Genomic DNA, 70614 nt, shown 5'->3' with positions numbered 1-70614 from the left:
CCCCTATGAGGAAAGGCTGAAGAGGTTAGGGCTGTTCAGCTTGGAGAAGAGACGGCTGAGGGGGGATATGATACAAGTCTACAAAATCATGAAAGGACTTGAACAAGTTAATATAAATTGGTTATTTACTCTCTCAGATAATAGAAGGACCGGGGACACCCCATGAAGTTAGCAAGTAGCTCATTTAAAACAAATCGGAGACAATTCTATTTCACTCAGTGCATAGTTAACCTCTGGAATTCATTGCCAGAGGATGTGGTTAGAGAAGTTAGTGTAACTGGGTTTAAAAAAGGTTTGGCAATTCCTAGAGGAAAAATCCATAAACTGCTATTAATTAATAAGCAATAGTAGCTTGAGATTTATTTAATGTTTGGGTAATTGCCAGGTTCTTATGGCCTGGATTGGCCACTGTTGGAAACAGGATGCTGGGCTTGATGGACCCTTGGTCTGACCCAGTATGGCCTGTTCTTAGGTTTATGTTCAGAACTGCACACTAATACTCATTTTACAGTTTTACAGAAAGGACAGTGTTTTCAGCAGGGAGGACGATTGCTTCACGAGCAGTCTGCTCTTTTCAGGGTCCCACACTGCAGCTTCTAACTTAGTTTCGGGCTGACCACAACAAGCCCGAAAGCCGGATGACGAGGTTGTTTTTCTGTCTGGCTACAGATAAGCTGCAGAGAGCATGCAGCTTCTCTCCCCCCTCCCAAACCCCAGAGCGGTTTTCCTGTCAATGTAGGAGGGTGAAAAACAAAGTGACTGACTCAGACCCCGATGAAAGGGAGCCTGTTTACAGAACTTCCTGCCCACACACAGCAAGAAAAAAAATGTACAGAGATCTAAAGTGCTCATTAATGTGTTATAAAGACCTGATCTACAAATATTCTTCACTGTACACAGACTGAGGGGGGTCACAGCTCTGGAGACAAGACAGAAATGCCTCACTATAGTACTGAGACCTGCTCCTTTCCCCCCTACACAGCTCTGCCAAAGCACCTCACTATACCCACACCTGAGTGACAGTAGATCACTTTATATGCAGGACATAATGCCTGCTCCCCTCACTGTTGCCCACAAACAAGTTGCACCATATCATTTACCATTCAGGATAAAACAGTCCCCACTCTATCCCCCAGCCTATCACAAGAAGATAAGATATGCCATACTGTGTCAGACCAAGGGCCCATAAAGCCCAGCAACGGCTAATCAAAGTCACAAGAAGCCGGCAAGTACCCAAATAATTAAATAGATCCCATGCTACTAATGCCGGCAACAAGCAATGGCTATTCCCTATTGAGCAACAGCAGTTTATGGACTCCTCCTCCAGAAACTTATCCAAACCTTTTTTAAACCCAGCTACACTATCTTAACCACATCCTCTGGCGATGAATTCCAGAGCTTTGAGTGAAAAGCTTCTTTCCATTTGATCCCTACATTTTTGAAATTGAGTTTCTAAATGATTTGTTATAGGCCCATCTCTTAGGGGATGCATGAGGTTATGAAAGGATGAATGAGGTTATGAAAGGATGAATGAGGTATGCCTGTGATATGTTTGGGGATAAGCATAAAAGGGGATAGAAGAATATGGAGGACAGAAGTGAGTTCTCCCAGGTAAATGGGGTGGGCGTTCTGGAAGATGAAGTTAAATGAATATTTGAGTGCAAGAGGAAAAGGTGCCTATGAAGTAAGGGGAGAAATAATAAAATATGCAACCTACAATAGATTTACCGCTATTGTTCTTTATTTCAGATTGAGAACATTATATTCAAGGTAACAAATATTACAACATTTTGTATAGTCATTTGCTACGATAACCATTTTGAAACAGGATATTAGCTATTTGCTTGTTAAAACTGACAAACAGAATTACATTGATCTGTTGTTTGCTTAATAAAAATTATTTTGAAAAAGAAAACTCTGATTTGTTTTAAATGTGCTACTTGGTAATTCATGAAGTTTTCCCTAGTCCTTCTATTATCTGAAAGAGTAACCATTTCACATTAACCCCTTCAAGCCCTTTTATGATTTTGTAGACCTCTATCATATCCCCCCCCCCAGCCGTCTCTTCTCCAAGCTGAACAGCCCTAACCTCTTCAACCTTTCCTCATAGGGGAGCTGTTCCATCCCCTTTATCATTTTGGTCGCCCTTCTCTGTACTTTCTCTAATGCAACTATATCTTTGAGATGCGGTGACCAGAATTGTACACAGTATTCAAGGTGCGGTCTAACCACTGAGTGATACAGAGGCATTATGACATCCACCATTTTATTTACCACTCTCTTCCTAATAATTCCTAATTTTATGTTTGATTTTTTTGACCACCATAGCACACTGAGCTGATGATTTCAATATAATGTTAACTAAGATGTCAAGGTCTTTTTCCTGGGTGGCAAATCCTAATATGGAGCCTAACTTTGTGTTAAATACAGCAAGGGTTATGTTTCTCTAAATGCATCACCTTGCACTTGCCAACATTAAATTTGATCTGCCATATGGACGCACAAACTTCAAAGCTCAGAAGATCATCCTGTATTTTATCACAATCTGCATATGATTTAACTACTCTGAATAATTGTGTGTCATCTGCAAATTTGATCACCTCACACATTGTTCCCCTTTCCAGATCATTTACAGTTGTTCTCATAAATTTACATACCCCTAGCAGAATTTCTAAAACGTGTAGCATTTTAAGAAAACACGAGTGAGCAGACAAAACATGTCTGTTATTTTTAATGTTTTTCAAATTAAATGATTATGCATCACAGAATAGCACAATCATTAAACAAACCATAGCAATAAGGGAAATAATTAAATGGTCCTGTTCAAAATTTTGCATACTCTTGAATCTTTAGGCTGATAATATACACTCAAGTTGACACACACAGGTTGAAATGGCAAGGAGTATCCACTTCTGGGCCTCGTCTGATTGTAATTAGTGTCTGTGTATAAATGGTCAAATGAGTATCTTAGCTTTTGAGAAACCCTTGTGCATTTCATCCAGGGCTGCACTAATTTTGGTGGTTACGGAAGCATGGGGCAAGCAAAAGAACTGTCAAAGGATCTGCGAGCAAAAGAAGTTTAACTTTATAAATCAGGAAAAGGATATAAAAAGATATCCAAAGATTAGAAAATGCCAATCAATACTGTTCAAACTCTGATCAAGAAGTGGAAAATTATGGCTTCTTTTGATACCAAGCCATGGTCAGGTAGACCAAGAAAGAAACTCTCAGGAAATTTTGTCGGGATGCAAAGAAAAATACACAAGCAACTTCTATTGAAATACAGGCTTCTCTGAAACAAAGTGGTGTGGGTGTTTCAGCATGCACAATAAGGAGATACTTGAACAAAAATGGGCTGCATGGTAGAGTTGCCGGAAAAAAAGCTAAAGCTGAACCAAAGCCATAAAACAGCCCACTTACAATACGCCAAGCAGCAGCTAGAGAAGCTTCAAAACTTCTGGAACAAGGTAACTTGGTGTGATGAGACCAAAACTGAACTTTGTCACAACCATAAACGCTATGAAGACAAGAACACCGTCCCTAACACGAAGCATGGAGGTTGGATCTCTGCTGTTTGGAGGGGGGGGGGGGGGGGGTGAGCTACAGTGGCACAGGGAATTTAGTCAAACTTGATGGCAAGATGAATGCAGCATCTCATCAGAAAATATTGGAGGGGAATTTGCATTCATCAGCCAGGAAGCTGCGCATGGGGAGATCGTACACTTTCCAACATGACAATGATCGGGAATATAAGGCCAAATCGACCCTTCAGTGACTGCAGCTCAAGAAAGTGAAGGCTCTGGAGTGGCCATCACAGTCTCCTGACCTCATCATCACCGAGCCACTTTGGGTAGAACTCAAACATGCAGTTCATGTGAGACAACCAAAAAATGTACAGGATCTGGGGCTTTTTTGCCAAGAGCAATGGGCAGAAAATAAAGGGTCTCATTCACAATTATCAAAAAAGACTGCAAACCGTCATTTATGCAAAAGGGGGCAACACATGTTCTCATGTTCTTGTTAAGAATTAAGGGTATGCAACATTTTTAACAGGACCATTTTATTATTTCCCTTATTGCTATGGTTTGTTTAATGATTAAATTATTATGCATCGCAGAATAGCACAATTTGAAACACATTAAACATAACATGTGTTTTGTCTGATCACAAATTATTTTTTAAATGCTACACATCTTCCAGATTTTGCCAGGGGTCTGTAAACTTAAGAGCACAACTTTATAAATATATTAAAAAGCACCGGTCCAAGTACAGATCCCTGAGGCACTCCACTGTTTACCCTTTTCCACTGAGAAAATTGACCATTTAATCCTACTCTCTGTTTCCTGTCTTTTAGCCAGTTTGTAATCCATGAAAGGACATCGCCTCCTATCCCATGACTTTTTACTTTTCCTAGAAGCCTCTCATGAGGAACTTTGTGAAACGCCTTCTGAAAATCCAAGTACACTACATCTACCGGTTCACCTTTAGCCACATGTTTATTAACTCCTTCAAAAAAGTGAAGCAGATTTATGAGGCAAGACTTGCCCTGGGTAAAGCCATGCTGACTTTGTTCCATTAAACCATGTCTTTCTATATGTTCTGTGATTTTGATGCTTAGAACACTTTCCACTATTTTCCCTGGCACTGAAGTCAGGCTCAATGGTCTATAGTTTCCTGGATCACTTTATATTAAGGATAAAAGACACCTGCTCTGCTTTCTCTCCCGCATACACGAGTCACGTGTCTACCTTTCTATTAAGGATAAAAGTTCCACCCCACTCAGTGTCCCCCATGTACAAGTTAAGGAGAAAATGCCCACTCCCCCCCCCCCTCACTGTACCACATACACAAGTTATGCCACAGTGCTTTACATTAAATACCTCTCCCCTCACCCCTGCCCAGTGTACCACATACACAAGTTATAATTAGTTTAACGTGATTCAGTGTAAGATACCTGTCCCCCCCCAAGTCCTTTTGTGATAAAGGGCAACATATAAATTAATACAAAATGTAAAACTATCTATTCTTCGCTGTGCGCACACAGTTCGGGGAGTAGCAGGCATCTGACTTGACGTCTGTCACTCAGCGCGGTCCGGTGCACTGGATTTGTTGCTTTAATGTTTTTGGGGGAGTTGCCAACGTTTTTCCAGGAGCACGGCCTGTACACAATTTGTGTAACTCAGTACTTTTAAATTTACCCTCTGTTGATACATTTTTCTGTTTTCAGTCTTGGACCCCCATCGCGGATGTGGTTTGCTCTGCGTTTTGCGCACGCAGCCTGCAGATGATGGGGTCGTGTTACACAAAGTGAAGCAATACTCGGGTCCTATTTCCCCTCTGTGTGCGAGTGCCGTCTCCCAGCCTGCAGCACGAGGCGTGCTGGCGCTGCTTGCGGTCGTGCCGAGGAGGCTGCTACAGCAAGAAACGTGCAGAGAGAGAGAGAGAGAGAGATGCTCAGATAATTTACGTTTTCAGACTGCTTGGAAGTGGGAGAGTGGGATGGAGGCTTGTGTGAAGCCCCTTGTCTGGGACCCCCCGTAATAACTTTCCCAAGAGGGTGTGCTATCATAAGAACCTGCCATGCTGGGTCAGACCAAGGGTCCATCAAGCCCAGCATCCTGTTTCCAACAGTGGCCAATCCAGGCCATAAGGACCTGGCAAGTACCCAAAAACTAAGTCTATTCCATGTTATCGACAATACCATGACAGCAGGGTCGGGGGAAGAGGTGGGTGCCAAGAGAAACGAGGCAGTTATTTTTTATAGATCCTTGTATTCCATAAAGATACGTGGGCAAGTTTACAGAGAACCTTTTTTTGCTTTACATCCAATCCACCCAAACATTTACCACACGGCAGGGAGGTCTACGAGCATGACAGAGATATTTTTAATGATCCATGTATTCCATAAACTCACACATGCAGCTACACTTAATAACGTGACCTCTTACTTCCCCGCTCTGTCACAGACTCTGTGAATGACCCATGCCATGGGAGGGTGCAGTCAGTGACTCTCTGTGTTTGATGCTGGATGAGTCACTTTCTCTCTGAGCCTCAGCTCTAATCCCCAGCTCTGTCACCAGCTCTCTTTGGGTGACTCTGCAGGGAGTCACTTTCTCTGAGCCTCTGGTTCTAATCCCCGGCTCTGTCACCAGCTCTCTTTGGGTGACTCTGCAGGGAGTCACTTTCTCTGAGCCTCTGGTTCTAATCCCCGGCTCTGTCACCAGCTCTCTTTGGGTGACTCTGCAGGGAGTCACTTTCTCTGAGCCTCTGGTTCTAATCCCCGGCTCTGTCACCAGCTCTCTTTGGGTGACTCTGCAGGGAGTCACTTTCTCTGAGCCTCTGGTTCTAATCCCCGGCTCTGTCACCAGCTCTCTTTGGGTGACTCTGCAGGGAGTCACTTTCTCTGAGCCTCTGGTTCTAATCCCCGGCTCTGTCACCAGCTCTCTTTGGGTGACTCTGGGGGAGTCACTTTCTCTCTCTGACCCTGGGTTCTAACCCCAGGATCTGTCATTAGCTCTCCTCATGTGACTCTGTGGGGAGCCACTTTCTCTCTCTGAGCTTCAGTTCTAATCCCCGGCTCTGTCACCAGCTCTCTTTGGGTGACTCTGGGGGAGTCACTTCCTCTCTCTGACCCTGGGTTCTAACCCCAGGATCTGTCACCAGCTCTCCTTATGTGACTCTGTGGGGAGCCACTTTCTCTCTCTGAGCTTCAGTTCTAATCCCCGGCTCTGTCACCAGCTCTTTGTGTATAATGGTGGAGGGAATCTCCATCGCCCTCAGACTCCAGGAATTGTTTAAAAACAACTGCTTGTCTTAATCTGGGCCTTCCTGTTGCAACAATTTGTTTGCCAGCATGATTTATAAATTGCTCTGGCCTGCAAGGATAGGCCATGCAATCAAATTGAACAAAATGAATAAAAACACAAAAATATATGTAAATAACTTTGGGAGTGTATCGTTTAAGGATGGCTGCTGGCATAATCACCAACTAATTTCTGGGTTCCAGCCTTAACAAAAGAGAGGGACTCATTTTATTATTTCCCTGCTGAAGGTGCCAGAAGCTTTAGGCAAGACGAGGACGTCACTAGGATCGTGGAACATACCAACCTGTGGCCCTGCTCCCCAAGCTCCATAGATGACGCTGCATGGGGATTAAAAGTGGGTCATCCGTGTCATCTCCAGGTACAGGACAAGATCGCGTCTCACGGACGCACGGCGACAAGGGGTAAGGAATGACAGGTGAGGGAGAGGCTGCCGAGGACATGGAATGAGCAGCGCCTGGTGTGGGGATACAATGGAGAGAAGAGGCTTCCTTTGGAACAATGTTCACTGACCCAGAGGCTCAGCAGCAGTGCTGGGGGCTGCCCTGTGTCCTAAAATTCATGGAGTGGGGTACTTACTACCTCTGACATTCACTCATCCTCTACAATGGGTTTTTTTTTTTTATCTGCACCTCCCATTCCAAATAACCCCCTTTTTTTTTTTTTTTTTTTATAAAAAATGAGGTGCAGTCCATGCAGCGGTTTAAGATCCAGAATTGACCACAATAACTCACTTATTTGGAATGCAAGAGATTTTTCAGTTTCCCAACCACTAAAGCTGCACAAAGCACCTGAAAATGGCACCGTCGTCTTTTCTTGGTCACTCGCTGACTTGATCCAATAACGGACAGTACAAAGTTCAAGTACTGATAACAGAATTAATAGGGCTTGCTAAGAAGACATCAAGATGCAGTTCCATGGACCATCCCAACACGCGTGCGTGCAGAGCTAATTGTCTCTCCCCTATATAAATAACCAGCTCAGCCCACACGCGTGTTACGATGGTCCATAGTGCTGCATCTTGATGTCTTCTTAACAAACCCTATTAATTCTGTCGTGAATGCAGAACTTCGTATTGGGTTTGTACAATGACATGAGGTGTAAACTGATAAGAAGCTCTCACGCATATCGGCATACAAAAAGTGAATAAATAAATAAATACTCTGTGCCCTCCGAGGTGAGAGTCCACGCTGTTGGGTTTGGTGATTTCCAATATTTGGTCAAGCGGCGCCCCCTTGTGGCTATGCTTAATCACACACATCAGCTCTGCTCCAGGGATACTCGCAACAGTGGGAGTCTGCACTCCATTTAATGAGCCGAGGAAGGCGCCAACTCAGAATGTTCATTACCATAACTCGCTTAGACATTTCAGTGGGCAGAGAACGGACTCCATCTCTAACGCTTGCTGCACTGGAAACATTCTTATCGGAGCAGTTTCCTATCAATGGACTACAACATGGGACAAAAGTGACTGCCAGAGGTGTGAGCAAGGGAGGGCTCAGTCCTGGTACAGGAGAGATGGCCGCATAGGATTGAAGATCTGCTGGGTTCTCATGACCTGAACTGGGCATTGTCCAAGACAGGATGGTGCCTCCATGGAGCACGGCATTTCTTATGTTCTTAATTGCGCTAGTAAATCCGTGGACCTGCAGGGCAGTATACAAAGTTCTCCTTAAAGATAGCAGGGCTCCACCTAACCAAGGCCGTGGGCTGGATGTTAACCTCTTTTAAAGTGGAAGCAGCTGCAGCGTTCATCCTTCCAGATTAATTACCTAATGCTATTTAGAAGGCAAACAGGCTGCCAGGAAGGGTCAGGATTGACGAGGAGTTGCTGCAGCTGGATTTTCAAACGCTATAGGAGACAGATACCTACTGCGGGGATCTCCAGGCCTCATTTGCAACATCGCAGGCACCTGAGGATGATACTTTGCACATGACAATGCTTGTGACATCTCTTAGGAGATTATCAGTGAGCCAGACAGGGAGTAAGGAGACTCCTAAGAGTAAGACAACAACATATTTTATTAGGAAACAGAAAGATGTGTCAGTAGCGATCAGTGAACGTATATGACATTAGCTCCAACAAATGGACAGTGGTGGCAGTTCCAAAGACTCACACAAAGTCTGACAGTTTCCATCTTGATGTCCAACTTCCCATCTCAGAAGTGATAGAACTGGAAACAGACTAGAAAGAAGAAATAGAAACCACATGGGTGTCAAATCTGCCAGGATCTCAGACTTTATACTATCGGCACAGCTCCTGGCTTCCAGCAAAAGCTTGAGGGTAGAATGGATGACACAATGGCATACGTTCACACATCTGGATTAAATAATGTGCACTGTGCTTTATATAAAAATTGTTGTCTAACTTTCTGTGTCTGGGTAACTTTTTTGGTGAGGGGGGTTGGGTAGAGAAAGACACCTTAATGACAGGTGAAGCAAAAGGAGGAAGGAATCTCAGAGCCAGGGGAAGGAAGAAAAGTGATGTAAGAAAGACCAAACAGAGAAAGGGAGGAGGATGCGCAGGACCAAATTGGAGATGGAGGTTGAGAGAGAGAAATGCTTGGAGAAAGGGTGAAGGAGACAGCAGGATCTGAGACTGGGAGTAGATATGGCAGCAGTGAAGAAAGGGAGGGGAATCCCTGTCACTCCCCCTCCCCATCCGGTGCAGATCCTTTCACAGACACAGACCCGGACACCAATTCCCTCTCCAACGAAACATCCAGCGCAGAGACAGCTGTTCCCACAGGATGCTGGACAGAGAGATTAGGCTGCTAACTGATATGGATGTGTTCACCATTTAGGTAACACCAATCCTTCGGCCCCATGTCTGTCCTAGCCACTGTACTTAAAGATGTATTTTACCCACAGATACCTTTGAAAACTACCCTCTAAAGTCAAGAAGCCCAGGCTAATCTCAAATCTCTTTATTCACTAGAAACTGAAAGTGTGCGCTTTTGGTTCAGCTCATTGAGCTTCCATCCAGATATAATTATCTTGATTGCTGTCAGTTCAGTTTCCAAACAGGACAGAGCAAGGAAAGCACAGTAATAACCTTAGTGGGTGACGAGGCTGAGTGTGGATAAGGGAAAGCTGTCTTCATGCTCCTGGAGCTGATGGATGCCTTCCACCACTAATGCGTTCAGCTTGCAAACAGCTGTGAAGGAGTGCAGTGGTTTTGATCTTTTTAAGGGAACAGGGGAAGGAAAGGGGGAAATCATCTACACCCATCCCAGGCTATTTAACATACACTTACACCCCTCCTTGCGTACAGACAGGTTGTTTGGCTTTGATTTTCAAAGCTATGTCCACAACATGCACTGCAACTCTACCGCTCCTCAGGTGGTAACATTAGGGATTTGGTTAAGAAGATTGTCCCTTTAACGCATCGCTACTGCCAATTCTCACCTTCTTCACTCCCAGCCCAGGTTGATTCTCACCCACCATCCTCCTCCTCTCCATGCATCCCCCCCCCCCCCCCATCTCAAACTTGTCTATCCTGCTTGACTTGCAGGAGTTTGAGGAGAGCAACAAAGTCTTAAGCTGCATCTTCCTCCGCTCTCCTTCCAGGAACCAACTCAGGACGTCACCCTCATGAGCCATCCTAGCATCATTCAGCATTAACCTGGGTCACATCTCGAGTGGAGGAGGAAGATGTGGTCCAAGGTACCACTGTCCTCCTATTGAGGAATCAGCAAGGGGAGTGGGTATATTTTTATGCACATTTGGCTGGGCTACCTGACATCCCTTGCACTCTGACCTCCCATGGAGGACCCCCACCATTTCACAAACAGGGCCAAAGCAGTTGCACGAGAGAGCGGGGCCTCGATTATAGGTCAAGGTACCAGGTTTCATAAAAAATAATTATGAGCGTGTCAGGCTTGCATAGAAATTATGTAGCTAGGTGCTTCCTTTAAAAAAAGGTAAAGTAATTCTGAGCAGTGGCTTTGAGTAGCCCCCAGTCACCAAGCTCTCAGGGAGAATACCTCCAGCATCATCGAATGGATGAAATTTGATTTTCAGCAGTATGTTGAGGGGGGTGAGGCCTGGCCATTTCCTCCTGCTCCACTGTGCTTCCAGGATCATGAGCCTCCCCCCTTGCAGCTATCCTGGGATATTCTCCCCATTTTAGGGAACTTTGGGTTCATTCATTTTATTTTACCAGTGTTTATCACAACGAACAAAAAAAATAGAAAAATCAGTGGAAAAAGAAAGGTCGGCATTTTCCTTAATTTCCTCCTGTTTCTTTTGTTATGAAAAACACCAGGCGGAAAATACAAAACAATGAAAACAAAAGGTCCCTACCCATTTTATATCCCATCCCTGTTCTCTTATCCTACTCATTGCAATGGCAGTCCTTGGCCAGGGGACATGTACCAAGGCCCCTCCCTGGAAATTGGTCATGATGGAACCTAAGCCTGAACACAGTCCTCACTGTGAGACACCTGGTGCTCCCTCCCACTCAGGGGCTGTGAATTGCCTCCATAGAACCCGATCCTGCATTATATTTTCAAAGCTACAGCAGTAAGATATCTAACACAGAAACAAAAATGCAGAGATGCATTAGATATCAGATATTTCCCATAAGTCACCCAAACATGATTAGGTGCCTAAATCTCCCACATCCACAGGGATCACCTTCCAGGTCTGCTTTTGGAAGCAAAGGAGAACTCTCCAATGAGGATTCATGATATGAAACTGGAAAGGAATGGATTAATGGGTAACCTAAAGAAATAGTTTTTCACGGAAATGGAACGTGCCTCTGAGCAGAAGTGTTAGGTGAGGGTTCAAAAACAACTTAACAATTAATAAAAGAAGAGCCACAACAACAGAAAAGCAAGGGGAGACAGTTGATGTCACTAAGGCTCTGATGCATTACACAGTCATGAAGCAAAACCAGCAGAGAGCAGGCAGACCTGGAGGTCTTTACCTGATCTCACATTCTGCATTTCTATGTACAGCCTGTAAAAATCATTTCCTCCCTTATGCTGTGCCCACCCTCTCATCTTCCCATGTCCCCCTACCTCGCTTGTGTTGCTTCTCGTTGCTTTCTCTTCTCTCTGGAGCTCAACCAACGAAGTTGACGACAACGAGATGGAGGATGATGCTGGCAAAAAGGAAGTCAGCAAAGGCCCGCTCGGGCGAGATGCCCTGGAAATCACTTTTGTTTTGGGGGTTGATCTGGATCCTCAGGCAGACTGTGCACAGGAAAGAGAAAGACAGCATTACATAACCCCTTCAGTGTACATAGTGTCATAATTTCATATAGCAACAGGCAATATTCACACTAACTGGGATTGAACCCACACAGGAGATTAATTCAGAAATAAAAGACTACAATAACCTTACTGTGATGTATGCTGAGGGAAGAATATGTACGAGTGTAAAGGGGACATACTTTCAATGGTGAAGCTGGTATAATCGAGATAAGCAGTAGGAAAGGTAGGGGGGGGGGGGGGGGGGAATGAGCAAGTTCCTGTAAAGTGAGCACTGAAACTCTCCAGCTAGAATGGAGGCACGGAGCTCAGTCACAAAAGGCACTGCCATCAAGGGACACAAGCAATCGCTCAGCATCAAATATTCACCAACCAGCATGAAAGAGCTCATGCAGGGGAGAAGGCTGCACTGGCATAGATCATATCGCGATATACAGAGGGAGGAGGTGGGGAACAGCCCTCGCGACACCTGGGGGCGTGCGGGCAGGGGGGACTCACCGGCCAGGACGAAGGAGCCCACGCAGGAGGTGAAGCCGGACAGGAAGGAGTTGAAGGGGAAGGTGCCCACCAGCAGGCAGTACACGAACTGCATGAGGCCCGTCAGCAGGATGTAGAGCAGGTAGGCGTCCAGCACCTTCAGCCGCTGCGGCGTGGAGCTCAGGTACTCGTCCAGGAAGCGCGACACCACGGACACCACCGACGTGGACATGGCGCAAGCGGGCCCAGGCCAGCCCCGACAGCTCAGCTCGGCTCGGGAAGCGGCGCTCCGAGCGGAAGTGACGCAGTCACGGCGCAGGCGCCCCAGCACCACAAGGCGGGTACAAATAGAGCGCAGACGTGGCTTACTGGAGAAGGGGGGAAACGGAAATGACGTAAAAACGCAGGCGCCGGAAGAAGTGTGGCGGAGACAAGCCGGCTGAGAGGGCGGAAGTGGAAGGAAATGCCCCGGCGAATAGGGATAAAGCAATTCTAAGACCTAAATGACGTCATGGTTGCTATGCAGTTTTAAACAAAAAAAAAACCCTTCAATCGCTTAGCTCGTTGCTTCGCTTTCTTATGTTGCAATAAAGGTTTTTGTTCTCCAGGACACGTTTTGGATGCGGTGTTCGGGTTATTTAAACAACGTAAGCGAGTTAGAACGTTTCGGCCATTCAGGGAAAGGAAACTACTACTCCCCTAAAGCTTTGCGGTGGGAACAGAGGCGGGGGGTAGATTTAAAAAAAAAAAAAAAAAAAAAAGAAGCAGCACCGATGTCACGTGATTTCTTTTCTTTTATGGGTCACATGGGAAAGGAAGTTTCTGTAGGGCATGAATGCTGGGGGTCAGGTGTCACCTATCTCCATGGCAACGGTGGGACTACCCAGCCTATTTATAAGGTGTCACGCAAGGACAGGGAGAAAATAAGTAAATGCAAGAAATGTATGCACGAATGGAGGCAAAGTCTTGTGCATCTGTTGCAAAACGGCAGAAGGCATCTTTACTGCTGAAAAGTTAATAAGACACAGGGGCGCAAGCAAGAGGAACGTCGAGCAGAGCCGTCAACGTTTCTGTCCCAAGTGCCATGTGCTGAATCGGTGCCGAGGACGGTGCTTAACGCTTCGGAGCGAGAGGCAGAAACGGGGCCAATGACGTCACCGCCAGAGGTCCCGCGTTTCATAACCAAGCCCGCCCCGCCTATTTGCTAGGCCACGCCTCTCCCGAGAGGGAACCGTTCTGAGCCCGCCCCCCGCCATTGTAGTCGGGGCTCTGAGCCCGCCCCCCCCGCGGCGGCCTGGTCAGCAGGTGCCGGGGCGCGCCAGTGTAATGCCCGGGATCAGCGGGGCCGGAGCCGGAGGGACAGCGCCTGCCATGGCCGAGGAGCTGCTGGAGCAGTAAGTCCGCGCCTCCTGCGGACGCCCGGGTCGGCGGGGTCTGCTCGTCTCCTGCTCCTTTCCGCTTTGCCTGGGCTAGGCTCTCCCCCCCCCCCCCCCCGGGATTTGCACGGTTCTACCTCTCACCCCTCGGAATTCTTCAGTTTGCCCCCCCCCCCCCGTACCGGGAGTCAGGAGAGGGCGCTGATCGAGGCTTGGGATTCTTGCTTGTTTCTTGTCGTTGTGTTTCGTTTCGTTTCGTAGAAGTGGGGGGGGGGGGGGGTGATGGTGTTGGGACTTTTGTACTTTCCTGCTCCGGGTCTCCTCTTCTGCCGGATCTCCCTGCTCCGATCCAGCAGGGCGAGTGGGCACGATCTGCGATTTTACTGTGATTAATGTAAATATTTTCTGTCGCTGAAGAGCCTCCCTTCGTGCTTGGGCGACGTTTGACAGCTCCCGGGGGGGGGGACTGTCGGTGATTCATGAGCCTCGGTTGCCCTTCAGGGCACTTCAGTGTCTGAATGACATTCCTCGCCTCTCTGCTTGTAACGATGACTTTGCATTTTCTTATTTTATCCACAAGGGAGTGACCTGACCTGCACCTAATCTGTTTATTATAATTATTAGTGCTGGGTGGAAGGTGGAGGTAGACCTGGAGCATAGGGGGATCAAGTGACTCCTCCAGGGTTTGCTGGTATTACAAAGTCCCTAAACACAGCTGCTGCCCAGCGGTGATGAACTATGAAGCTGTGAATGCATTTTCCCCCCTAATACTCAGGGCCAGGATAAGGACTTTCAGTAACCAATATCGGGGAGGTTACCAGATCCAGGGGCGCTAGGAGATGTGCATACAACTATCGCACCTATGAAGATTTGTCTTGCCCTGATAGTACTGACCTTGCGCTTGTAAGCCCTTCTTATTTCGATAAGAGATCCTCATATATAAATTACCATTGCTGCCCAAGGGCCTTGTGGATGAGAGCTGGCAGCTTTTATCTCGATCCATAAGGCTGTTCGCCATCCCTCGGCCCCTAATACCAGTGATCTGGTAATCCTGCACCGAGAGACTCTTATTGCTGTAAGAGGGGCCTCGGTGCTCCCACTCTTATCTCATCTTCAGTACCTTCTTGAACAGTTCCATGGCTGAGGGGTGTGGGTCTGGACTTCTCGGCCCCATTTAATTCATTGGATTTTCCTTTCTTTTTTTTTTTTTGCTTGTTCAGACCGCAGAACTGGTTGACCGGCTGGCTCCCCTCGTGGTGTCCCACCTCCATGTCTCAGCTCAAAGCTGTGGAATCCAGAATCCTTCAGTGTGAGTGTCCTGCAGCAAGGGGAGGTGGGGGAGTGTGGCGGGGCAGGAGGGTGTCTGGGGGGGGGGGGGGGGAGGGGGGGTCTCGGACGCTGCAGGCTAGGACTGAGGTGCGACAGCAGAGCCAGTAAAAAACGACTGCCTCCTTCTCTCTTCAGGCATTAAGAACAAGTTTTCCACCCGCTACGTGTCCCTCCCGAACCACAACAAGATCTGGACGCTGACGGTGAGTCCCGAGTGCAGGGACCGCACCCCGCTGGTGATGCTGCACGGTTTTGGCGGGGGACTGGGCCTCTGGATCCAGAACATCGACCACCTGAGCTCGTGGCGCACCCTGTACGCGTTGGACCTCCTGGGCTTCGGCCGCAGCTCCCGGCCGACCTTCCCCCGGGAACCAGACGGAGCCGAGGAGGAGTTTGTGAGCTCCATCGAGAGCTGGAGGGAAGAGATGGGGATTCAGAATATGATCCTCCTCGGGCACAGCATGGGCGGCTTCCTGGCCACTTCCTATTGCATTAAACACCCCGAGAGGTAAGAGAGCAGCCAGGAGAGGCGGGTTTACTGTACAGATAAAATGAATGCGCTGCACAGACAGATGTGCCTTGGGACAGAGGGCAGGAGGGACATGTGGGCTAGTGCAGTCTTTTTTTTTTTTTTTGTCCGGCAGGATTCGGTGGAAGACAGTTTCCCACCACCACCTCCTTCCCAGTACCTGTTGCTAATTCCTACCCTCCCTTCACCAGCTCCTGTAACTCTCGCTCTTCATCTCTGCCTGCTCACGGCTCACCGCTGGCGATCTTCATGGGAGCAGTGCGTTGAGTGTGGCTGTCGCCCAGCTCCGTCTCCCAGGGACCTGGGCAGAGGTGGAACGAGTGCAGGGAGGGGAACGGAGCCATGCACCAGAACTGGGTTGGGATCCCATGCAGATCTAGTGGTCAAAGCGGTGACGTTCGAGTCAAGGAGAGCTCACGAGTTGAAATCTCATCCCGCACATGAGCTCTGAACCTGGTTCTGCCAGTGACTGTTTGATTTTCGGTTGAACTGAAGAAGGGAAAGATGATGGGGAGATGAGCAGATGATGGTTGAGGGACAGGTGATGGATGGATGGTGTGCAGGAGGGAGGGGGTAGACAGGTGGTGGTGGTGGACAGATGGATACATGATGATGGAGGAGGAGCTGGATAGATGGTAGATGATGGAGAGGTGGTGGTAGATGCATGATGGTGATGGATGGATGTGTCATAATGGAGGTAGAGATGAACAGGTTGTAGTCAGAAGAATGACGTGCGGGGCTGGAGCATTGGTGGCCGATGGACAGATGGAGGGATACGTCATGGTGGAGGAGCTGGACAGATGGTGCTTAGATGATGGAGAGGTGGTGGAAGATGCATGATGGTGATGGATGGATGTGTCATAATGGAGGTAGAGATGAACAGGTTGTAGTCAGAAGAATGACGTGCGGGGCTGGAGCATTGGTGGCCGATGGACAGATGGAGGGATACGTCATGGTGGAGGAGCTGGACAGATGGTGCTTAGATGATAGAGAGGTGGTGGTAGATGCATGATGGTGATGGATGGATGTGTCAGGATGGAGGTAGAGATGAACAGGTTGTAGTCAGAAGAATGACGTGCGGGGCTGGAGCATTGGTGGCTGATGGACAGATGGAGGGATACGTCATGGTGGAGGAGCTGGACAGATGGTGCTTAGATGATGGAGAGGTGGTGGAAGATGCATGATGGTGATGGATGTGTCATAATGGAGGTAGAGATGAACAGGTTGTAGTCAGAAGAATGACGTGCGGGGCTGGAGCATTGGTGGCCGATGGACAGATGGAGGGATACGTCACGGTGGAGGAGCTGGACAGATGGTGCTTAGATGATGGAGAGGTGGTGGAAGATGCATGATGGTGATGGATGGATGTGTCATAATGGAGGTAGAGATGAACAGGTTGTAGTCAGAAGAATGACGTGCGGGGCTGGAGCATTGGTGGCCGATGGACAGATGGAGGGATACGTCATGGTGGAGGAGCTGGACAGATGGTGCTTAGATGATAGAGAGGTGGTGGTAGATGCATGATGGTGATGGATGGATGTGTCAGGATGGAGGTAGAGATGAACAGGTTGTAGTCAGAAGAATGACGTGCGGGGCTGGAGCATTGGTGGCTGATGGACAGATGGAGGGATACGTCATGGTGGAGGAGCTGGACAGATGGTGCTTAGATGATGGAGAGGTGGTGGAAGATGCATGATGGTGATGGATGTGTCATAATGGAGGTAGAGATGAACAGGTTGTAGTCAGAAGAATGACGTGCGGGGCTGGAGCATTGGTGGTCGATGGACAGATGGAGGGATACGTCATGGTGGAGGAGCTGGACAGATGGTGCTTAGATGATGGAGAGGTAGTGGAAGATGCATGATGGTGATGGATGGATGTGTCAGGATGGAGGTAGAGATGAACAAGTTGTAGTCAGAAGAATGACGTGCGGGGCTGGAGCATTGGTGGCTGATGGACAGATGGAGGGATATGTCATGGTGGAGGAGCTGGATAGATGGTGCTTAGATGATGGAGAGGTGGAAGGTCAGATGAGCGGTGTGCGGGGATGGAGAGGTGGTAACAGATGGATGATGGTGTTTGATGGACAGACGGATGGATACGTCATGGGGGGTGGGGGTAGAGATGGACAGCTCATGATAATGTGGATGGAGGCACGGTAGATTTTCGGAAGGATGGGTGGGCTCTGTCCAGAGACGACCGTGCGCACAACCCTGCTGCATTGGATGAATGGATAGGAGAATAAAGAGATCAAAATGAAGGCGTGAGTGGCCTTTCTCTTCCACGTGATAGAAACTGAATATCAGGCCAGATCTCATCTTCTCAATTTTCTTTTTTCTTATTGAAAGTTTATTGTGGCAAACCCACGAGACAAAACCAGCTGAAGGTTTCAGAAACCAGCGTGGCACTGAACTTTCCCCCTAAAATTCTTGTCCCCGTTTACAAATCCCCCACAGCTTCTCTAAATAAAGCATCCGGCACCCCTCATTGCTCACGATAGGCAAAGGGTATGACAGTAGGTGACGCAAAGCAGAATAAGGTCATGACCCATACCCACCCCGCTACCCTCCCCCGAAGACCCCAGCTCGCCTCCCACTTTCTCCCCCTGCACCCCAGCAGCTTCACAGTTTATAAAGCTGCCACCATTTTTCAAATCCACCCAGGTATCTCCACTTAACCGCGGTCCAACCTAGTCAGCTCGTGAACCTCAGCCAACCTTTCGGTCGCTCTTTGTGAGGGCGGTGTGGGGGCCTTCCCCCCCCTGCCCCGGGGCTTAATATTATTTCTTGGGATGAAAATCCAGCGGCATTGACAGGAAAAAACCAAGGGATCCTTGGGTATCCGTTCTCCCCACAATATGAGGACACAGCTGGAGCGCAGAATCCCCAAACTAGAACCATCTTAGGGCAGTCCCAGCGCCTACGGACGCCCCCGCCAGCAGGAATCTCCCCCGCCGGGACAAAGCTAGCGGGAGGAAGTGTGCTTAGGCCATCTTAAATGCCACCTCTTCTGCCCCCAGTGCACTGCAGATCCTTCTCCCAGCCCCACAGTCTGCACCGGGGGCAGTTTTAAGATCCCCCTTTTAACATACTACACTGCGCCTGATCACAAAACCCCTAAAAAAGGGATTTCCCCCCCGACGAAGGGCCTGCCTTGCTTCCCTGTGGGCACCTGAAGGTGAAAGGGAACCGGGGTAAACTCCTGCATCGCCTCCTCCGCTCGCCTGCCGTTCCAGCTCCCTTCCCCTTCCCGCCGTTCGCCTAACGCTAGGGGAGCAGCCTGGAACGAGCTCCTTCTTCAGAAAGACAGGAGATCTGTGAAAGGACATTTCCCATCTCTTCCACCTGCCCCAAACCCTTATTGTGGGAGGGAACCCGGCAGCGAACGTGCCGGGGCCGCTGAGCCACGAGGATATTTCCAGGGCTGCCCGCTCTTGGGCCGGTCGAGCACTGCTCTGACCTGCGAAGCCCCCTAATACCGTGACCTTTACCCTCCGCCCCGAGCGTGGCCTCTCTCTGTGCCTTCCAGGATCCTCCCCCTGCTGCGAGCAGCAGCCGAGCAGTCAATCGCCTCCCCTCCTCTCAGCTCTCCCGCTGCCCAGTGCCCTCACTCTTCCCCCCTCCTTCTCTCTCCCCCCCCTCCACAGGGTGAAGCACCTCATTCTGGTGGATCCGTGGGGCTTTCCCCAGATGCCTGCGGACCCCAGCGAGATCCGGAGGCCTCCCACCTGGGTGAAGGCTGCGGTGGCCGTCTTCGGAAACTCCAACCCGCTGGCGGTGCTGAGAGCGGCGGGGCCATGGGGTAAGCGGGGGTGCAGGGGGTCCTCGGGGGCTGCATTTCCTTAATTGGTCCTTTCTGGGTTGTGTTTTTTTGGTTTTTGAACTGCAATCCCCGCCGCCCCCGTCTCGTGAGTCGCCTGACGCACCCTTTCTCCTGTCCCCCCCCCCCACAGGTCCCGGCCTTGTGCAGCGGTTCCGACCCGACTTTAAGAGGAAGTTCGCCGACTACTTTGAGGACGACACGATCTCCGAGTACATTTACCACTGCAACGCGCAGACCCCCAGGTAAGAGCCCAGGGCGGCGAGTTTACGTTTTAATAGGCAACGGCATTCGGCGCCGGGAGCGGACCGGGAGCTTGCACGGAGGTCTTCGGGCATCTGAGAGGGCCCAGAGCTTCAAGTTTGAGGGTAGGGGGAGGATAAGCGAACCTCCTGCGGGGGAACTGGCGCGTGCAGGGCCGCAGCTCTGCACCTCCTCCGCCCTGACCTCTCCTCCTCCTCTCGTTTCCAGCGGGGAGAGCGCGTTTAAGACCATGATGGAGCGCTTTGGTTGGGCCAGGAGACCCATGATGTCCCGGATCCACCTGATCCCCAAAGGTCTGCCCATCACCTTTGTGTACGGAGCGGAGAGCTGGATCGACCCCAGCACGGGGGAGAAGACGAAGAGGGAGCGGCCGGGATCCTACGTCAAAACTGTGGTGAGGCTTCCAGGCAGGAGGGAGGGAGGGAGGGAGGCAGAGCAGCTGCGACGGAGAGGGGGGGGGTGAACGGGAGACGAGTCAGGCTCCCAGTGCACGGAGCCCAGCTTCCTGCCTCCGGCGCTGGCCAGTCCGGGTCACCTGCGAGAAGCCGCCCGGAAGTCCTACCAGGAAGGGCCGTTCCCTGAGGCTTGAAGCACGGGACGCCCAAGCCTTCCTGCCTGATGATTGTGGATCTGTCCTCCGGGGAGGGGGGGGCAGCAGTGGGCAGGGCTGGGGCATTTCACAGAGCCATGGGCAGCTGGGGCCAGATTCTGGGGGGGGGGGGATGTGACTTTTTTTCCTCTCCTGACCCGTCCTGTCGTTCCCGCAGGCCATCACGGGAGCCTCCCACCACGTCTACGCCGATCAGCCGCACTCCTTCAACGCCGTCGTGAGGGACGTCTGCGACGCCGTGGACTAGAGCGGAGAGAACCGAAACGCGCCGTGGCAGGAAGGCGAGCGTAAAAGGGAGGGCGGGGGAGGGGGAGTGGAGGAGAGGACTGCTCGTGCCTTAAGGCTGCTTTGGAGTTAACAGCGGGGACGCGCCCGCCACCCGGCTCAAAACGCCCCGCAGCCATCCCGCGATCACCTTCCCCTCTCCCTCCAGGGAAACGGCGGCAGCAACCCAGCGGCCGGATTTAACCTGCAGGGTGAGCGCCGGCTCTCGCAGCCTGGGGTCTTGTAGCCCTCCGGGGCGGGGGAAGTGCCGGCTGCCGCCCGCCTTCGCCACTGGGGTTTGCGGGCCACAGGCGAGCCTCCGCCTCTCCCTAATGGGACGGGAGCTTGCTTATCTGCCCCCGCTGCCTGATTTTGATCACCAAAGCCTCTCCCCTCCCCCACTGCACATCCAGCTATCCTGAAGGCGCTCGGCGGTGGACCTGAGCTGGTTTTGAGCCATCAGAAAGAGCACAGGGCAAAAGGAATGGAGGTCGTCCCCGACCCTAGGGGCAATCTTGTATTGCTGTTGCGCTTCTGCCCCCTCTATTGGTCCCCGTCCCCGGCCCATTTGCTGCGGTGCATCAGATCGTGTGCTGCATCATCCCTAGGCTCACCGAAGAGGGGAGGAAGTGCCTTAAATGACAAATGCAGTTGCCACCCTCTCCTCCCTTAAGCCTCAACAGAGCCGCCACTGCCCCGGCTATGGTTATTCTCAGATACTAATTAATACAGGAGCAGAATACTTTCCCCGTGTATAATTATATCTTAATTCTCCAGGCTCGATTAGTTGTACACTGGTGCCACCCTGTGGCGATGTCAGTGAATTGCACCTGTTTCTGTCTGGCCGGTGGAGGACTTCGATTTAATCGGGGAGGGGCCAGTGCAGAGTTTCTTTTATTTTCTCTCTAAGTATTCTTATGAAAATGAGCTGTCTCTTTGGTTTTTTGGTTTTTTTTTTCTTCAAGGAAAAGGCCAGGCCCAATAACCTTCCCACCACGATGTCTGGTAGCTTTTTTTCCTCTATCATTCCACCAATGAGAGATTTCATTAAAAAAAACAAATAAATAAAACTCACTCAGCGTAACCACTAATGCCAAACAAGAACTGCTCCCCTGCAGGCGAAACCTCTGCCCCAGTTTTGCTGGCTAGGTACAGAGTCAGCATTGTCCTGTTAAAATGTGCTTTGCCCCTCTGCTCCTGCCTCTCTCCCTCTCTTAAGTGCCTGCGTTGTCTCCCGAACAGCGCCACTAACTCGCCAAGCTCCTGGGAGAGGGGCCAGCTGCTTTCAGCCTTCCAGCGGAGCCCCCCACACCAGGACCCCCCAAGTCCAGTTACTGAAATGTTACAAGCCACTGAGTGCCATGAAGATTGGGCCTGGAAAGATTAGCACAGTAGAGGGGTTGTCTCACAAGCGCAGTGTGCCACGTCCACTCTGTCAGCACGTGCGGGAGAGTGTGGGACTGCCACGGGGCCTGCGAGCCTTCCTGCTCAGCTCAGTCCTTGCAGGGGACAAGGTGACGTTTCTTCCGGAAGGATTGTGGATTAGCCCAGAGCAGGAGACCAATGTCTCTCTCTCTCGCAGTATGGCTATGATCCTCTCCTGGGTGCTAGCCACTGGTGAAAGAGCCATGGGCTGACAGGTTAAAGTGACCCATTGCTTCCTCCATTTCTAACAGTAGTACTGCCAAGAGCGTCGGGGGTCACCAGGGACGTCCAGCCCCCACGGACAGTGGAGGATTCTGCCAGTGCCTCTCCCTTCCCACTTCTCGGCCTGAAAGCCACTTTCATTCTTTGTAATTAAAATTGCAGTTCGTACTGTGCTTTTTTTATTTTTTGTTGCTTAAATAATTGTAAAATACTTGCTGCTGTTAACTTACTTTAGGAAATTATTCGGTGCATGCTTTTGGGGTTACTCCAGTGTGGCTAAGGCTCCATAAAGTTAAAACAAAAACCCAAAAAGAGGGCCCCCTTTCAAAGCTGTGGCTCTCTGACCAGTTCCTTCCTTCAGTTTCTGAAACAGGCCCTGGCCGCAGGATTTCCAACGGCAAAGCAGCCGCCTGTTTTACAGAAACCACCTGTAAAGATTGCCCCCCACCTTGACAAAATAAAAAGTAACTAAATACAAATATTTCATCTGCTAACCCAAGAGAAAGCCCTCGTCCCTGAAGGCTTTGGCAAGTCCCGGATTTTCCTCAGTTCGCCATTAATCCTTCCCTTCCTGGGGGGCCAGAAAGCGCCACGTCGCCCCCAGATGCTTCTTTGAACGCTGGAAGGGGTCCTCTCCCGGGTTGAGCCACGTTTTTCTTTCTGGACAGTTTCGCTGATCTTCTCTGGTCGGGGGTTGGGCGAGGCTCCCAGCGCCGCCCTTTCCAGAAGCTCTGGCTGCAGCCTACATGGGCCACCTCCTGGCACCTCCTGGCCCTGCTGGCTTCAGCCCCAAGGTATTAGCGGTGAGGGAGATGCAGGAACAGCAACAGTTTAGAAACCTTTTCATCAGGGCCCTTTCTTGCCATCTCTGAGCTTTGCCGGTGATAATGTAATCAGTGATGCAGTATTTCATTGCCCAGACTAGAAGGTATTTTTCTGATAACTGTAACCTAGTTGTGCTACTAAACAGCAGGGATGTGCACGCCAAAGATCTTCACTTCCGTGGGGAGGTTTTTTTTCCCATTTTCTTCTGTGGCCGGAAGTTCATGCTCACGGTTGCGTGCACAAAAAGCACTTTGTTTCCCCACGGAAGGTGGGCGCACAAACTGCCAGTTTGAAAATGAATGCAGGCAAAAAAAAAAAAAAGTCATTCTTTCTGGGGGCCCAGCTGATTTGGTTCGTTCCGAAAAAAAAAAAAAAGCATTCGTTTCAAATGAGTGCACATCCCTGCTGAAGAGTCTGACCAGGTAAAACTCTGACCAGGCTTTCTTCTAACGAATACACTGCTAAGGGTTTCCTCTCTCTCTTTATTTTTACAGACATAACTTTTACGTTACTGGTCAGTCTTGGTGCTTTTGTATATTTTGAATGCACTCTTTGTACACGTTTTTTTTTTCTAATTTTAATAAAGGACAAAAGAAAATGTGTGTATTTTGAAGTAAAACAGCAGCACTCCCTTGTCAGAAGGGGTCACGTTGTGTTCTGGGAGCCGTCTGGTGCCTGAAGGCAACTGAGTTCAGTGCAAACGGGGGGGAGGGGGGGTGCGTTTTATTGGACCAAGCTACGCCTTAGGCAGAGACCATAATATAGGCGGGCCCTGATAGCTGGAGAGCTGAATTGGGGGGGGGGGGGGGGGGGGTTGGGGGTTGGTGCGCTGAAAGCTTTGTCATAGCTCGTGAAAGCCTCCCTCCCCCGCTGAAGCCACCTCACTGTTCCTTCCTCCCTGACCCGCAAGCCCACTGTGAGGAAACGGCTGGAACCAGAGTCACTCCTGCTTGGCCATTGCTTCTCGCCATGGGAACAGAATCCTGGAGCCTCTCCGGGTTCCGCTGCAGGTTCCTGGCGTGAGAGCCACCGCACACCTGCCCTTGCTCGCCCGCCTTCCAGGGTGGAGACTCAGCCAGCAGATTTCGGGAGTCCTGTGAGAGGAGGGGCGATCCAGGAGGAGGTGCAGAACCACACGAACAGGTATAGGAAACGGGGCGAGACCTGGCGCCGACCTGGCTCTGGGGGTCAGTGCTGCAGCTACTTCCGATCCACTGGAACCAAATGGGGAAAGAGCAAATCTCTCCTTAAATCCTATGAAGCTTCAGCTGGTTCTGTTTCCCAGAACAAAATCTTTCCTGAACCCTTCCCGAGGAGTTGGCTCTGGTTATTCCCAGTAAGGTGATCAAAGTGAACCTGACTGACACCAATAACTGCTAGATATGCGCTTCCGCGAGAGCCCATAAGTGGGGCTGTACTGTTTTGTCCTCGGGATTTGCCCATGGTCAGGAAAGAAAGGGCTGCAGTCTAACATTTGGCCACATGAGGGCTCCATTCCTCTATTTATACTCAATTTTGTTTCTTTTTTACTGAAGGTGGATCAGAAACTCAAATGGTTCTTGGACAATTCTATCCAGATCCAAGACTTCATCCCAAATATGAAAATTGTCTGTAGCACCTTTTACACCTTCTTTTCTTCTCAGTAGGGTTTTTTCCCCCCTTCGCCAACTCTGGCCAGGCTTGGCAGGGCAGTCAGCCTGTGTCCTAGAGGAGTCGTCCTGTGTATCTCTGCCTCCTCTTAATGTGTCTTGGTGCCATCTGTGTTTGCCCTTCCAGATTTTCTCCCAAAGTGCTTATGATGGGATGAAAGTTAATTTTGAGCCTTAGGGAATACCCCCTGCTGTGAACTTTTCAATTTGGACAAAATCCACCACAGGTCAAGCTATCAAAGCAAGAAAGCATGTGCAGGAGCTGAAAACCTCTGAGGGGCTTGAGGGTAATGACAGGAGGGAACCTCATTTTCAATTTTTATTTTATTTTTCCCAGAAAATTTTCACTGTTTATTAGAAGAGGAAAAAAAATCTGTGGAAAGCATAACTCATCTTTTTTCCAGGTAAATATCATTTTTGTTAATGTAATAAACACAGATAAATTCATGGGAAAAATAAAAAAGCTGGAAAGGAAGGTCTCTAAAGACAGGCAAAGGTAATTAGGCATTGCCCATTTCTTTAAAAACCAAATCCAAAAACCACTCATAAGCACGAGCAAAGGACTGCAATCTGAGATCTGACCACCAGATGGCAACCTTACTCTATCCACAAAGGCTGGTGGATACTGCTTCATAGTTTTACTGTCACCTAAGCCCACAGGGAAGAGGGAATCCTCTTACCTGTTAGCAAGGTTGTTCTTTCATTATTTTTTTTTTTCCCAGGGGATGAATGGGGTGACTGCCCTGGCCCCACACTACCATGGGAACCCTAACCCCAACACTAGAATTCTAGGACCGCACTGTGATTGATTCGCCTTCGGCTCCGCGCCCTCTCATGGTCAGTCTTGCGTGCTAGGGCCAGCCCAGATGATTCTAGGTCGCAGGTGGCAGGCTGAGCTCGTGCTGCCTTCACCCACTCTGCACAGGAAGTTGCAGCTGAGTGTCCTTGTCCTGGAATCATCTGGGTGGAAGCCTTAAACCTCAGCTCCTGTTTGTGGTATCCCAGTCTGCCCTTGTACAATGCCAACTAACCTAAAGTATTTTTACCTCCTGGCAGAGTCTGGAGTCCACAGTCTTCACTCGGCAGAAAGAAAGAGGAGGAGATGTCGCACAAGAAGTGGGACAGAATGGGGCAGTCTACCGTTGTCATCGACAACGGAAGCGGCTTCTGCCGCTCTGGCTTTGCCACGGGTGACAAGCCTCAGTCGGTCATCAAAAGCGTGGCGATCTTCCCCGAGACGGCAGGGGAAAAGCCCTGCGAGATGAGGGCCAGCCGCCCGCCGGAAGCCCTGGCAGCCAAGAGGTCCCCCGTGAAGCGCGGCATCGTGGTGGACTGGGAGGCCATGGAAGTCCTGTGGAACCACGTCTTCCTGTGCGAGCTGAGGGCCTTCCCGGAAGATCACGCGGTGCTGGTGACCGACTCCCCCACGTCCCCGACCACCAACCGAGAGATGATGGCCGAGGTGTTCTTCGAGGCCTTCGACGTCCCTGCCCTGCGGGTGGCCCACACCGCCCTTCTCTCCCTGTTCTCCTACGGGCTTGTCAGCGGGCCTGGTGGTCGAGGCTGGCGCTGGGGTCTGCCACACGGCGCCCATTTACGAGGGAGAGGTCAAGAAGGAGGCCACCTTTCGCCTGGACATTGCCGGGAAGATTCTCACCAAGTACTTGAAGCAGCTGCTGGTGGAGCGCCCCAACCCACTGCCCAACCTGAAGAGGAAAACGGTGGCGAAAATGAAGGAGGAGCTGTGTTACATCTCCCTGGACTTCAACAAAGAGCTGCAGGGGAAAGATCAGCTGCAGACGAGGGACTTCCAGCTGCCCGACGGGAAGCTAATCACCCTGGAGAAGGAGAGGTTCCTCTGCCCGGAGCCCATGTTTGAGCCCAAGATGCTTCTGGTTGAGTCTCCTGGCCTGCACTGCTTTGCCCTCAGCAGCATCCTGAAAGCTCCCGAGGCCTTCAGGTGCAAAACCCTGTACCGGGTGGCCCTCTCGGGGGGCTCCACCATGTTCCCCTGCTTCCCGGAGCGAGTCCGCAACGAACTGGTGAGCCTGGGCCCCGAGGACTACCGCTTCCAGGTCATGGCGAGTCCCATGAGGAGCCACAGCACGTGGCTGGGAGGCTCCATCCTGGCCTCGCTCAGCAGCCTGCAGGGGGCCATGATGACCCAGGAGGATTACAATGAACATGGAGCCACCTTTGTGCACGAGAAATTCAATTAAGCAGAAAATAAAGACTAAGGTTAAAGTCATGCAAGGCCCACGCCACCTTTTATTTTTCTTGGGCGGGGGTGGGGCGGCAGCAAAAGACTTTAAGCCTAGATTCGCTTTCCATGTAGGGTTCCAGATTATTGAGCTCTTACAATACCCCGGGGGGCTTCGCATTGTTTCCACTGTTGCTTGGTTAAACAAAGAGGGGAGAGGGAGTATAAATCAGGCATAGGCAGGAATTTTCAGTCTGACCCCTATCACCAATGACCCCCGCTTGCTCTGACCCCCTACGGCAGTTCTTACGTTTTCCTTAAGTACGAGGCAGTCCTGCAGGCTGTGACCTTCTGTTAATTCTCTCTCTCCAGGGGAAGGAGAAACCGCCTGCTGTTCATCTGCAGCCAGTGCTGGTGATGCAGCTTTCACCTGCTCGGCATGGGGAGGAGACAGCTTGCACCCCCACTGGTTCCTTACATTACAGAGGACGCAGGTTATGTGGCCCACGCATCATGACGGCTCCTGCCCCGGACAGAGAGGCTGTTTTTGCAAACAATGCTCTCTCTCAATCTCTGGTTTGAATGAAAAGTGACATTGGAAGGAAGGGTCGGGCAGTGTTCACTGCAGAGTGGAATTCCAGGAACTATCTGTAGGGCGTCCCAGTCCCACTAATCCCACCTCCTGTGCTTTTATTAAAGCTACGCTACGATCTCCTGTGGGATATGGGCTAGAATTTTGATCATCTCAATACAGAAATGATTAGGATGGGACCCTAGAAATTTAGGAGCTGAAAGGGACATCAAGAGCAGGCCCGTCGTGACCGCCTGTGCATACTGTGCATTTGTGTTTGATGTGTCTGCTGTTCTGAAATATTTTATTGGTGTTTTGGACATTTTGGATATTCTATTTGTTGACAGGTTTGAAATATTTATTCTTTTAATGAGTTTGGTTTTACTGTTATGATATTAATTTTTCTTGACTTTATTATTTAATGTTTTAGGAAGAATGGTAATGTTTCTGTTTTTTGTTGTTGCTTTGCTTGTTGTGGGTTCCAGTTCAGTTCTTCTCGGCACATTGCTATTTATACTTTCTGGTCTCTCTATTCTGTATTTGCTCAGGGTGTATCTGTGTTCTGCATGTGTGACTGGGTTAGGTATTTTTTGCTAGTATGTAGTTTCTGTATAAGAATCTATAGCAGTCTGATTTGTTCTGTTTTCCTAATAGGAGGTGTATTGGTGTTCTAGGTCTTGGTGTAATTATGTGCAGTGTTGCCTTTTCATAAATAACATTGTTACTGTTTGAGCGCTGGCAGTTAGGGTTGTTTTGGTATGGGAGGTTCATTGTATTGTAATGGTAATTCCATTTATTCATGGCTCTCTGAGGGCCAAGCTCACCCCCAACACACATTACAAAATATCTAATTCCATAAGAGTTCCAAGGGTCTTTTTTGCAGAGTTTTCTGGATGGCACCACAGCAGTGCATGTAAATATAATATACAGGTTGTAAGTGAGATTTTTGCCTGAGAAGACTCTACCTTTGAATGTTCTTTCTCATGTAAAATCTGTTATTATAATTGCATAATTAAATGTTGTATGGCTGTAGAGGCTGTGGGAGTGGGGATGCCTGTGGGCAAGGTTTGCCTAGGATACCTAATACCCTTCCCTTGACCATGGGTCCTGTGGATGGGGGAGGCGGGTGTCGGTTTGGTAAAAATATAGGTTGCAGGAGGGAGCTGCCCTCTATTTGATGGCCTGGGAGAGGGAAAGAGTCTGAATGAATGGGGGGGGGAGGAGGAGGAAGCAGCAAAAAAGCCAGCACCGACCCTGATCAAAAAGTAATCTAAACAAATCAGAGAAAGATAGGAGGTCACCCAGTCCATCCCTCTGCCCCTGCATGGGAGAAAAGGAGTTCAGAGCAGGTCCCTCAATCTCCTCTTCTGCACCCAAGGAGGCTTTAAAAACTCGTAGGCCGCTGCATTAAACAGGAGCTCACGACTGAGCGCCCGCTTCCTTAACAGGCACCGATCCACCTCGCCCAGCCTAGGAAACATTGCGCACCCCTAATGCCTCCGCGGCAGCAGGCGCCCGGGAGAGGGGGCTGTCAGCCGGTGCGGAAAATGGGCGCTCGGTTTTAGAGACACATCTGAGGGTTCGGGGAGGAGGGGAGCGGGGTGTGTGTGTGTGAGTGAAAGAGAGACTACGCCAACCAACTATCAAGGTGTGGCTACAGTGGGTGCTTGGAGCAAGCCCTCTCCCTCCTCACTATTCAGCAAACTCTTTACTGTGTCCAGGCAGTGGTGATTTGGGGTTGAGTGAAAGTTGCCCTGGTTGAGTCCACTCCAGCCCACCCAGAGAAACTCATGCAAAGCTCCTGCTACCGCTTCCTTTCTCAACCCTCTGCGGTCCGCACCCAACCGGGAAAGCCTTAGTTTGTCCTCTGTTTGCCCGGAATCGCAGCACCTCTGGCCGCTTCCAGGATGATCCTTGGATTCCTCCTCACTTCCATCTCCTGTAAGTCTCATCTACCTTTCTCCCCCCCTTGTGCTAAGGATGGGTGGGCCGGTGCTGCCTGCATACAATCCCACACTGTCATTTGATTTTAGGGTTGTGCAGGCTGCCCTGGTGCTGACCCAGTCTGGCTCGGAAAGGAAGCTCACGGGCCAGGCTCCGCAGATCTCTTGCAAAGCCTCTGGCCTTGATCTCAACCACTAGGGGATGGCCTGGTTCCGGCAGCCTCTCCGGGAGGGTGGGGCTGGATGGGCTGGCAAACGTGGGGGCCGAGACTAGCGGCCGCTGGCCCTCCACCGAGCTGGCAGGGCAGGTGGAGGCACGGAAGGCCCACGACGCCCAGGTGAACTATCTGAGAACGACCCGCTTGCAGACGGCGGCTAGGACTGCCCCCGGGGAGCCAGCTCCGCGCCATGCACAGCGCCGCGCTCCTCTCCCCACGTAAACCCAAGCCACTGCCCCCGGGGAGCCAGCTCCGCGCTCCTCTCCCCGCGTAAACCCAAGCCACTGCCCCCGGGGAGCCAGCTCCGCGCCGTGCACAGCGCCGCGCTCCTCTCCCCGCGTAAACCCAAGCCACTGCCCCCGGGGAGCCAGCGCCGCGCTCCTCTCCCCGCGTAAACCCAAGCCAGGGGCTGCTGCAGCCCGGCTCCTGAGAGAGGCTGCGGTTTAATGCCTCCTCCACAGGGCTGAACCGCCCCAGCAAAAGTAACTCCCCACCTGCCCTGACTTGGCAAAAGATTTCATTGTGGAACTAAAAAATGCAGCCGGGTAAGGTGCAGTCCCACGTCTGATCCGGCGCTCCCGTTCAATGATTAAATCCCCCCCACCCTTAAATAAAAGAAAAGCAGCCACGTCCCAAACCCCGGGCTGCGGGGCGGGCGTGGCTGCTTTGCTGTCATTGAGCGCCTTTTCTGCAGGACGGAGCCGGCTTTCTTTGGCCTCCCCACCAGGGGGCGCTGCTGGGCGAGCTGCCAGGTGCAGGGCGTGACCTCGGAGACGCGTCGGCTGCGCCGCGTGCTGGACCGCTGACGTCACAGTGCGCGCCGACGGTGACGTCACAAGGCCGGGCCTCCCTCCCTCCAGGCCGCCGGCCCGGGAGGCGGCCAGCGGGAGGCGGGAGGCTTGACGCTCCGGGTCCCGGGGGAGGGAGGCCGCAGGATGGGCAACTGCGTCGGCAAGATGGCCACCAAGGAGAAGCCGGCCAAGCGGCTGCAGGCGCGCAAGAAGCCCTCCTTCCGGAAAAGAAGGGCCTCTTCGGTGGGTACCTGGCGGAAGCTAAGAGGAAGCCCCCGAGCCTCGCTTCCGGTCCCCGAGTTGCCATTTGCCTCTTCACACCTGTCTTAGAGGAGTCCTAAGCGAGAAATGCAGACACCAAACCCCTCCAACAAAGAACATGAACCTTGAAATTCCAATTGCAGCTTCACCCTAGTTCTAGGGTTGAAAGACATAAGAACATCAGAAATCGCCCTGCTGGGTCAGACCAAGGGTCCATCAAGCCCAGCATCCTGTTTCCAACAGTGGCCAATCCAGGCCATAAGGACCTGGCAAGTACCCAAAACTAAGAAGATCCCATGCTACTGATGCCAGTAATAGCAGAGGCTATTCCCTAAGTAAACTTGATTAATAGCCGTTAATGGACTTCTCCTCCAAGAACTTATCCAAACCTTTTTTGAACCCAGCTACACTAACTGCACTAACCACCTCCTCTGGCAACAAATTCCAGAGCTTTATTGTGCGTTGAGTGAAAAAGAACTTTCTCCGATTAGTCTTAAATGTGCCCCATGCTAACTTCATGGAGTGCCTCCTAGTCCTTCTATTATCCGAAAGAGTAAATAACCGAGTCACATCTACTTGTTCTAGACCTCTCATGATCTTAAAGACCTCTATCATATCCCCCCTCAGCCATCTCTTCTCCAAGCTGAACAGCCCTAACCTCTTCAGCCTTTCCTCTACAAGAGAAGGCTTGGTCTGTGTCCCTTGAGCGTTGTCTTTTAATACCAACGCCCCCCCCCCCCCCCCCCCCCCAAGGGGAAGTGGGATTAGAGGGCATCCCGATACCAACCCCTCAATAATACCAGGGAAGTCACTTTTAATTTCAAAGTTTCTTGTCTCCTGTTGAGGACCAGTCCTGATCTTCGGATTTTGGAATGGAGTTAAAATGCCTCTCAACCCTCGGTAAATCTAGGACAGAGTTGCCCATCTCTGAATGAATTCGGACCCGGTGAAAGGCAGCAACTAAACTAATAAGCAATGCTCTGATCCCCTCTCAGCCGCTAATGCCTCAGGTCTGGAGGAAGAAGGATCTGCCTTAGGCTGAAGAAACCCACATGGGGGACAATAACTGATCTTTTTTTTCATAGGGCTTATTGCTCATGATGATGGCTTCAGCCTTCGGACCACCATAAAACTACGGCACTTCCAGATGGATGAATGGCAAGTGCCTAACTTTCAAGCAAGCAGACTAATCAGCATCTGGCCTCAGAGCCCTTGTTGGCTTTTGACCTATGGCACCACCCCTTCCCTTTGTAATCAGTGGCTTGGCTCTTTCCTCTACAGGTGCAGGACATCCCCCTGGCTGCCTCCCAGTGGTCCTATCATGCCTCGGGCACCATCCCTGCCGGAAGGGACCTTCCCAGTTCCAGCCTGAGACTCCGTGCCACCTACACAGCCGACAGTACCAGGGAGGTCAGGGAAGAGGGCGACAGATCTCCGCGGGAATGGAGGAGGGTGGAGAGGAGGTGCCGGCACCAGAAGCTGGGGAAAGCCTTCGACAAGGAGATGTTGAGGGAAGCCCACTACTTGTCCCTGCTGCGTAAGATGGACCTGGAGACCCAGGAGGACCTTGAGCGCTGGTACACGTTGGGCTCTTCAAAGCTAGCTAAGTAACCTGGAAAGAGAGAGCCAGGGCCCCAGGTGCCTACTACAGAATAAATTGATTTGAGACTGTGCCAGCGCCTGCTATGTTTTTGTTTTCCCCAACAAAAATACATTCTTGGGTTAAAAAAAAATTAGCAAACTACAGATCTGAATTTTGGCTTTCCTAGCTGTCACATAAATCCTATATTTGGACAAATATTAAAAACAAAAAGCAATCAACTCTCAGAGGATCTGGAATGGCCCCACCCCCTCCATTCTCCTTCAGTTTTGTGGTTTGTATGATTGGTGATTGCAATCCAATTAGCCCCACCCACAGGGGAATCCCCATATTAGGATTAGGTTCATGTGACTTGTATCTAGCAATCTCTCTTTATTTTATTTTTTTTTTTTATTACTTTCCGGTCTGTGGAAAGCAAAGATATAGGGCACTGCTGCCTCTGGCCAATAAATGAGGTGGTGGCGGTGAGGAAATGTCTCAGAATCGGCTGTTATTGCACTATTAGATGACGTAAGCGTCTTCTGATCCTGACCATGCACTGCACAGCAGCCTGAAACAGCCACTGCTGACACTTTTCCAATGCAGTGGACATTTCTTATAGTTACCAGTGATTTGAATGATTTGTCATGGAGGGGAGAGGCTGGGAAAGAAGGTTAACCTTGGGGCTCTGCCACTCTTGAGTTAATAGAAATGATGGTCTCTCCAGTCTGCCCAGCAAGCTTATGGTGGTATCTGCTGTGTCGTGAAGCTTACCCCATGCTTTTCAGTTTCCCAGACCATAAACGTCGGGGCTCTCATTGGTTACTGTTTGAATCCAGGTCCCTGTTACCTCCCTGCTTATCAGTTTCTCATTGGTTGCTGTTTGAATCCAGGTCCCTGTTACCTCCATGCTTATCAGTTTCTCATTGGTTGCTGTTTGAATCCAGGTCCCTGTTACCTCCCTGCTTATCAGTTTCTCATTGGTTGCTGTTTGAATCCAGTTCCCTGTTACCTCCATGCTTATCAGTTTCTCATTGGTTGCTGTTTGAATCCAGGTCCCTGTTACCTCCCTGCTTATCAGTTTCTCATTGGTTGCTGTTTGAATCCAGTTCCCTGTTACCTCCCTGCTTATCAGTTTCTCATTGGTTGCTGTTTGAATCCAGTTCCCTGTTACCTCCCTGCTTATCAGTTTCTCATTGGTTGCTGTTTGAATCCAGGTCCCTGTTACCTCCCTGCTTATCAGTTTCTCATTGGTTGCTGTTTGAATCCAGGTCCCTGTTACCTCCCTGCTTATCAGTTTCTCATTGGTTGCTGTTTGAATCCAGGTCCCTGTTACCTCCCTGCTTATCAGTTTCTCATTGGTTGCTGTTTGAATCCAGGTCCCTGTACCTCCATGCTTATCAGTTTCTCATTGGTTGCTGTTTTGAATCCAGGTCCCTGTACCTCCATGCTTATCAGTTTCTCATTGGTTTGCTGTTTGAATCCAGGTCCCTGTTACCTCCATGCTTATCAGTTTCTCATTGGTTGCTGTTTGAATCCAGGTCCCTGTTACCTCCATGCTTATCAGTTTCTCATTGGTTGCTGTTTGAATCCAGTTCCCTGTTACCTCCCTGCTTATCAGTTTCTCATTGGTTGCTGTTTGAATCCAGGTCCCTGTTACCTCCATGCTTATCAGTTTCTCATTGGTTGCTGTTTGAATCCAGGTCCCTGTTACCTCCATGCTTATCAGTTTCTCATTGGTTGCTGTTTGAATCCAGGTCCCTGTTACCCTCCATGCTTATCAGTTTCTCATTGGTTGCTGTTTGAATCCAGGTCCCTGTTACCTCCATGCTTATCAGTTTCTCATTGGTTGCTGTTTGAATCCAGTTCCCTGTTACCTCCCTGCTTATCAGTTTCTCATTGGTTGCTGTTTGAATCCAGGTCCCTGTTACCTCCTGCTTATCAGTTCTCATTGGTTGCTGTTTGAATCCAGGTCCCTGTTACCTCCCTGCTTATCAGTTTCTCATTGGTTGCTGTTTGAATCCAGGTCCCTGTTACCTCCCTGCTTATCAGTTTCTCATTGGTTGCTGTTTGAATCCAGGTCCCTGTTACCTCCCTGCTTATCAGTTTCTCATTGGTTGCTGTTTGAATCCAGGTCCCTGTTACCTCCCTGCTTATCAGTTTCTCATTGGTTGCTGTTTGAATCCAGGTCCCTGTTACCTCCTGCTTTATCAGTTTCTCATTGGTTGCTGTTTGGAAGCCAGTTCCCTGTTACCTCCATGCTTATCAGTTTCTCAATTGGTTGCTGTTTGAATCCAGTCCCTGTTACCTCCCATGCTTATCAGTTTCTCATTGGTTGCCTGTTTGAATCCAGTTCCCTGTTACACCTCCCTGCTTATCAGTTTTTCTCATTGGTTGCTGTTTGAATCCAGTTCCATGTTACCTCCCTGCTTTAACAGTTGCTCATTGGTTGCTGTTTGAATCCAGTTCCCTGTTACCTCCCTGCTTAATCAGTTTCACATTGGTTGCTGTTTGAATCCAGTTCCCTGTTACCTCCCTGCTTATCAGTTTCTCATTGGTTGCTGTTTGAATCCAGGTCCCTGTTACCTCCCTGCTTATCAGTTTCTCATTGGTTGCTGTTTGAATCCAGTTCCCTGTTACCTCCCTGCTTATCAGTTTCTCATTGGTTGCTGTTTGAATCCAGGTCCCTGTTACTCGTCCCTGCTTATCAGTTTCTCATTGGTTGCTGTTTGAATCCAGGTCCCTGTTACCTCCCTGCTTATCAGTTTCTCATTGGTTGCTGTTTGAATCCAGGTCCCTGTTACCCCTCCCTGCTTATCAGTTTCTCATTGGTTGCTGTTTGAATCCAGGTCCCTGTTACCTCCCTGCTTATCAGTTTCTCATTGGTTGCTGTTTGAATCCAGGTCCCTGTTACCTCCATGCTTATCAGTTTCTCATTGGTTGCTGTTTGAATCCAGGTCCCTGTTACCTCCATGCTTATCAGTTTCTCATTGGTTGCTGTTTGAATCCAGGTCCCTGTTACCTCCCTGCTTATCAGTTTCTCATTGGTTGCTGTTTGAATCCAGGTCCCTGTTACCTCCATGCTTATCAGTTTCTCATTGGTTGCTGTTTGAATCCAGTTCCCTGTTACCTCCCTGCTTATCAGTTTCTCATTGGTTGCTGTTTGAATCCAGGTCCCTGTTACCTCCCTGCTTATCAGTTTCTCATTGGTTGCTGTTTGAATCCAGTTCCCTGTTACCTCCATGCTTATCAGTTTCTCATTGGTTGCTGTTTGAATCCAGGTCCCTGTTACCTCCCTGCTTATCAGTTTCTCATTGGTTGCTGTTTGAATCCAGGTCCCTGTTACCTCCATGCTTATCAGTTTCTCATTGGTTGCTGTTTGAATCCAGGTCCCTGTTACCTCCATGCTTATCAGTTCTCATTGGTTGCTGTTTGAATCCAGGTCCCTGTTACCTCCCTGCTTATCAGTTTCTCATTGGTTGCTGTTTGAATCCAGGTCCCTGTTACCTCCATGCTTATCAGTTTCTCATTGGTTGCTGTTTGAATCCAGGTCCCTGTTACCTCCCTGCTTATCAGTTTCTCATTGGTTGCTGTTTGAATCCAGGTCCCTGTTACCTCCCTGCTTATCAGTTTCTCATTGGTTGCTGTTTGAATCCAGGTCCCTGTTACCTCCATGCTTATCAGTTTCTCATTGGTTGCTGTTTGAATCCAGGTCCCTGTTACCTTCCCTGCTTATCAGTTTCTCATTGGTTGCTGTTTGAATCCAGTTCCCTGTTACCTCCATGCTTATCAGTTTCTCATTGGTTTGCTGTTTGAATCCAGGTCCCTGTTACCTCCCTGCTTATCAGTTTCTCATTGGTTGCTGTTTGAATCCAGTTCCCTGTTACCTCCATGCTTATCAGTTTCTCATTGGTTGCTGTTTGAATCCAGGTCCCTGTTACCTCCCTGCTTATCAGTTTCTCATTGGTTGCTGTTTGAATCCAGTTCCCTGTTACCTCCATGCTTATCAGTTTCTCATTGGTTGCTGTTTGAATCCAGTTCCCTGTTACCTCCATGCTTATCAGTTTCTCATTGGTTGCTGTTTGAATCCAGGTCCCTGTTACCTCCCTGCTTATCAGTTTCTCATTGGTTGCTGTTTGAATCCAGGTCCCTGTTACCTCCATGCTTATCAAATTTCTCATTGGTTTGCTGTTTTGAATCCAGGTCCCTGTTACCTCCCTGCTTATCAGTTTTCTCATTGGTGCTGTTTGAATCCAGGTCCCTGTTACCTCCCTGCTTATCAGTTTCTCATTGGTTGCTGTTTGAATCCAGGTCCCTGTTACCTCCCTGCTTATCAGTTTCTCATTGGTTGCTGTTTGAATCCAGGTCCCTGTTACCTCCATGCTTATCAGTTTCTCATTGGTTGCTGTTTGAATCCAGGTCCCTGTTACCTCCCTGCTTATCAGTTTCTCATTGGTTGCTGTTTGAATCCAGGTCCCTGTTACCTCCATGCTTAGTTTCTCATTGGTTGCTGTTTGAATCCAGTTCCCTGTTACCTCCAATCTTATCAGTTTCTCATTGGTTGCTGTTTGAATCCAGGTCCCTGTTACCTCCTGTTGCGTCCGTCGCTGCCCGACGTCTCCACTCCGCCCTCCTCACCTCTTTGGCGACTCCCTCCTTGGTTGATGGAAGTTTGGCTGCTGCGGCGTCATCTTGCCGACCTCCTCCGGCATCCCCGGACCGGCTAGACGCTGCCTTCCGCCATGTTCTCCTGAGGCCTGGGGGCATCCCCCTGAGATGACGTCGTCATCTTCGGATATTTAAAGGTCTTTCATTTTGCTAACTAATCGAGTTAGCAAAGGTTACTACAGGGTTTCCTACTTAGCTGCCTCCAGGTGTCGCTACGGATGGGATTCGCTCTCCGCATACCTTGCTACTCTTCCTCCTCAGACTTTCCCAGCGGTACCCGCTCCTCGGGGGCCTCGCTCTCTCTCTTGCTTTTCAGATCGCAGTCTGGAACCGGTACTCGCTCCTCGAGGGCCCACGTTCCCGGACCTGCTACTGAATATAACTTCTGCCAGGAAGTCACCGCTGCCTACAACACCAGTGAGTTACCATCTCTCTCTCAGAGCTTTCCCTGGAACCGGTACTCGCTCCTCGAGGGCCTAATCCATTCCAGCTCCTGGGCTGTTCTAAGAGACTATTGTGTGAGTGTTACCATCCAGGCTCTGTTCCTGAACTCTGCATCCCCTGCCTACTCACTATATTCAGTTTCTCTACAGCTCAGTTATCCGGGAATCGCTGTTCCAGGATCTGAGGGACCACAGCCCAGCTGGGCACTTCCAGCTCACTACTGCCCCCTCTGGTGGTTCAGTATACTGTCTAATAAAATAACCTGTGTGTGTCTGTCTCCCAACTCTGAGCCTGACCAGTGGTCCCTCTCGGAATCTTCCCCTGGGGGCGTGGTCACCTGCCACCGGCCCAAGGATCCACCCACAACTATCCCAAATAATAACACCTCCATGCTTAGTTCCTCATTGGTTGCCGTTTGAATCCAATTCCCCATTACACATTGCTGTTGAAGCAGAGAGCAGTGTTGGACTTCCCTCAAAGTATCAGGCTTATTGGTTAAGGGCAGCAGCCACCACACATGTACACGTGTACAGCCTGTTTTATACCATGCACACACATTTATAAAATGGTGGCGTCCGCCGATGCGAGGCGGCATCCGTGCAGCTGTTTAAAAGTGACCGTCCCCATTGTCAAGCAAATGGGAACCTCTGATCGGGTTCTTAAATCCTTCTAGGTTCTCATCCAATGAGGTTATTTTCGGCTAATGACTGGGAAGAGTAAGTTGAGCTCAAATGGAGACATTTTAGAGAAAAATCTCACCTGTAGGAAATTAAGGTTTGCAAATGTATTCTCTTGACTATAAGGTGGTATTTTAGTGCACCCCTAAAATAAAGGGTCATCAGACTGTGAATCTAGGTGGATTGCACTGAAACCTTTTTACTGCTACCCACTCATCACCTGCCCCTCAGTCAGACGTTGATCCTCCCTGCAGTCAGAAATAAATAGTTGGCTCTTTGGAGAAGCCTTGCAATATGGAGGCCCAAATCTGCATTTCAGGCTGGATAATCTGGAACAAAATATCAAGATTTGCTAGCTCAGAAAATTCAGGAGAGGACAGGAAGGGCAGTCTGGTGACAACCACATTCTGCAGAAAAAAATAAGGGAAGGGGATTGGTTAGGATAGTATGAAGGAGTCACAGTTTCATGAGAACTGTGAAAAAAAATGTATTTTTTTAAATGAAAATGACTATGGAGCAATGCACATGAAACGGGATCCATGTTGCACACAATTAAGTGACAGCGCAGCCCTTTCTCTGCAGGGATCTCTGGTGAGGAGGGAGTTATCCTTTCTCTTGTTAAAAGTTCAGCTGCTTAAGCCCTTAAATCTCCACGGAGCAGCCGCTCTGCAAACTTCAGTCTCGGAAGAGAACAGAAAGTTAAAGCTTGTTAAAAAAAAAAAAATTTGCTGTAATTAGTTCACCAGGGGCAGGCAAATGTCAAAGCACAGAATAATTGTTCATTATTTGACTTTATTGCAATGAAGACTTCATAACTATTACCCTCTCTCTTAACTGAGGCCTCTTTCTCTCTGAGACAATGGAGATGTGGGAATTCACTGAGCAGTGTGGGCATCTGATCTGCAAACTTCCAGAGCAGAGTCAATGGCCAAAAGCCCGGAGAGAGCTGAAGTATTTTCCACTTATATCAAACCTATAAGGGAGCTCGGAGCGACGTGCAACGCATGCGCAGTAGAGAGCGGCTGTGACAGACGGGGCCGCGCATGGGCGGGAGAGAGCGGCTGTGACAGACGGGGGCCGCACATGGGCAGGAGAGAGCGGCTGTGACAGACGGGGCCGCACATGCGCAGTAGAGAGCGGCTGTGACAGACGGGGCCGCGCATGCGCATTAGAGAGTGGCTGTGACGGGGCCGCGCATGCGCAGTAGAGAGCGGCTGTGACAGACGGGGGCCGCACATGGGCAGGAGAGAGCGGCTGTGACAGACGGGGGCCGCACATGGGCGGGAGAGAGCGGCTGTGACAGACGGGGCCGCACATGCGCAGTAGAGAGCGGCTGTGACAGACAGGGCCGCGCATGCGCAGTAGAGAGTGGCTGTGACGGGGCCGCGCATGCGCAGTAGAGAACGGCTGTGACAGACGGGGGCCGCACATGGGCGGGAGAGAGCGGCTGTGACAGACAGGGGCCGCACATGGGCGGGAGAGAGCGGCTGTGACAGACGGGGCCGCACATGCGCGGGAGAGAGCGGCTGTGACAGACGGGGCCGCACATGCGCAGTAGAGAGTGGCTGTGACGGGGCCGTGCATGGGCAGTAGAGAGCGGCTGTGACAGACGGGGCCGCGCATGGGCGGGAGAGAGCGGCTGTGTCAGACGGGGGCCGCGCATGCGCAGTAGAGAGCGGCTGTGACAGACGGGGCCGCGCATGCGCAGTAGAGAGCAGCTGTGACAGACGGGGCCGCGCATGCGCAGTAGAGAGCGGCTGTGACAGACGGGGCCGCGCATGCGCAGTAGAGAGCAGCTGTGACAGACGGGGCCGCGCATGGGCGGGAGAGAGCGGCTGTGACAGACGGGGCCGCGCATGGGCGGGAGAGAGCGGCTGTGACAGACGGGGCCGCGCATGGGCGGGAGAGAGAGCTCTGACAGACGTGCTGATACGACGGCCCCAAGGCAGAGAGCGTTCGGGCTGACCACAGCCTGAGCCCGTCCCTCGGATGCCGGGGAAGGGGGGAGGGAGCTGGGGCGGCCGAACCGTCACGCCAAGGGACAACAGCGCAAAGCCTCGCCACATCCCCCCCTCGGCCGCCGCTGCAGCTCCCGCCACCACCTCCGCCGCTGCCTCCGGCCCTGTGCGGGGGGGGAGGGAGGGGAGGGTGGACCGAGAACAGCCTGAGCCCGTCCCTCCGCCGCTGGGGAAGGGGGGAGAGAGTTGGGATGGCCGGAGCACAGCAAATCTCGCCCATTTTAACGGGCATTACAGCTTGTGTATATATAGAGAGAGAGAGAAATGTGACTTATACAGGAATAATTACCTCCAGGCCCTCTCAGAGGTCTAGAAAGGGATTGAGTCACTTCCAGCTACTGATAAAAAATGTATTTTTTCTTTTATTTAACATTTTTCTGTCCTGCCTTCCTGACCAAGAAAATGGATGCCCGAAGTGGTGTACAAGTCACAAATTAAAAAACACAACCTGAGATCACACAAAAGCAAAATACGGCACTGGCCAGCTCAGTCCCTCGAATGTACGTCGCTAGAACTAATTTTGTTCCTCACATTTTGTAGAATTAAGGCCACAAAGGTGAATTTTAAGAGCCCCTACGCATGCCAGAGCTGGCAGGTAGGTGCAGAAGTCAGGATTTTATAAGCATGGGAGTACACGCAGTCTCCCAGCAGGCGCACAAAACCTTTTTTGGAAAAAGGGGAGGGGCATTCCTGGATCTTTGAATGAAACGAGCGTAGAAGTATTTATGCGCACAAGCACGTGCTGGGGTCCTCTACCGTGTAAATTTACTTCTGTTATGGATGGGCTGCAAGGCAAGAAACAATACTCTTACTCCAATGGTATAAGCGATCCTTGGTCACTGTAACTGCTATTGCAAGCGATGCCAGTGGATCGAGGCCATTTTTTAATTTCTCCCCTAGAACACAGCGCCATGCTCAATCTGTTGGAGTAATTCGCAATAGCGGCTGCGGCATGGAAATGCAACTGGGGCTCACTACTGCCCCATGAAAATTTAAATTGGGGAAAGAGAGTCCAGAGGCAGCTGAAGAAGGAAGCCCAGGAAGATTTTTTTTTTGGGGGGGGGGGGGGGTGAAGGAGCTTGGCTTTCATTTTTAAAATGAAATGAACTCAAGCAAACTACATTTTGCTTTTCTTTCACTTCATTCTAAATAAATGAATCAAAGCCGGAAATGTCATTAAAAATTCCCTTTTTGCTTCAAAGGAATACACATCTTTGATGGATGGCTCCCAGAAACTTTATAGCTCACATCTTTTCATAATGTGATGGCACCATCTTGTGGCTGTTTTGAATCTTATGTTTGTATATTTCTATCCAGACTGCAATCTGCGCCATCTTATGGCTATGTATAGAATGCAGCTATATATTTCTATTGATGGAGCAGTACTGCCATCATGTGGCCATTTTCATTAGTGCAGGACAATGTTCACAACCTTTTTTCTGCTTAAGTGAAACTTCCCGTACATGCAACTCAAACTGTAAAATAATGTTCTCCATGTATTGAATTTATAAATATATTAGGGATATTTCAGAAATAGATAAAAGTAGTTCATTTTGACACTTCTCCCTTGACAATGCACCCAGGATGTGCTTGATGAATCCTCACTCTTCTGATTGCTAACTCTTTGGGGATTTTAGGTGACAGAGGAATTCTTGATTTCTTTCAGAAAGCACGCATTGACAGATATGAGTTCTTATCTCCATCAATATGTTGAATGCTTGGACAAATACTTCCACCAATTACAAATTGCCCATTTGTATCCATGCTCACAAGAAGTTAGATACTTGCCCTATCACAGAAAAACTTTAAGGCAAAAGTAAAATTTAAAAAAATATATATATATAGAAGAAAAGGCTGGTCAGCGCCATTTTGAAAGATGGTGTTGACTGACCTAGAGCTAAAGGGCACTCTGGGCCCAACTGGACACTGGGAATCTCTTCAAAAAGATATGAGGGAGCCCGGGGAGCGCACTAGACACCAGGGAAGTTTTCTATGTAAGGTGGGGGTACAGGGAGACCACTAGAAACCATGGATTTCACCTATAGAAATTGGGGGGGGGGTGAGAATTTGGATCTTTTGGGGGGGTTGGAACCAGGGGGTTATTTTTATGGAAAGGGGAGTGGTTTGGTAAAGTGCTGGGGAATCACTGTCTGACTTTAAATTCTATTTTTTTTTTTTATTACTTTGCCATCTTTAGAAGCAGCAGGGGGTGGGGGGAATTTTCCACTTTGGGAATAATTTTAGAGCTGCGTGGCCCTTTATCATGATGGCAGCCCTGGGTGACGTGGGCCACCATGGCACATTTTCCTTCAGTTTGCAGTGATATTTTTTTTTTTTCTTGTGGGGTTTTTCCACAATAAAAAGTATCACTGTGACACCACCACCACACTATTTCTCCGGGGAGGGGTGAAATATTGTGTGAGTCCCCCCTCCGTTATATTTATTTATTTAAAAATCTTACAATTCTTTGCAAAATTTCACCCCTCCCATTGTAAACTTGATAAATGACCCGCTAAGTTTGTTCCATCGGCAATGGGGGAGGGCAAACGGACTTGCCGAAGGTCAGAAGGAGACTCTGCAGGATTTGCACCCCCGCCTCCCTGGTTTGTAGTCTGTTTTTGTAACCACTAGGTTGCTCCTCGCCACTTAACTAAAATACTAAAACGGGTTCAACCTGACCGAGTGAAGATCAGTCAGCATCAGATATTTTGAGTTTAAAAGCAATCTCCAAGAGGTGGGTCTTTAGGTGGGATTTGAATATAGGCAGAGATGGAGCTCACAGTGCCACAGCAGAAAGCTGTAAAATCTGGATAAGGGCATGGCTTTTTAGAAATGGAGAATGGTGAAGAGCTCTGGGGAAATCTGGCAGTCTTCAGGAGAGTCTCCCATCTTTGATCAACCTTAAACACCTTACGGCCTTCTTGAAGTTTTCTTCTGACCAGTTAATCTTTGAAGAAGTGAGAAATGGTCACTGGAGCTTTACCCATGAGCAGGTTTGATGCTGGCCTTGTCAGACGGCATCACTAGTAAGATTTGGATTGCACAGCTAGACTTTGGGAAATGCTCTGAAAGCAATAATATGTTACTGCGCTGCAAGGGGAAGCCGCAGGTCTCTGGAAAGCAGAGCATGGGAGGATATCTGGGGAAAGGTGGAGATCCCCAGAAGAGACTGTGGTTAGTTTTAAGAACATTTCAGCAGTGAGCACTCTCTGTACACCGTAAAAGAATAATTGCTTTCCTCTGCATGGATTCAGGTGCGATCTTTTTAATTATTTTATAGAAAGATGAAGCTATCACAGGCAGGTCTAGTAATGTTTTGATTGTAGAAACCCCTTGCTATATGTTTATATACTGATATTAGGTTTTACTGCAAGATAAGAAAACCAGGTGTTTTGGGGAATTGAATACACTTTCTGAAAATTTAGGAAGGACATTATTTCCAAAAATGCACCTTGAAAATGGGTGAGTTTTCGTTACATGATTGATTGATTTATCACATTTACTTGAGTGAAGATAGCATCTTCTTGCAAGAAGCATATTCCTTGACATACAGTAAACCATGCTTATCAGCTTCTTGGAGTGGTGCAGAATTTTTCCTGTTGAATTATGTAAAGTGCACCATCATTTTTCAAGGGCTGCTCCCTCAGTTTCTGTCTTTCCTAGAATAACGGATTTGATAAGGATTTCAAAAGCTCCATTTGTTGCCTGCACAACTGGGACTGAAGATGAAAAACAAGGAAAGTTGCAGATTTTTTTTTTTTTTTTTTTAATGGAGATTGGAATTTCAAACATAGCTACAGATATTGGAAAACACGAAGCAGATGCAGTATGTGGGCTGTGTGATGCTTACATTATGGTCTTGTTTCATACTGTTCTATCTGGTGTCATAGGTCACAGAAATGTATCCCCTAATTCATTACCAGCACATATATCACACAAATGAGATATGTTGACATGAAATGCACCACTAAAAGCCAACAGATCAGCGTAGCTTGGAAAAGGAGACGAGGTGGGTCTGGAGATTTACCAGTTGTTCACCAGTGGCAGGCATTGATGATTCTTCCTTCCTGGATTGGCTAAAACTTCATAAAAGGAGACCCTAGCTGTTACCCTTCGTGCATTCACCCAGCACCAATTGTCCTTGTTTTTCTCCCTGTGCTGATAGGGTGCCACTGCCTTCATGGCCTGCAAACCTCAGTAAATCTGTCAAGCTTGGCAATCATTTCTACATTTGTCTCCAGAGCAATACAGGCCAATGTCCATCTTTGCTGATGACAGTGAATCCATTTTAGCTGCTTGACCTGCTTAGCAAGAATTGGGGATCTCTTCTACACACACACACACCCCTCTATTTAAAATCCACCTAACTCGCCCCCTTTTCTCCCTCTCTGATGAGTATTGAATCCTCTACCAATCTCTTCAAGTACATCTAAGGAGATTATTTCCCTTTGTCTTGTAGGTCCTCTGTGCCTGAATGAAATGCATTTGGATTTTTGCTTTAGTGAAATATTCTGCTTTGTTCAAGACCAAATCTCACCCAATTATTTTTCTCTGTTAAAGACCCTCTCATTCCATTTGCACTCACCGGCTTTCCCTTCTCTGTTTCTGACCCATTTCTGTAGCCTGTTTTGCACACACCAGCTTTCTGGAATTAGCTTCCCTTTTTTGTCCAAAACACCATAACTCTTTCTGTCTTCAGGGTGGAATTGAAATACATCCCTTCTGGTTTGCCTACTCGAATATCTAGTCATCTTTTCTTCTCTGCTGATTATTACATTGGCCATTGATATCAGCAAATGTGGATTACGCACTTGTACGGGTACCCATGTACTCATTTTAAATTTACCGTTCCAGTGTTGAGTACACAAAATATATTTACTGGTAGAAATGCCAGTAGAAATGATCAAATGTTGGCTTTTGCCCAGTTAACACCAAAGGTTTGCCAGACAAAGTCTTTATATATCAAACTCACAGGACGTAGCAGAAGTTGCATTCTCAACTCATTACATAATTGTTTAACAAGCGATTTCTAATAATTTGATAATTTAGCAGCTCTTAAGTGATACTGCTGGTGCTTTATCAGTCTGGTTGTAACACTCCATTTTTATTAACAAGGTCAAATACAAGAAAAATGCTAAAAGAAATACAAAATATAACTTAAAAGGTGGCAAAACATTTATCCTTTACAGATCATTAACTCCAGCTCTGAAAGTGTCTTAATCTTAATCTTTTAAGGAAAGGTTGGAAAGTTCACCAGGCTGTGGTTAGGTGAATAACAAAGGAAATGAAATAAAATCCCAAGAGCAGAGTTTGTTGTATCATGTATCCTGAGTAAATCCTCACGAACTGTTCGTCTTTCCTTTCCGTAGATAAAATGTCATCTGTGAAGGTGAGGAACGCGACTCCTGTGATTGAATTCATTCTAGTTGGATTCCCCGGTGCTCCTCAACTTCAGATCTCTCTCTCCATTGTGATTTCCATAATCTACATCATAGCGCTGATCGGAAACCTGTTAATGATTATCATAATAAGTATTGACTATCGCCTTCATACCCCCATGTATTTCTTCCTTCTTAGCTTGTCCTTCTTGGAAATGTGTTTCATCACCGTTTATGTCCCAAAGATGCTGGCCATCCTTGTGTCAAAGAAGACGTCAATTTCATTTTCTGAATGCTTTATACAAGGTTATTTTTATTACCTCCTGGCAGGAACAGATCTTTCTCTTCTCACTGCAATGGCCATAGATCGGTATGTAGCTATCTGTCACCCACTGCATTATGCCACCATCATAAGTCACAGGGTGTGTGCTCAGATGATTCTGGGCTGTTGGCTGGTCAGTTTTCTGCTACTGCTTGTCCCAACCATTCTACTGGCCAGGTCTCCTTTCTGTGGTGCCAATGTGGTTAACCATTTCTTCTGTGATAGCACTGAGGTTATTAGACTGTCCTGTGGAGATAAACATGTTATGCAACTTTTTATTTTAATTGTGTGCACAACTTATCTAGTAGGAATCAGTTTGGTAATAGCCATATCCTATACATATGTCCTGTCTACCATTTTCAGGATGCCCTCAGCCACAGGGCGGCGAAAGACCTTCTCCACCTGCGTGTCGCACATCACCATGGTTGGTGTAACCTTTGGAACTTCTATTTTCCTACAGCTCAGGGCAAGCGAACATAAGTCAAAAGATATCGACAAGGTAGCCAGTTTGATTGCTAGCATCTTACCACCCTTGTTGAATCCTTTCATCTACACTTTAAGAAACAAGAAAGTGAAGGAAGCATTGAGAGGTGCTGTGAAATGGAGAACACAATACCCCAAGCTATGAGACTCCCTGATGGGATTTATAGCAGAGCATGCTTGATGAGCCCTCTCAAATGACCACCACAGGGTGATCTTCAGCAACCCACATCAGGCTAGTCTTTAGGCTGAATTTTCAAAGAAGATTTACCTGCACGCCTGCATCAAAAATTCCCAGATTCTTCTGATACTCACGTTGACATATGTGCAGGAAGTCACACCTCCCTCTGATCAGGCACAGCTTTCTTCCTGCACAATTACATTATACTTTCTAATATCAAAAGTATGTGCATACATGCTTTCCCTGTCCCCAGAATGCCTACTGGGCGTGAGGTGAAAAGAAGCCATGTCATTGAGTTATGTACGTATTTTCCCCACGCAATGCTCCAAATGATTTTCAGAAGCTGATTTATGTGCGTAATACAGAGTCTTTTTGCTGGTAAATCCTTTTAAAAAGTTTAACCCAGACTGCACACAGATTTAAACTGAGATATGCAGCATTTCAGTGTTTATGCAAAGAGGAAGTGTGAGAGTAGAGGAGAGCAGAAGCTTTACTGCACTGGATTGATATGAGCGAGGGATTCTGTTGGCTTAATGACACCGAAATTGCCCCTTTTTCTTAGATAAATCAGTACTTGGAGAAATTACTTTTACAATTGCTTTCCTGTTTTCTAGGATCAATGTTGCTGTTCTAAGATTTAAAGGCCTCAAAAGTCTACAAAACTCCTGAATCCCCAATCTGAAAGTTTGGTTAGCTTCATCCTTGGAGCTAATGGTCTTACTCATCACCTGGCTTCCTCTGTGGCAGATTCATAGCAGGACCCAGGGCTGCTGAAAGAGGATGCAGCGGTCTAGGCAGACCATTGTGCTGAGGGATCTGTACTTGGACCGGTGCTTTTCAATATATTTATAAATGATCTGGAAAGGCATACGATCAGTGAGGTGATCAGATTTGCAGATGACACAAAATTACTCAGAGTAGTTAAATTACAAGTGGTTGTGATAAATTGCAGGAGGACCTTGCAAGACTGGAAGATTGGGCATCAAATGGCAGATGAAATTTAATGTGGATAAGTGCATGGTGATGCATATAGGGAAAAATAACCCATGCTATAATTACACAATGTTAGGTTCCATATTAGGAGCTACCACCCAGGAAAAAGATCTAGGCGTCATAGTGGATAATACATTGAAATTATCCACTATGATGCTTATATCCCCAATCCTAAAAATCCTACACTGGCTGCCAATTCATTTCAGAATCATCTTGAAGTCCATCACTATTATATATAAAGCCATCCATCACCATGCCCCATTAGACATACAATTCCCGCTCAGGCAACATAACTCCACAAGACCTACCAGAGAAGCACACAGAGGATCCCTCCAGGTACCTCATACAAAATCCACTTGGCATATAACTTTAAGAGAACGAGCTGGACCATCACTCTGGAATTCCATTCCTCCTGATCTCCGACAGGAGCCCTGCCTCCCAACCTTCCGAAAAAGACTTAAGGCTTGGCTGTTCAAACAAGCATTTCCGGACTCCTCCTAAAATTCATCTCATCAACTACTATAATGCAGCTACATCAGTCCATTGTAAATAACTCTATATAATGTTAAACTCCTACAGTATTTCTCTCTTCTCCCAGTCTGATCTCCCTTGTTCATTGTAACTGCATTCTTTCCTTGCACAGGTTCCAGTTTTCAATTTATTTTGCACCCTCTTGTTCAATGTAAACCAGCATGATGTGATTGTATCATGAATGCCGGTATATAAAAACCTTAAATAAATACAAAAATAAATAAATAATTGTCGGCTCAGTGTGCTGCGGCAGTCAAAAAAGCAAACAGAATATTGGGAATTATTAGGAAGGGAACGGTTAATAAAACGGAAAATGTCATAATGCCTCTGTATCACTCCATGGTGAGACCGCACCTTGAATACTGTGTACAATTCTGGGCACCGCATCTCAAAAAAGATGTAGTTGCGATGGAGAAGGTACAGAGAAGGGCAACCAAAATGATAAAGGGGATGGAACAGCTCCCCTATGAGGAAAGGCTGAAGAGATTAGGGCTGTTCAGCATGGAGAAGAGACGGCTGAGGGGGGATATGATAGAGGTGTTTAAAATCATGAGAGATCTAGAATGGGTAAATGTGAATCAGATTTTACTCTTTTGGATAATAGAAAGACTAGGGGGCACTCCATGAAGTTAGCATGGGGCACATTTAAAACAAATTGGAGAAAATTCTTTTTCACTCAACGCACAATTAAGCTCTGGAATTTGTTGCCAGAGGATGTGGTTAAGTCAGTTAGTGTAGCTGGATTTAAAAAAGTTTTTAATACATTCTCAGAGAAGGTCATTATCTGTTATTAATCAAGTTAACTTGGGGAAAAGCCACTGCTATTTCTGGCATCAGTAGCATGGGATCTACCTAATGTTTGGGTACTTGCCAAGTACATGTTTCCTGGATTGTCCTCTGTTGGAAACAGGATGCTGGGCTTGATGGACCCTTGGTCTGACCCAGTATGGCAGGTTCTTATGTTCTAACTAGCGGAACCCGGCCACGCGTTGCAGTGGCAGAGTCAGGTTCCTTACCCTCCCTCCCCCTTCCCCTTGCTCATTTACCTCAGTCACTCATCCTCCTCCCCCTTGGTCATTCACCCCCCCCCCCCCCTTCCCGCCCCTGTCCCCACTCCAACTCTCTCCCCTCACACTCACCTCTCCCCTCATTCTCCCTCCCCTCACTGTCACCTCCCCCCGCCTACTGCCTACCCTTCAGATCAGAAAACTTTTGTCTTTCTATTTCTGTGGGAACCCCCCCCACCCCCCAAAAAAACCCCCAATCCCAACCCTTTAAATCAAATAATAACCCCCCCCCCCCTCCTGCCTCCCCCCCCCCCTCCCAAGACCTGGGAAATTAAAATTGTTGGTGCTACATGTGGTCTGTCCCTGGGCGTCTGTGCGCATTATGTAGCCAAATAGGGTAGTGTCTAACCAAATTTGCACTTCCAAATTTGTTTTGTGGTCTGGGGAGGGCCATTTTGGTGCGTTCCCGAGATCGTGCAAGTTTAGTGGATGTATCTGTGTGTGAACCTCCCCCTTCCCCCAAAAAACAACCCTATGAGAAACTTTCTCTTAAACTAACCACCCCACACTCTCCTGCCCCCCCTCCCCCAGCCCTGCAAAAAACAGTAGCCCACCCCCCTTGCCCCCCCCCAGAGTTGCCGAATGAATGAAACCTGCCCCCCCTCGTGACCCGTCCCCAAGATGTTAGCAATAAATTCATTACCACTCCCCACCCTCCAGACCCCCCGCTCCTGAACGCCCAGTCGGTGGAGCGGGCGTTCAGGAGTGGTCCGGGAGCGATGTATTGTCGTTGGTCCGTCGGCTGCGAGCACTGAAACGGGTTCCGATGGCCCTTTGCCCTTACTATGTCAGTGGGGTGGAGCAATGGCAGCGGTAGGTCCTCTGACATAATAAGGGCAAAGGTCCGCCGGCTGCCAGTCCTGAAAATGGCGCTGAGGGGCCCTCACCCTTACTATGTCACATGGGCTACTGCTGCCATTGGTGTCCCTGAGTGGCATAGTAAGGGAAAGGGCCGTCGGCGCCATGTTGATTGCTGGCAGCCGATGGCCGTAGTGCAGGAGATGTGGCCCGGACCGGTCCTGGCCCCCCGCTGGAGCCTCCCGGACTTCTGTCAGGTTTTGTGTGTGTTGTGAGGGCCTGGGAAGTAAATACATTTGGCAGGTGTGTGGGGGTGTGAGGAGGGTGGTGGGTGTATTTTATCTGTAAAGGAAATAGTTATCTTCCGGCGAAAAAAGTGCACAAATGTGTTAAAATGGAAGTGAAACGTGGACCTGGACTGGCGAAATGATTAGTGTAGCATGTGTTAGTGTAAGGTGGCGCTTACATCCAGCAAATGTCGCTGCTTTCTGGAAAAAATCTTTAAACCTATTCTACCTGTCACAGGTGTGTCATATGTGTAATGTAAGTACAGAAGAACCTTCCTGTATGCGAAATGAAGGTTGTGTCCAAATTTGAAAGCAATCGGTTCAGTGGTTTCCGAGATTAGCGATTTTGTCCAAACTATTTAACATTTGTATTTATATAGATTGAATATATTGCACTACATTGAACAGAGAGATACAATAAAGCTTTTTGACATCCTTAAAGCCATGGGTTTACTAGGAATGAGCACAGGTGAAGATCACTGAGGGTAATGGGCACGGATGAGGTTGGAATGGTGAAAGATCGCTGACTGAATGCTAAAATACAACATTTTTATTTATTTATTTATTTATTGTTTTTGTTATACCGAGTTTCATGATAGGCATCACATCAACCCGGTTTACAAATAACAAGGAGTGTTACATGTTTACATGTTACAACATGTTTACATGTTTACATGTTACAACAGGATGGCAACACAGCAGACGGCGTGAGGGTATGTGAGCACTGCAGACGGCGTGAGGGTGTGTGAGCACTGCAGATGGCATGAGGGTATGTGAGCACAGCAGATGGCGTGAGGGTATGTGAGCACTGCAGACGGCGTGAGGGTATGTGAGCACTGCAGACGGCGTGAGGGTGTGTGAGCACTGCAGATGGCGTGAGGGTATGTGAGCACTGCAGACGGCGTAAGGGTATGTGAGCACTGCAGATGGCGTGAGGGTATGTGAGCACTGGTAAGCATTTGGGTAAGGCAGCCAAAGAAATAACACGGCACATAACATCCACTCACAACCTGTGGGCTGTGCTGACATGAACTTTAATTTTAAATGTATTCCAATGATGAAAAAGGTGCTCCTTTTAGCTACAGTTTGAAATCTGAGGGGATCACTGCAAATGACCTGTGCAGTCTGCCCCATGCCTTTTGGGTCCTGTGCTGGTAAAAGAGTTCATAGAAGTTGTGCTGTAAACCAGCATTCAGTGAGGATCTCCACGGAGCCTGTGAGGGTGCCGGCTCCTTAGTTCTCTTTCATTTCCCCCCACTCACTCCTTGGTCCTCGATGGAGGGAAATATTTAATGACCCTCCCTGCAGAGCTTGCAGGTTGTACTTGCCTAGATTGATTTCAAGCACTGAGGCGCTGCCATGTCAGAAGCAACACCAGTAATGTTGTTTTGGTTTTCATTGTAAACTGAGACCCTGGGTAGTGCATTATAGTGCTGCAGTCCCTTACGGATTACTAATAAAATCCACATCACTCTGGAAAGTCCCATCTTATTTCAGGGTCTTCGGGGAAAGATGGCCGTCCCCAGAAGGCTCTGTGCTTAGCTTTTATTCTATTCCAACCACAACCTTTCCTCCTGGTCGGTAAAAGAATGAATGATTTCTCCTTGACGGAGGCAGGAGCGAATTTTATGCACGAAGCAGGCAGAGGCATCGCTATGTTTATAACACTGATTGCTAAAAGCAAATTAGAAAACTGCAAACCTCTGTGAGATTTGTAGCACAAACAGAGCACGTTTTCTGCACATTTTCGCCAAGAGGTTCATGTTTCCGAAGAAGTGGAAATTGGTGAGATTTTTCTCTTTATTTGCTTACAGGTGTTGGAGCTAATTTGTCAGCTTTACTTTACTCAGGAAGGCAAATGCCATCTGACTGTAAGCAGCCTAGACGATGCTCCATGGGTTTCTTGGGGTGCCACGGAATTTGTTCATGCTTTAAAAATTACAAAGCAGGCAATTATTTTTCAAACGTATCTGCCCCAAGCCAGGGTCATGGGGGATCTGATGAACATTTGGTTCAATTGAGTTTATCACCTACAAGGATAGTGCACAAGGCAAGTTGTGTTTTTAATGCAGAGATGCAGTTTTTGCTAATGCAAAAAAAAAAAAAAAAAACACCAAAAGAAAAAGAATCACAAAATAGAATGTAAAATTCTGGATTAATTCATGTTTTCTATGGTTAAGTGAATATAGTTTCATGTTGCAACATCTTCAAAACTGTGAAAGACAAAATATGAAAAACCAATACATTAATCAATGATAAGCTTTCTATACGGTTAAACCTAAGGCTTGAAATTGGTAAAATAGCGGGATAAAGTTCAGTAGCATTTTAAATACGAAAGAATCTATGGAAAACAATACTATTTCAGTTTCTAAATATAAGAAAAAGTCTGTGGCTTTTGAGATGCTCAAGCCAAATAGCTGAGACATTACCATTGGCCACAAATGCTAGATAATCAAAAGGCATGCTCTTCATTTCATCCTGCCATGAGGGGAACATAAGTACATGCCATACTGGGTCAGAACAAGGGTCCATCAAGCCCAGCATCCTGTTTCCAACAGTGGCCAATCCAGGCCATAAGAACCTGGCAAGTACCCAAACACTAAGTCTATCCCATGTTACCATTGCTAGTAATAGCAGTGGTTATTATCTAAGTCAACTTAATTAATAGCAGGTAATGGACTTCTCCTCCAAGAACTTATCCAAACCTTTTTTAAACACAGCTATACTAACTGCACTAACCACATCCTCTGGTAACAAATTCCAGATTTTAATTGTGCATTGAGTGAAAAAGAACTTTCTCCGATTAGTTTTAAATGTGCCACATACTAACTTCATGGAGTGCCCCCTAGTCTTTCTATTATCCGAAAGAGTAAATAACCGATTCACATTTACCCGTTCTAGACCTCTCATGATTTTAAACACCTCTATCATATCCCCCCTCAGCCGTCTCTTCTCCAAGCTGAAAAGTCCTCACCTCTTTAGTCTTTCCTCATAGGGGAGCTGTTCCATTCCCCTTATCATTTTGGTCGCCCTTCTCTGTACCTATTCCAAGAGAAAGCAGATCTTGTACTGAGTGCCACAAACAGCTCTGGTTTTCAGGACATCCACAATGAATATGCAAGAGATATATGGTATTTGCATACATTGGAGGCTGCACTTCAAGATATATCTCATGCATATTCACTCTGGCTATCCTAAAACTAGCCCTGTTTGTGGCATGCCAGGATTAGAGCTGCCTAACACCAAGTCTGCATAGCCACATGGATTCCAGACACTGAAATCTGCCTAGATAGATATGAAAGTGGATATTCAAATAGTTTGTCTGGCTAAGCTTGGACTTACAAGGTACATACACTGGGTAAATTGGAACCAATTCCTCTATACAGCCTATATCACGTAATCAAAAAAGAGGAAAGTTTGATATTTTTATTTGTATTCACAAAAATCTTCTATTCACAATGTGTCCATAAATAAAAATCACATGCACACTCACTCACTCATTTAAAAACATTCACATTAAGAGTACACAGCAGATCAGCATATATAAATGTTTAACATTTACTAAAATGTGAAAAACACTTCCCTGTGGAAGTAGAGTCCACACATTTCAGGTAGATATTTTTGATATTTTTTGAGAGAGAAGTTGATATAAGAGATAAATGGAGAATGTGTCCTTGGTTTGAAATTGATATCATATCGTTTGATTTTCTCAGTGGTGAAGTCCCCCTGAGGAAGCAAACGAAGGTGAAACAAGGGCCACTTGTCGGGGTTGACCACTCTGATTTATTCTACTTCAATATTAGAAAATATCACAAGAGAAGTTACACAGGAGATATCAGCTTATTATGAAGTCTGTATAAAAATATGCAGTGTTAAATAGTATGTAAGTGGAGTGTTCCACAGGGAAGTGTTTTTCACATTTTAGTAAATGTTAAACATTTATATATGCTGATCTGCTGTGTACTCTTAATGTGAATGTTTTTAAATGAGTGAGTGAGTGTGCATGTGATTAATGTTAAACATTTATATATGCTGATCTGCTGTGTACTCTTAATGTGAATGTTTTTAAATGAGTGAGTGAGTGTGCATGTGATTTTTATTTATGGACACATTGTGAATAGAAGATTTTTGTGAATACAAATAAAAATATCAAACTTTCCTCTTTTTTGATTACGTGATATAAGCTTGGACTTAGCCAGACAAACTGCAAGATTTGAATTTTCCACTACACTGGCCACCTCTGATACTGCCATATAAGCTTTTATTCAGTTATAAAGATATCAGCCTGTTTCAGGGGTAGTGTGGAGACATTCCTGGGAGGTGCTGGTTACCAGGTTAAATTAGTTTTAAATGGGGGGATTTCTATTGCATTTTATTTTATGAGTTGAAGGCATCAAGTGGGGTTGTGTAATTGTATGTTTGTATGTGAATATGAAGAGGGTTTTGGTTTTATTACTGTTATATATGTACTTTGTATATATTTACTGTAATTATGCTACTATTTTGCTATGAACTGCATTTGTTGATATCAAGAGTATTAATTAAACTAAACTAAATTTAGTCTTTACCTGTGATTATATTGTACCTGTTTTATTTCATTTATGATAAATGAAGAAAATAAAATAAAATTTAAATAAAAAAAAAGAAATAAAAATACATAATAAAAGAGATCAATAAAAACAGAAGCCCAGAGACAAATATACTATGCAGACATTGCAGACAGCTAATGCTTAATCATGAAATTTGTAGAACTTAAATTAGATACATTTACTAAAGGTTGGGGGAAGGAATGGCTTTGCTTGGGGAGGGAGAACTCGTTCTGCCTCACCAACCTGGCCTGCGGAGGGAAGGACAAGTGAAACTGAGATCAGAAAACTTATTTTTCTGTGAGTGTGTGTGTGTCAGTTTTCAGATAATGACATGCAAAATGGCTGTGGACTACAAAGAGGTGTTTAGTGTGTTTTTTAATGCCTGGTCCACTGCATCTGGTGGGGCCCAGTTATTTTACTGCATGCATAAAATAAAATCCACACTAAAACCTAACTCTAGTTTTACCATGGGTTTGATTACATCAGCCCCTAAGAGACTGGAATAAAGGTATTTTACCAGCATGATTAACCCTTAAGGTGGAACAGGGTATGCATAACTTATTATAAATATGAAATGTGCATAGCTGAAAACTTCAGGAGAACATTAAAGGTTTGAAAACAAATATTAACTTATTTTAAAGAACAACATAGCGCATCCAGATTCTTTATTATATTTTGTTTTGTTGTTCTTGTTTTAAGAGAAAGTTCAATAAAAATATTAAGAACATAAGACATTGCCATGCTGGGTCAGACCAAGGGTCCATCAAGCCCAGCATCCTGTTTCCAACAGAGGCCAAACCAGGTCACAAGAACCTGGCAATTACCCAAACACTAAGAAGATCTCATGCTACTGATGCAATTAAACGGTAAAACGGTATATAAAAATATCAAATAAATAAAATAAATAATAGCAGTGGCTATTCCCTAACTAAATTTGATTAATAGCCATTAATGGACTTCTCCTCCAAGAACTTATCCAAACCTTTTTTGAACCCAGCTACACTAACTGCACTAATAACATCCTCTGGCAACAAATTCCAGAGCTTTATTATGCGTTGAGTGAAAAAGAATTTTCTCTGATTAGTCTTAAATGTGCTACTTGCTAACTTCATTGAATGCCCCCCTAGTCCTTCTATTATTTGAAAGTGTAAATAACCGATTCACATCTACCCATTCTAGACCTCTCTATCATATCCCCCCTCAGTCGTCTCTTCTCCAAGCTGAACAGCCCTAACCTCTTCAGCCTTTCCTCATAGGGGAGCTGTTCCATCCCCTTTATCATTTTGGTTGCCTTTCTCTGTACCTTCTCCATCGCAACTATATCTTTTTTGAGATGCGATGACCAGAATTGTACACAGTATTCAAGGTATGGTCTCACCATGGAGCGATATAGAGGCATTATGACATTTTCCATTTTATTCACCATTCCCTTCCTAATAATTCCTAACATTCTGTTTGCTTTTTTGACTGCTGCAGCACGAACCAACGATTTTAAAGTATTATCCACTATGATGCCTAGATCTTTTTCCTGGGTGGTAGCTCCTAATATGGAACCTAACATCATGTAACTACAGCAAGGGTTATTTTTCCCCTATATGCATCACCTTGCACTTGTCCACATTAAATTTCATCTGCCATTTGGATGCCCAATCTTCCAGTTTTGCAAGGTCCTCCTGTAATGTATCACAGTCTGCTTGTGATTTAACTACTCTGAATAATTTTGTATCATCCGCAAATTTGATAACCTCACTCGTCGTATTCCTTTCCAGATCATTTATAAATATATTGAAAAGCACCGGTCCAAGTACAGGTCCCTGAGGCACTCCACTGTTTACCCTTATCCACCAAGAAAATTGACCATTTAATCCTACTTTCTGTTTCCTGTCTTTTAACCAATTTGTAATCCACAAAAGGACATCGCCCCCTATCCCATGACTTTTTAGTTTTCTTAGAAGCCTCTCGTGAGGGACTTTGTCACATGCCTTCTGAAAATCCAAATACACTACATCTACTGGTTCACTTTTATCCACATGTTTATTAACCCCTTCAAAAAAATGAAACAGGTTAATATTGATCTTAAAAAGGAAAAACATTCCATGAGAAAGACAATATATGATATCTTTTATTTCAATTCTTTATTTCATTGCTGCAGATTTAAGGTTCATCATGAACGTGAAGAATCAGACGTTGCTGACGGAATTCATCCTGGAAGGATTCCCAGGGTCTCCTGAGATGCAGATTTCCATTTTCATCATACTTTTCATGGTCTACATGGCCACCCTACTCGGAAACATTTTAATCATATTGATAATATGTTTGGACCATCGCCTGCACATCCCAATGTATTTCTTCCTGGTCAACTTATCCTTTTTAGAAATCAGCTTCATTTCTGTAATTGTCCCTAAACTGCTCATCAACTTGGTAGCAGAGAAAAAATCAATCTCATATGCTGCTTGCATGGCACAGTCTTATTTCTATTTTTATCTTTCCACCACAGATTTTCTCCTCCTTGCGGTCATGTCCATAGATCGTTATGTAGCGATATGTCGCCCGTTACATTACTCCACGATCATGAGCAGCAGAGTGTGTGTCTTCATGGTCCTTGGTTGTTGGGTGTCTTCTTTTTTCTTCCTTCTTCCATCAACTATTTTGATCTGTCAACTGCCATTCTGTGCCTCCAACTTCATCAAGCATTTCTTTTGCGACACTTCCTCAGTGCTAATATTGGCCTGTGCTGACACCCAGCTCATTAAGCTGATAGCTCTGATTGTGGCTTCCTTTGTTTTGCTCGGTCCCTTAGTATTAACGATCCTCTCATACGTCTATATTATCTCCACCATACTGAGAATCCCATCCACTCAGGGACAGCAGAAAGCCTTCTCCACTTGTGCCTCACACCTCACTATGGTTTCCTTAGTTTTTGGGTGTGCTATTTTTATAGAAGTAAGACCAATGCAATTCAGTTGGTTGTATGCAAACAAAGTTGTGTCTGTGTTAAGTAGTTTTATAACTCCCTTACTGAATCCTTTCATTTACACTTTGAGGAATGAAAAGGTCAAAGAAGTCTTCAGGGACATTCTAAACAGGCTTAAACTTTTCCATAAAGTTTGAAGTGGATTCTTTATTGATTGTTTTTTTCTTTCATTGAAATATGGTAAGAATAACTCAGAGTATGCTATAATGTATGAGGTTTCAAGAACGCAGAGGTCCCTTCTTCAGGTGTGACTGTCCATCAGTCACAGTATTCTGTCTCTGACAATGGCTACTTTGTAGTACCCATGTGATCTCACAGAGGAAAGCCTACTGAAAGTTGCATTAATTTCAACTGAGAAAGATATTTTGCTTAAAGAAACATCCCAAGCTGAGTCCCATCTAACAGACATTTATCATGTATATTTCTAAAATATTAGTCACAGTATAGATGTACCCATTCATGCAGGAAGTTGGGGTATGTGGCTAGAATCCTATCTGTCCTTTCTCATCAGAAAGTGTGGAAGGGTTTGGGTTCAAAGGTTAACATCTGAAGGTCAGAGTTCATGTTAGGGTTTAGGTTTAGGTTGAGGGGAATGAAAGTCAGGATTTAATATATCAATATTCTTTCTCTCAGTACACTGAATTGGTGACTTTTAGAGCCCTTCATGACCCTGAAACACCCATGTTGATTATTAAAGTCATTCTTACTTGTGTTCATAAAGAAGTTTCTGATGTTCTTTATATTTTTTCCAGTTCTGATATGAAGTAATTTCTCTAAATGTAGGTTCTACTGACCAGTTTAAATATTTAATATTAGTCAAAAGTACTCAGTGTTGCTCAGGTTGTCTAGTTCAGCAGGCAGATGCAGCTGCTGAGGCACCACTCTCTCTTGGTTATTGCAGAACTCCAACACAGCTTCTCACATTACTCCAAGCTTCTCTAGCCTTGGTCTCCTCACACACACTGTCTCTCTCTCTCTCTCTCTCTCTCGCTCTCTACTTCTAACTCTCAACTCCTGTAGGGCTTTGTAGAAACCCCAATTATTCTTTCAGCTTCTCACTCCTTAACTCCTTCTGGAGCCCCTTAGGGTTATTGGATGTATCACCTGATCCTTCTTCTTGGCTCAAACCTTTCCAAAGCCTTCTACCCCAAGACGCCATCCTCAGTGACCAGCAGCTAATCCTCCTGGGACAACCTCTTTTATCTCACTCTGATACCTTTCTCTATTGGTCAGAATCACACTGCCATTCATACACTGCATACTCTTCCACTCACTCCACTTGACCCCTAAAACTGGAAAATTTCACATTAAAAAAAAAACCCAAAACTTTTTATTTAGCCAGTAGCATACAAATATATCAAGTATTATGTATTATGAGAAGTAGAACAATACAATCTGGGTGGAAAATTCCACATTTTAACATATAGACTGTATTCACTGTAAACTATTTCCAATAGCCATTTGCCATCTAGTGGCCAGAGTGGCATAGTACAATAGCCAGATTGACCAACTAACACAAGGCTTTTATATACTGCAGCATTCTTACTTAGAAGCGTAAATATTTCTGGACACAGGAGTTCTCCACAGGAATAATGAGTGCCTTATTAGTATGTAGAGAGTAATAAATGTCTTTAATTAAACAAAACTAATAATAATCATGTATGTTGTAAAATTGGATTTATACCTGCTACTTTAAAGGAGTTTGTGATTTAAAGCTTAAGATGATAAGATACTAAACAGGTCATAATTAAATTCCTTCCTCCTACACTTTGCATTCTGGCACTGCCAGCATATTTGGGTTATAATATTTAAGCTTTGGTTACTGCTCATGAAAGAGACTCTGCGCCATGCTAGAAAGATATTACCTTTGCATCTCTGGCTGCAGATGAGGTCCCCTGAGTGTTACTGATGTCTATAACTACAACCCAGTGGGTTCCTTCCTTTCCTGTCCATAAATAAACTGTAAAGGTTTAAGATGCAGAGGGCTAAGGAATCAGGGCCTCTGGAACAGACGTCTTCCGATCTAAGGTGTGTTTTACCCAGTGTCATAGCAAGACGGAAAAAAAATGTTTTATCCCTATATACAAACAGCATCCCAGTAAAATGTACTTTCATTCCTGATATTAAAACCTGCAAAAAGATTGGGGGCTATCTTACTTTAAATTGTGAAAACCAACTTTTTTTTCTCATCTGAAAGTAATGTTCCTTGAAATTATGGGTAAAAGGCACTGAATGCTGGTTTTCTTGAGCAGCGATGAGTTATCGCAGATGTGAGATATAAAGTACGCCCGGAAGAAGGACACATGAAATGAATGTCATTCAACAGGAAAAAAAAATATTTTAAGATAAAAAAATGTTTCATAAGTGAGAGAGGTATTGTCTGTGCATGCTTTTATTGTGAGCTCACCTGGATAACATATTTTACAGATGGGAAATACAATTTTAATAAATGAAAGAAAAGAAAAGGAATATTGTTATTTTTTACTACATTAGGGTCAGGTGCATTGCAAATAAAAGATTGGATCCAGCGAAGGGACAGACTACAAAATGTGTGCCTATGATGAGTTTTCTTCCATCAGCTCTACAGTAGTTGTCTGTCTTGATAAGAGGGGAGAAGGAGAAACAGGGGCTGGCTGGGATTGCAAGAGCCCTGGCACTGTGAGTAATAGTATTCGGTTTCATAGACATTTTGTATCAGTCACTTTTAGCAATATTTAATTTATATTCAGCCTGTTACAGACATTTCCCTGTTCTTAGATAGTTTATAATCTAAGCTTGTGCTTGAGGCAATGGAACGACTTGCTCAAAGTCACAAAAAGAAGGAGCAGGATTTGAACCCTGGCTTGCAGTCGGCTCCTCTCCCATGGGTCCTTTTGTACATAGCAGATAGATGCATATTGTGCTAAGGCCTTAGGATTAAAATAATGTGACTGCAATGCTAGATATATGGAAAGAAAGATCAACAAAAAGTTGTTGATGACCCTTTTTATTGGGCTAAGTGAAGAGAAGGGCTCTTTATAACCTCCCTTATGGATGTATGAGGAGGCACGACCTCAGCTGTTTACACAGACATATTCAGTGGGCATGGTATGGCTCTTAAAATATCACATTCCATTTATTAACTCTATCAGCTTAACCCTAAACAAAAAGCAACCAATTCTAGCCCTCTAGCCATAACTTTGTACTCTAATACTAATATGAACTGTGATGGCAAAGTTCTAGAAAGATCATGCATGCAACCATTTATCCCACATGGAGAGTTGCCTCCATGCTATAGCTGGCTAACTTTGGATGCCCAAGGAGTTGTCTGATGCTTTCTGCAGCATAATACAATTCATTAGACCTACAAAATGTGATTCTGACTGAACCTGGGAATAATGGCGCTCACGAAGCAATGCTAAAAGAAATCCTCTGTGGAGTTCTCTGTTGTAGAACACAAAATTATATTGAAAGATGAATTTTATGGCAGCAAAGGAGCTCAAAGCCTTATCTGTTCTCTGCCCATTTTCCTTACCATACAACAGATCTCTGCTTTTACCCTCACTTCCTTGCAATTAAGGATATTCTCTGCTTGTCCCATGATTTAATGATTCTGTCTGCTAAATATGGCCTCCACTGGGAGGTTGTTCTAAGCATTTACCACCTAGTGTAGGAGGAAGAGGTATTTCTTTAGGTTTCTCTTGAGTCTGTCCTCACCCACACTCAGTAACAGTGGAAACAAACCATCTCTGCACTAACTACTCAGAGCATTGCTGATATGCCGCCAATATTTTCATAGTCAATTAAACTTAGGGGCTTCCAAAAAAAAAGACTGGAAGTAGATTAACAGAGTAAATTCCCAATTCTGCAATATAGTTTATGAAGCATCTGCACGGGAGTTTCATCCTATCTTAATTTTCAAATGCAATTTTGACTAGACTTGGCTTCAATTCAATAATAGGGTGATGCTAAAGTTTCATATTTTTCCATTTTACTGACACAGTTCTTGACTTCTTTAAATCTACCATCACCTTTCTCATCCTGAAGAAAATTCCCCTGGACCCTAATGTGATTATTTATTTATTTTATTTATTTATTTTTAACTTTTATATACCGACATTCCTGTATAGCATACAAATCATACCGGTTTACAATGAAACAATAACATCGCATGAGAGCGTTACATAGAACAGATAACAATGCGTGAACTTTGAACAAAAAAAACCTCGCAAATGTGCGTAACATTGAAAATAAGAGGGAGACGTTGAAAATAAAACAAAGGAAAAACAAGTAACTAGATAGGATGTGGGCTTGAAGTAATCTGTAGAGCTATGCGATTTTACTCAAAATGGTTGATGGATACTTAGTCAAAACTTGAAAACATGAAAACTTGAAATAATTAATAAACACAATAAAGCTAGTTGATGAGCTGGGGGAGAAATATCATATCATTATGATTACTGTTATCGCTCTATCTTCCTATTCCCTTTTCCAGTTGAAGTACTTGAATGCATGTTTTTTGCCAAAGCACTGACATTCACCTCCCTTCAGAGGCAGTTGACCTTTTCCATTCTGCATCAAAAGAATCACATTTCATTGAGACTTTTTCTCCAGTCTTTCAGCCACAGTCCTACATCTCTTCTCTCCCTATCCTACCAGATATTTTCTTCTTGGTCTTTCTGCCGCCTGTGACATTGTAGCTCTCCAGCTTCTGCTCTCTTCTCTTTTTCTACTTTAGCTCTTGCTTAGTTTTCACCACATATGTCTAATTGTTCTTTTGGGGCTCTGGTTAGCAGCAGCCGCCATATTTTTCAAGACTAACTTTCTGTTGATATTTCCCAGACATTAATTTTGAGGCTGTGGCTATTCTCTATTCGCCCTGAATTTTGGAACCCTTTACTCCCTCCTTCACTAGGGTTCTCTTATCATTTCCTTGCGAGCGACATGAAAGGTTTCTTGTCAGTCTCTGATACCTCTACCCTAGTTATCTGCTCAACTCATATCATTCCTGTCAAGTGTCAACTGCTTCCTCATGATTGTCTTCATCCTTTAGTACTTAAAGCCTCTTCTGTTGAGATCCTTTGCATGCCAACCATTCATGATCCTTGCCTTTTCTTATGTTTTCTAACAGTAGTGTTTCTTTGCATCCATCTGACTCCTCCAAAGTTCACAGAGGGTGACATTTGCAGAGCTGGTGATTGTGGAACAGGGAGATAGTAACAGTCCTAAGGTTACAGAGTCTCAGTGCTACTGAAGCTCAAGAAAAACAGTGACTTGCCCAGGGTCTCACTTACCCACCAAAGCACATAGTCAGTGACAGAGACAGAGAGCAGAACGGAGGTACAAAAGTATAACTATTGCTTTGCCCAAGTTCACAGAGATTCAATGACAGTGAAAAGTGATCCGAAATATGACATTCAGACATTTCTGGTTCTCTGCTTCAGCTACCAAATATACTACTGAAATCGTGACCATATTAGAGGATTCCTTTGAACAGAAATTACATGAAAACTAGAAGATATGATGTCTCCCTTTTCAATGTTTTGTGTCATTTCTGCAGATTGAAAATCCACCATGAAAGTGAAGAATCTGACTTTTGTGACGGAATTCATCCTGGAAGGATTCCCGGGGCCTTTTCTGATTCAGAATTTTCTTTTCGTGTTACTTTTCATGATCTACATAGCCACCTTATTTGGGAACATTTTGATCATTGTGATAATATGTCTGGACCATCGCCTGCACACTCCCATGTATTTCTTCCTGGCCAATTTATCCTTTTTAGAAACCAGCTGCATTTCAGTAGTTGTTCCTAATGTCCTCGTCAACTTTCTGGCAGAGACAAAATCAATCTCTTATGCAGCTTGCATGGCCCAGTCTTATTTCTATTTTTATCTTTACGCCACAGATTTTCTCCTCCTTGCGGTCATGTCCATAGATCGCTATGTAGCAATATGCCATCCCTTGCATTACACCATCATCATGAGCAGTAAAGTCTGTGTCTGTCTGGTCATGGGTTGCTGGGTGTCTTCTTTCTTTTTTCTTCTTCCTTCGAGTATTTTGATTCATCAGCTGCCATTCTGTGGCCCCAACCTCATCGAGCATTTCTTTTGTGACAGTTCCTCCATGCTAATGCTGGCCTGTGCTGACACCCAACTCATTAAGCTGTTATCTCTGATTGCTGCTTTTACTGTAATGCTCGGCCCCTTGGTGTTAACGATCCTCTCATACGTTTACATCATCTCTACCATATTCAGAATACCATCCACTAGGGGGCAGCAGAAAGCCTTCTCCACTTGTGCCTCACACCTCACTATGGTCTCCTTAGTTTTTGGAAGTGCTTTTTTTATAACGGTAAGGCCAATGCAATTGGACTGGCTGTACACGAACAAAGTGGTGTCTGTGATAAGTAGTGTTTTAACCCCCTTTCTGAATCCTTTCATTTACACTTTAAGGAATGAGAAAGTCAAAGAAATCCTCAGGGACACCCTAAACCACCTTAGCATTTTCAAGTAGTGTAGTATGGACTCTTTATTATCAAGATACTGTTTATTTATTTATTGTTTTTATATACCATGGTATCAGACTAGTGGTCACTAGAATGATGCACAACATGGTTTGGGATATGTACGGTATGGAACAATACAATACTAGTAGTAACAACAAAATGCAATAATAGTAATGCAAATAGCAGTAGAGATCTGTACAATAATGGTGAGGCAATGTGTGGCATCCATACAGTAAGAGTAAAACAAGTAACAAAACAGAGGTATTGCATTAGGGTGCTGTAAGCATCCTAGGCAGTTTCAATGCACAGAGCAATTAGGGAGTAAGTGGTGTCTTGTGTAATTTTGGGGGGCTGGTTTAGAACTGATCCAAGACAGGTTCTAGGTATTGATCTTTAAAATGACTGATGTGGCAGTGGGTCTCTGGAAATTGCAGCATATTCCAGGAAGACAGACCTGAATAGCCATTAGCCAATGCCTTGCAGTGCTTTCCTGAGTCCAAGATAATCCTGGTATTTACTGAATCCAAGATAATCCCACGTCGTTAAGGAATACATGTTAGAATCATTGAAAGTTCACTGTAGTGTATGAGCTTTCAAATTCCTGGAGATCCTTTCTTCAGATACCACTGTCACATCTTATGAAGATAAGATTTGGTCTTATAGGCATATATTTTATGACTTCTTAGTACCATTCTTATGTTGACCCAATTTTGAGTAGTCCATATTGTTGCAAAGTGCATATGTCCTTATCTATAATAGCTTGTAGCTATTTCCTTAGGGAAAGATTGCCTACAAGGCACATGCTATAAATTGCTGGTGTGGGCAGCAGGTATGGGGTAGAATTGCACCTGCAGATTTGAAGATTCAAATGCATGGGTGCTGTATTCTTTCCCAACCTAAACATGAGCTCTTTGTAATGTGGCTCCAGAAGGCATGCTGGGAACCTTTCACGTTATGAGGGGTGGGGGGTATGGACCATTTTCTAGCTGGATAGTTGAGATTATACCTGGCGAAATGGCTCTAAAATTTGTCCTAAAAAAAAGTATCACAAAGAATTCACTTCCCACCCCCCTTCCTGGACTGATGCAGCTCATAGAGCTCTGAATCTGAGGTGAAAAACAGAACTTTGTAAGGGCAGTGCCTTTCATGTATGAGAACATGAAGATGGAAGCATTGCCAAACTGTGTCAGACCAAAGATGTATGCAGCTTCTGATCATATGAAGAAGTGGGCAGAATGAGAAAGTATTCTGGAGTGGAAACAGCACAGCACAGCGTCACCCATCCACTCTCCTGCTCTTCCAATTTCTAGAGATACACTGATTGTTATGCTAAATAGTCTTACTTTCAAAAGCCCTTTCCAAAAATCAAGTGCAGAATGACTTCAAATATCTTGGAATGGTCAGCACATGGGATCTTTAACACAGGCTATTAAAACTCACAGATTTATCTTCAGTTGCATTCAATGCTCCATCCACTGACTTTTATTTTATTTTATTTTATTTTATTTAATGGAGTGTATAGATATTTTACAATCAAAGGATTTTTGAAGCATTATAATTAAAACTTGCCACAATCAAGTCGATTGGTCAGAAAAGAATCACTTTTTATTTCTTTTTTTCTGTATAATTGTTGAATTTTTGTGATAATTTCACTTTCCTCAATGTATTGCTGTTTCAAACATGATGGATTTCTTGAATGTTTTGTTAAAAATGTCCTATAAATAAAGAAAAGAAAAAGACATTTTGCATCCCAATAGCATTAATGTCAAAGGTGTGGATCAAGTTACTTGTGTCTTGTCTTCTTAAATGGAAATTACAAAGAAAAATCCCACATATAGTAAATGAAGAACTGCAATCTACCCTCTGCCCACTAGGAGGCAGGATTAAATCAATGCCTTTTAAAGAATCAGACTAGTACCCATTTTGGTGTTGAAACAAAATTGACTTTTTGCAAGCTGTGATGCCTTTTACTCAACCAACATGAACATTATCCAAAGATGTTGCTATATGGAGACTTTCCACAACACATTTCCATTGAGTATGCTAAGGTTCCTTTTATCTATTAGAAAACAGCCTAATTTCAGAACATCATAATGATACTTCTGAAATTTGTATTGATTAATTTACCATAAAATGTAAGGTACACCTGTTTCATGACCTTGCTAACTTGCTAAGACAGAGGTGGGCAAACTGTAGCCTGCTGGCCATACCATGCCTATAGGAACTCTTCATTTGGCCTACCTTGATGGAAGAAGAAGAAGAAGACTACATAGGTTTACATAAGCTGGAAGAAGGAGAAGGTGACAATGGTAATTTTCTAAAAAATAAAATAAAAGGTACTAATTCAGAGCCAGAGGCAGTCTCCAGCTGCAATAGAAAAAAAGGAAAAAAGTTCAGAGTTTCCAGGTCAGTGGTCTGGGAGGTGACATTGTGTCTGTGTCCACTTGCCAGAAGGGTCTGACATTTCATTGGCCTATGTGGGCTGGAAGATGAAGGAGGCAACTGCGGCTGAACAGATAGGAGGACTGAGACTGATGGGGGCAGACCTAGAAATAGGAAGAAGCATAGTGTGTGTATCTGTGAGAGAGCCCATATGAGAGAGAGAGAGAGAGAGAGAGTGTGTGTGTGTGTGTCAGCGAGAGAAAGAAAGAGAGAGAACATGCTTAGTTCTTAGGATTGTGCTATTGCTTTATTAGGGTTAGAATCTTCCTTCAGTTTTGTGTAGAAGCCAGATCATAACTAGATACTAAAACTTTCTTTTCCAACCTGGCAGTTTCCTTCTGCTTATCTGATCTTCTAGCTCAGTCAGAAGTGGTCTTTGTTGGTCTATACTGCCATGAGCTTTTGTTTTCAACTATTTATGTCACCCGTCTAGACATTGCTATTACAGTCCTTGGCAAATGGTCACAAACTATGGCTCCCTCTGGAACTCAACTGACATGGAACCTAAGTCTGGCCACTAGGAGTCACAATAGAGCAATACCTGACACTTCCAAGCTCCCCAAGAGCTGCAAAGCTTGCATCCACAGTATCCTCTGGCCCAGCTGGTTCTGATAGTGAAAGACCTGACCAGGAATTCAACACAGGTTCTCTGCATGGCAGTGTGCAAAACTGGAAAAATTATTTTATGGTTCAGAAAGTCAGAATTTTTCCAGGTGTCACATGTAATATTCAGTTGCAACATCAAAGGTGTTTGCTTTTAAAGCAGGAGGTGAATTAGTTAATGACACAATTTGAATTGAAATACCCATGCAAGAGTATTATTAGATGTACAGGAAATACTTATACTTATTTGAATCAGAATAACTTCCTGTGTTTCTTAAGAGGCAATCTAAAAATCTGGTGATGGATATGACTAGAGCTCCTGGTAATACTAGCTCAGAGATAAGAACATAAGAACAACTCTAGTGCCACAAACAGGCCTGGATTTCAAGACATCCAAAATGAATATGTATGAGGTATAGATTTATGGATGCAATGCATTCAAATATACCTCATGCATATTCATTGTTGGCATTCTGAAAATCAAAACTGTTTGTGGCCACCCAGGACTGGAATTATCTATCCCTGGGCTAGCATTGTCTTTTTTTTTTTCTCTGAAATTTATTGAGCCTATTTTTCACAAAGACTTCTGTGGGTTGATATATGGGCAGTCTAACATGAAGACTTTGGCTCAGGACTTTGGTCCATTCAGTTTATCCAGAATCCTTTGCTTTCTTGGCCTAACTGAAACTGCTGGCATACAAGGAACTCAGACTGACCTGAGCGTGAATGGCTACTGGGAGACATCTGGAATGAATTCAGACCTAGCCAGATATGATGAAGGGTCATGAGGTCACAACGAACATATGGACCAACTATGTTCTCACAGAATCCGGTCTCTCGTCTGAAGAGGCCCAGTGTAACTGGATATTCCCATAAGATTAGGAGTGCACAGGAGTGCACAGGAGTGACAGAACAAAGGCCCAATCATCAGACATGTGGCCAACTGAAATTAATCAGCAGACACGTGGGTCTTCGATATGCCTAATTGGATCTCAATATGGGAGGTGGGACCAGGGAGGCTTAGCCATAGGTCGTATGATTTGGACACAGGACACGTGGTACCTGATACTCTATGCAGTCCTATTAGGGATCATTGTATGTTTTATCTATAAAAAGTCAGCCCTCACTTACAAACGGTGAGACAGACACACAGGAGAGCTTTCTCACTCTGTCTCCCAGACGTCTCATAAGATTGGCTTTTAATATTAAATAAACTTAAATTGGTTTGTATTAAAGTTGGACCTCTGTGTATTATTGAAGCAGCACAGTTAAGCTACTTTTAATGGCACTAACAAATTACACAGGGTAAAAACAGTATTTTAAATGTAGAAATGGCCTTTTTGGTAAAATTGCCTGCCCGCTGTGCAGGTAAACCTCTGCACATGTGCCCTTTTCATGCAAATGTTTACCCAGAATGAGTGAAGGCATTCCTGGGAGCCGAGTTGGGAGGTGGGGGGAGGGGGGAGGGGTTGCATTCACATGCATACTTTTGCACTTTTAAAAGTATGCACACAAGATTTCCTGAAAAATGTCCATGTGCACAATTCTGCAGGTGTGATTGTGTGCGGGTAGTGTCAGTGGGATAATCTTCAAAAGGGAAATAAGTGTATACTTTTCCTTGGAAAATTGGTGTAACTTATGTGGCATATTTGCCATCTAGTTTATCTGTCTGTTTACAAAATTACCCTCATTGTGTTTATTTCAGATTGTCTAATTATTATATGATTTCTCTTGATCCTGCTTCTGTGAGTTGAGGTTTAATGCTTGATAGAAAATGTTCACTTTCTTTTTTATTTTGACTTGCAATTATGTATTTTCTGTCTGTCCTTCCTCCAGGAATTTTTAACGAGATATTTTGTTAAAGTGTGTAGAAAGAAACCAATAAAGAATCTTCCTTCAGGGATGGATCTTTATTTTAAAACAGTGGAGATCCAGGACACAAAAGACCTTAGTCTTAGTCTGGGCCTATGGAAAAAAATCGTTTTTGAAGAAGGACCAAGAGACAAAATAATAACATCCATTACACGCAAGCTTTATTCTCACTAAAAAAAAGTGTTTCCATAATTCAGGTGCTTATAGGAAAATCCCCTTTTCTGAATCCCATAAAACAGAGAAATATTAGCTACTTATTCCTCCTGTATCCAAATGTAATGCACTTTGAGCTATCAATGAAAAGGCATGAGCTAAACCTAAAAAAAAAATCCCGATAACAAAAATAATTATACTGCAAATGGCAGAGGCCATCTTGTTTAACATGGCTGGCGATAAATGTCCGAGTACCTTTGTGACATCAGCCAGCATTGTGACATCAGTGATATCTCATTGGACATTATGCATTTCAGTTCATGGCGTTCGTTAGTATCTGACTGGCCATCCCAGCATCCCAGAGGCAGAACAGCACTACAAATTCATAAAACAAATATTAGATTTATGCAAAACCTCCTGAGAATTTACTTAGTAGCTGCTCAAATGAAAGTTGTATGTAATAGTTACTGACCCATATGTATGGTATCCGTTCATATATAAATGTACTAGTCTCTGTAATGACAGTAATAATAATAATAATGCATTGTTATATTGCATATAGATATGAAGCTTCATAGCATTTTGAATCCTGAGTCTTTGGGTGGCAAGAAAGTGAACTTTGTGAAATGGGCTCTTCATTCTCCATTTTAAAGTCTTGTCACTTTCACTAGTTCTGTGGTACAATATTTAGGCTCCTCCTTCCCCTATGCTCTAGTTATTGGATATGTAAGAGACCCATGAGTGCTACACTCCTGGGGTCTCCCTCTCTTACAGTCCATAATGAAAGGGAAATCCTCTAAGTAAAGGGAATAGAAAGGGGAGATCATTCCCACAGAACTCTTTGGAACATGCCACATGCCCTTTATTCATATATAGAGTAACTAAGCATTTTAGTCCAGTATTCTAATACCACATTAGCATAAATAATAAATAATATATAAAGTCCTGGTAACAAAACTGTAAGGCAATCATATTTTGCCTGCTCTGAATTAATTCATTAGAAAGATATTTTTCCTCTAATTAAACATTCATAGAATTATGAACCTGATTTTTATTGAGCAGTTTCTAACCCTTCTAATGGGGGTCTCGCTGATCTGGAGCCAGCACTTAAGATAAAGCTCTTCAGGTGAGAAAACTGCAGGTTTTAAGAGGATGAAGGATATTGTAGACTAGAGTCGTACAGTGAGTAGGATCTGTTGGAATGCCAGCCCTGAATAGGCTAAAACTCAACCATGATGGTTCACCAGTTTTGACATGGCTAGCA

At 46.0% G+C, this 70614-nt stretch overlaps 5 protein-coding genes and 1 pseudogene across 5 annotated transcripts; 5 read left to right on the top strand and 1 right to left on the bottom strand.

Annotated features, from left to right (window-relative positions):
* Positions 1-8819: 8819 nt before the first annotated feature.
* Positions 8820-12856, bottom strand: DAD1 (defender against cell death 1). Its single transcript, XM_029580332.1, has 3 exons — positions 12536-12856; positions 11846-12019; positions 8820-9006 (listed from the first exon to the last, which is right to left on the bottom strand). The coding sequence occupies exons 1-2, from the start codon at positions 12744-12746 to the stop codon at positions 11889-11891; spliced, it is 342 nt and encodes a 113-aa protein (XP_029436192.1). The 5' UTR covers positions 12747-12856; the 3' UTR covers positions 8820-9006; positions 11846-11888.
* Positions 12857-13726: 870 nt separating this feature from the next.
* ABHD4 (abhydrolase domain containing 4) lies at positions 13727-23566 on the top strand. Its single transcript, XM_029580330.1, has 7 exons — positions 13727-13908; positions 15111-15199; positions 15355-15727; positions 19395-19549; positions 19701-19812; positions 20039-20225; positions 20599-23566. Exons 1-7 carry the CDS (start codon positions 13841-13843, stop codon positions 20686-20688), a joined length of 1074 nt encoding a protein of 357 aa, XP_029436190.1. The 5' UTR covers positions 13727-13840; the 3' UTR covers positions 20689-23566.
* A 519-nt stretch (positions 23567-24085) lies between these two features.
* LOC115078793 lies at positions 24086-27074 on the top strand (annotated as a pseudogene).
* Positions 27075-45569: 18495 nt separating this feature from the next.
* Positions 45570-47453, top strand: LOC115078723 (olfactory receptor 6T1-like). The gene is made up of 2 exons (XM_029581709.1): positions 45570-46320; positions 47172-47453. Exons 1-2 carry the CDS (start codon positions 45571-45573, stop codon positions 47196-47198), a joined length of 777 nt encoding a protein of 258 aa, XP_029437569.1. The 5' UTR covers position 45570; the 3' UTR covers positions 47199-47453.
* Positions 47454-56988: 9535 nt separating this feature from the next.
* On the top strand, positions 56989-57933 carry LOC115078527 (olfactory receptor 6M1-like). Its single transcript, XM_029581449.1, has one exon. The coding sequence runs from the start codon at positions 56989-56991 to the stop codon at positions 57931-57933; it is 945 nt and encodes a 314-aa protein (XP_029437309.1).
* A 5416-nt stretch (positions 57934-63349) lies between these two features.
* LOC115078526 (olfactory receptor 6M1-like) lies at positions 63350-64288 on the top strand. The gene has a single exon (XM_029581448.1). The coding sequence runs from the start codon at positions 63350-63352 to the stop codon at positions 64286-64288; it is 939 nt and encodes a 312-aa protein (XP_029437308.1).
* Positions 64289-70614: the final 6326 nt, after the last annotated feature.

Source organism: Rhinatrema bivittatum, chromosome 16, assembly GCF_901001135.1.
Source record: "Rhinatrema bivittatum chromosome 16, aRhiBiv1.1, whole genome shotgun sequence".
Lineage (NCBI taxonomy): Eukaryota > Metazoa > Chordata > Amphibia > Gymnophiona > Rhinatrematidae > Rhinatrema > Rhinatrema bivittatum.
Note: the sequence above shows the minus strand (reverse complement) of the source record. Positions and strands in the feature narration are given on the sequence as shown.

Coding starts and splice junctions, on each gene's coding strand:
- LOC115078526 (XM_029581448.1), top strand. CDS start 63,350: ATGAAAGTGAAGAATCTGACTTTTGTGACGGAATTCATCCTGGAAGGA.
- LOC115078527 (XM_029581449.1), top strand. CDS start 56,989: ATGAACGTGAAGAATCAGACGTTGCTGACGGAATTCATCCTGGAAGGA.
- LOC115078723 (XM_029581709.1), top strand. CDS start 45,571: ATGTCATCTGTGAAGGTGAGGAACGCGACTCCTGTGATTGAATTCATT. Junction 46,321..47,171: donor GCGTGTCGCACATCACCATG/GTTGGTGTAACC, acceptor CCTGTTTTCTAG/GATCAATGTTGCTGTTCTAA.
- ABHD4 (XM_029580330.1), top strand. CDS start 13,841: ATGCCCGGGATCAGCGGGGCCGGAGCCGGAGGGACAGCGCCTGCCATG. Junction 15,728..19,394: donor TGCATTAAACACCCCGAGAG/GTAAGAGAGCAG, acceptor CCCCCTCCACAG/GGTGAAGCACCTCATTCTGG. Junction 19,813..20,038: donor TGCAACGCGCAGACCCCCAG/GTAAGAGCCCAG, acceptor TCTCGTTTCCAG/CGGGGAGAGCGCGTTTAAGA.
- DAD1 (XM_029580332.1), bottom strand. CDS start 12,746: ATGTCCACGTCGGTGGTGTCCGTGGTGTCGCGCTTCCTGGACGAGTAC. Junction 12,020..12,535: donor GGGCTCCTTCGTCCTGGCCG/GTGAGTCCCCCC, acceptor TCCTGTGCACAG/TCTGCCTGAGGATCCAGATC.